Genomic DNA, 72,089 nt, shown 5'->3' with positions numbered 1-72,089 from the left:
AGTCTTTAATCTCCTTTGCACCTATGAACTTAGGAGCTAGCGCCACCCAAGTGATATTGGCATCCTTGGGTAACCTGGCCGTCTGGAAGAACCCCATCACTGCAGCTGTGAATTGTAACACCCTACCACACAGAGACTTATGCTTAAGTCATAATTCAGAGATGGCAAGGTATTACGACCTCTAAAACCAAAATTTAGTACGCATAGTAGTATGAATAATTGATTATAACTAGGAGCCTTTGTAGAAAAAGGGGGTAAACAAAAACCGTAACTCGAACGCGCAACACTCCGATCGATAACGTAACGAACATGGATAAACTAACGCGAGATCATATATATAAAGAGTGTCAAAAACAGGAATATCAAGACTCAAAATCCGGCTGCGAAGATAACCGGTCCGAGCATAGCAATATATACATATAATAAAATAAGGAAAACCCCAAGGAAAACCCAAAGGGACACAAATACAGAAACCTATTCTCCAAAACCTCCTATAAGAGGAGTCATCACAGTTTGTGTTATTTAATGGAGATAAAAGTATCTAAACAAGATATATAACCCAAAACAGAGTCCCGAGAACAAAGGATCTTCGCTAAATCCAGAAGTCTCCAGCATGTCTCAACGAGAAGCCTCGCGTCCTGCATCTGAAAACCACAAAATCCGCATGGGTGAGAACCAGAGGTCCCCAGCACGGTAACAGCTTCCACATATATAATACATAATAATAGAGGAAAGCCGAAGGCAATCCTAGAACTTCCTCCAGATATAATCAAAGCTTATAAACAAGCTAAACCGTAAGTGGCAACTGACTAAAGATTCTTCAGTCTAACTAATACTTCCCTTTCCAATTCCTTCAGACCTCCCAACCACCAGCAGGAGTATAATATAGCAAACACAGTTATATCAGACAAGAGATTTACAAATAGGAACAGATAAGGCATTTAGGCAATTAGCAAGTAATATGCAGTCAAATAGGCAATCTCAAACAATTCATGTAGTATGCTTATGATGCATGCCTGTCCCTAGTGGCTGATGATATCATCTGTCGGTTATAGAGCCAACCCGACAAGTCCTGGTAGCTAATCATTGGACTGTCCCTCTGTCGTGCATCCCCAACTCGAGTTATACTCATCATAAACTTGATCATAAACATGATCCATATCCATCACCCTCACTGGTGAATATTTATCCATCACCATCACTGGTGAATATTTATGAGGGCGAGCTCATCCGGGACTTTCACAGTGCCCGGCCACACTTACGACATAGGGTCAAAAGAGCTTCGAGTCTCAACCTGGAGCACGTGGTGGCTAGCCACTGCTTCCTCCCAGGGAAACCCTCATCTCCGGTAGTAGAAGTGCAAACATTCACAATTCATTCAACAGCATATATGCATTTATACTTAGCCATAATCATGGCTCCGCCGTAACACGGCAATAATCTAGCCATCCGGCTCACGGTTAAATCCATAACCAGCCAATTCATTAACAATTATGGCCCTTCGGCCCATGGCATAACAAGCACTTCCACCGCCATTCTCCGCATCTCACATAATCATCTTTGATCATCAATGATCATTCATTCTTCCCCTTACTTCACTCGCAAGTTACCACATTCACTAGCCCTTTTTCTCATGCTAGGCATATCATAATGATTTAAGACATAAGTGGTGAGATCGGAGGCTTAGAAGTATGAAATTTGGCTTTTAAAACTCAAAAATCAACTTTGGGATGAAAACAGGGCCACGCGTACGCGCACTCCACGCGCACGCGTGGATGATGCTTTCTCGAAGAACGGCGCATACGCGCCAAGTGCGCCTACGCGCGAGGGGTCATTCTGCTAAAAATTTTCTAAGTTAAAAGCTGCAGAATTCACAGATTCAACCCCCAATCTTCCGACGGTCATAACTCTCTCATTTTAAATCATTTTTCACCCGTTCTTCGAACGGCATGGACATCCCGAATCCAATTTCATTTCTAAATAGATTTGGCACAAATCAAAGATCCGTAGTCCAAGTTATGTCCCATCAAAGTATGCCCAAAAATAATATTTTCATTCAAAACCACAAAGTGCCATTTTCAAAACAAGCCACTTTCAACTCTTTTCAAGATCAATCAAAACATGCCAATTTCAACCCTTCTCTTTGAAATCATTCAAAATGTACCAAAATCAACAACAAGCCATCCTCAACTCACACATTAACATTTTACCAAAATTCCCAAAACTACCTCCAACCATTTTAACACTTCTCAATCAATGGCTAAAGGACAAACACAATCTCGTGTCATACATCCTTCTCATCCCAATTTCCAATAATATCAATTTCCAAATCAACCATCATTATACATGATCAATATCATACTCACCATCAACATGATACCACCCATCAATTCAACCTCAATCATCCATCAAGCATATATCACAACATGCATTTCTCATATATCACACAATCAAGGCATCAATATTCATAATCACATATATGAACACATCATATATCTCAACCATTCAACAACACCAACAATTCAATGCCTATCTTAGGGCCTCTAGCCTAAGTATTTCCTACCACATTACATATTAGATACGGGAAACCGAAACCATACCTTAGCCAATTTCCCAAGCTCAACCGGAGCACTTCCAAACCACTTGTCCACAAGCTCTCAAGGTATCAACACCTCCAAGAACAGATTTTATCACACAAAACCCTCTTCCAAGCTTTCCAAAATCACCAATCAAGCTCCAATATTCACATATACACAACCTAAGCCACAATCATCATACCCATACACAACATCTCAATGCCCAAACCTCATAGAACAACAAATTACACTAGGGTTGAGAATCTTACCACACCCAAGGTCCAAAGAGACAAGATTAACCTTCTCCTTCAAGAGAGTTGGGTCCTATAACATCAAAGAACCCAAAATCTCAACATTTTTACTCATGAAACTCGAAATCAAGGGCTGGAATTTCGAACAGTAAAACGTGGCTTACCTCAAGATTAATTGTATGGGTTTTGTAGAGCTCTCCGCGGTGAACGCGTGGCCGCAAACGGAGCGGCAATCGGAGCTCTAGATCAAAAGTTATGGTGGTTTGAAGATCAAGTGAGAGAAGGAAGTTGAGAGAGTGTTCTTCCCCCTTCCATCTCAATTTTCAGCGTGTTTTGGTGTTGTGTGAGGAGAGAGAGTGCTGAAAACTAGGGTTTTGGTTTAGTTATATTGGGCCAAGGGCCCACTTTGGATCCGGTTGGTCCGGTTTGGCCCGTTCGGTCAAATCTTGGTCCGATTTCTATAAAATTGGTACCGAAATTCTCGTCTCAATTTTCTCTATCACATTTAGCCATAAAAATAACATTTTTGGCTTTCTAGAATAAATTCTCATTTATGGGTTAATTAGCCGTTAATTAACCGAGTCTTACATGAATTCAGAGCCAATCTCATCCCAACATCGCTTGATGAAGTTCATGTTGTACCCGTCACACCCTGGCGCCTTGGAGGACTCGCAATCCCACACAGCCTCTTTGATCTCCTCTGCCGACGGCATCACTTCCAGAGCCATAGCATCCTCCTCACCTATTCGAACCACCAGCCCATCTCTGAATAGAATATTTTATTTATATTTGATAATATAATATTATTTCAATATAAAAAATTCATAAATACTAAAAATTTAGCTACCAAATAATTTTATAACATGATTTTGTTTTACATAATTTTATTTGAGTTTAATATTTGTTGTTCCAAATTTAGCACTAGAGTAGAATAAGTGAATTATGATGGAAATTACAATACATTTTTTTTGTTAGTTGGATTGGACCGTCTCTAATCCTAGACATTATTCATACACCACACACTCATAAGATGAATAAACAGTTGGATTGTTACACTGATCACATCTGCTTAACCTGTTAATTGCACAACTACTATTTCAAAGATGAATACACAGTTCATATCTGCTTAACTTCTTACACACAGCATCAGACAACCAATCAGCATTTCACAAACTCTGAACTGGCTTAGGACAAGCAGTTTTGTGTGCATGGGTGCAAATAAACCAAAACAACGAAACAACAACAAAGCCTTATCCCACCTAGTGGGGTTGGCGATATATACCAAACGATGCCATTGCGCTCTATCATGTACCATGTCTACGTAGATCTCCTGTAACCACCTCGTGTATGGTCTTCTTGTGCATATAAACCACAACTGAGACAAATAAATTCACAACACAGAGAGAAGACAGGGTCTGTTTGTTTTTAATTTCACTTTCAGTGTTTTCTATATCATAATTTTGTGAGCTAAAAGGGAATAAGACAGTAAAAGAAGTAAAATATTGTTACACTATTTCCTCCATAAGACTCAAACCCCAAAAGCAGAGAAAACTTAGAAACATGATATGAAATAAAAACCAACTAGTCCCCAAGAGCTTAGAGCTCCCATAACATGAATGCTTACAAATAATCATACTCGTGACAAATTTGCATATCATCCAAGTAATTGATTCAAATGGCACAAAATTACTCATGAAACAACATGAGAATCACCTCTTCCTCTTCCTCAAATTATTATTCCATTATCTGTTTCCACAACATCAACACAAAAAGCCCAGTCACACAGTTAAACCTTCTCCACACGCATATAAAACGCATACCAAATGATCAGATAACATAAATTCTTCTTCCTGCTGCATTCTTTGAGTCAACATGAATGGCAAATCTCCAAGGAATAATAACAAAGCAGGAAGAAACAGAGATAATATAGATCGCTTAAAGTAAATCTTTTATGGAAGGAGAAAATGTTTAGACAAAGGTTAAAAACATATACTTGCACTATGTTCAACTGTAACTTTTAAACTATCTCCTAATGTTAGTCTTCAACCATTTCTAAAATTTCCAATATCTTCTTTACCTTTTTATTATTTAGAAACTTTTCTATTTGATATTGAACTTAAACTCAAGAAGCACCTCCATAGTTGCACTAGAGGCTAAGTTTAATGTGATTTTGTTTGGAGTTCTATTACCATTTGCTCATCCCCTCCTATGTATTTCCATAACTTGTATCAGAAATCTTGAGTTTTGTTTACAGGTTGTAGCAAAATTATTATATTATTAGGGCTTGGATGAAAAGTAGTTGGGGAGATAAGCATAATCGGTGAGAGCAGACAATATTAGGAACCAGAACATTGCAAAGCATCAATATAGACATCACAGTAAATATTGTTTGATGTAATAACTAGTGTTTCAAGAGCCAGAAGAGAAGAAACTTACTTGCTTGATATTTCCATACCGGCAAAACATACCTTTGATTCTTAAGAGAGTTTGTGATAGAACACAATTTCAGAACAAAAATAATTCTTAACATCAAATGCTGCATACTCAAACGGTCACGAAATTTCTCAGACAAGAATAAAGACACAGTCTGGTCGCTCCGCTTTTTTCTTACCACACTCGAGACGCTCTCTAATTGAATTTAGAGAACATTCTCGAGTGGGGTTTGAAGGAAAAAAAGCGGTGGTGACCAGATTGTGTCGCTATTTTTGTATGATAAAATTATTAGTCTACGAGACAATATTCCAGGGAGGTCTGCATTGTCACTGAAAGAGCTATCTTGTGACTGAATGAACAAAACATTCAAGTGGATTCAACCAGACAGGAAAGAAAACCAAAACCAAAATTGATTCTTGGAGAGGATGAAACCACACTAACTTACAGAACAATATGTACAACCATGACTTGGCTTGCTCGCCCACTGATCCATGCGTTCTTCCTATATATCACCATCACCATCACGCACTTTTTAAGTTGAATATGGAAACAAAGGAAGTGTTGGACTCGCTTATGGGGAGGAGGGGTGCTTCACCTTGTTGTGGGATCAGAGGAAGCAGAACTCGGACCCTGCGAGTTGTGTCCCTCAAAATGTAAAAAAAAATTATTCAGAACAAAAAAAACGGAAGGTCCGAATTCCACGTTTCAGATTTCAAATTCCATCAGCTGCAAATAGGACCATGCGATTTGTGAAGCAAAATTTCATGACCAAAGAACTCGCATGGTCCGAGTTGTGTACTCTGAATTTTTTCAATTTTTTAACACAAATCGAAGGGTCCGATTTAAAAAACACCAAAAATTTTTCACTTTGTGTACTCCCACAATTTTAAAAAACACCAAAAATTACCATATTAAAGTATATCACTCATTTTATTTTCATATCAAAATTTTTCACCATCACCATCTGTGTATCTTAATAGTATCAAATATCAATAATGACATCTAAGAAAGAAAAAGGGAAAGAGATGTCTCCGAAAGAAAGATAGAAAGAAAAAGAGAGAGAATTGGTGGGGATATTGTAAAAGAAGAAATATTAGCATTTAAAGAGCGTGGAAGATGAAAAATAACAAATAATAGGGAATCATATATATTTTTAGGTTGCGTATACGCAAAACATTATTTCCTTAACGGTGAATAATTGGCCTAAGTTTATATACCTTGTTGGTTTGATCTCAGGTCTATGGCATTTAGAGTATCAATCTCAAGAACTCCTTTCTTCTGAGTTGTCCCATTGTTTACAGGATTTCTTTTAGAAGTGTACATGAATTGGTTATTTGCAACAATTTCAATGAATTCTTGAGCTTTTGCAGGCATTTTCTTCAGATGAATAGATCCACCTGCAGAATGGTCCAATGACATCTTGGATAACTCAGACAGACCATCATAGAAGATACCTATGATGCTCCATTCTGAAAGCATGTCAGAAGGACACCTTCTAATCAATTGCTTGTATCTTTCCCAAGCTTTATAGAGGGATTCACCTTCTTTCTGTTTGAAGGTTTGAACTTCCACTCTAAGCTTACTCATCATTTGAGGTGGAAAGAATTTAGCCAAGAAGGCATTGACCAGCTTTTCCCAAGAATTCAGGCTGTCTTTAGGTTGTGAGTTCAACCATATACTAGCTCTGTCTCTTACAACAAAAGGGAAAAGCATAAGTCTGTAGACCTCGAGATCAACTCCATTGGTCTTAACAGTGTCACAGATTTGCAAGAAGTCAGCCAAGAACTGATGAGGATCTTCCAATGGAAGTCCATGAAACTTGTAATTCTGTTGCATCAGAGAAACTAATTGAGGCTTAAGTTCAAAGTTGTTTGCTCCAATGGCAGGAATAGAGATACTTCTTCCATAGAAGTTGGAAGTTGGTGCAGTAAAGTCACCAAGTACCTTCCTTGCATTGTTGTTGTTGGGTTCGGCCATGGTTGTTTTGTCTGCTTCCTTTTCAAAAATTTCAGTTAAGTCCTCTTCAGAGTATTGTGCTTTAGCTGCTCTTAGCTTCCTCTTTAGAGTCCTTTCAGGTTCAGGATCAGCTTCAACCAGAATGCCTTTGTCCTTGTTCCTGCTCATATGAAAGAGAAGATAACAAAAAAAGTATGGAATCCTCTATGTCACAGTATAGAAATTTCTTGGGGTGTCAGAGGAAAAGAAGAGTAAAAAGATGAGGTAGAAGGAGATGAATTCGAACATATAAAGATGGGAGAGGGTTCAAATTATTAAGAGAGGAGAGGTGTTAGTGATTAAATAGAAAGAGATGGAAGAGGGAATTTTCGAAAATTTTAAATAAAATGAAATTTGAATTCAAAACAATTAGTTAATTAAAAAGAATTTTGAAAAAGATGTTAGTGATTTTCGAAAAAGATAAGAAATAGTAAACTTTTAAAATCAAACAAAAAATTTCAAGTGGTTAATTGAAAAAGATTTGAAAATCAATTTGTGAAAAGATAAGAAGTTAGAAAAAGATTTTAAAATCAAATTTTGAAAAGATATGATTGAAAAAATATTTGTTTGAAAAAGATATGATTGAAAAGATATGACTGAACTTTATTTTGAAAAAGATTTGAAAGATAAATTAAAAAGATTTGATTTTTAAAATTGATGACTTGACTAACAAGAAATTTAAAAGATATGATTCTAAAATTCAAATGTTGAACCTTTCTTAACAAGAAAGTAACAAACTTGAAATTTTTTGAATCAAAACATTAATTGCTAGCAAGGTTTTCGAAAATATTAAGAAGAAAAATGAAAAAGATTTGATTTTTGAAAAAGATATGATTGAAAAAGATTTGATTTTGAAAGATATGATCTCAAAATTAAAAATTAAAACATGAAAATTTGAAAAAGATTTGAATTGAAAACTAACTTACCTCCTTTGTATCATCTTGGCATTAAACGCCCAGAATGATACCCATTCTGGCGTTTAACGCCCAAATTACTACCTTTTTGGGCGTTTAACGCTCAGCCAGGTACCCTGGCTGGCGTTTAAACGCCAGATTTCCTTCCTCACTGGGCGTTTTGAACGCCCAGCTTTTTCTCTGTGATTCCTCTACTGTATATTCTGAATCTTCAATTCTCTGTATTATTGACTTGAAAAGATATATTTTTGAATTTTTGAATTTTTAATGATGAGAGAGAAAAACAACAAAATGGAATTAAACATGAAAAACTAAGATCAAAACAAATAATGCATGCAAGAACACTTTGAATGCCAAGATGAACACCAAGAACATTTTGAAGAACATGATGAACATCAAGAACATATTTTTGAAGATTTTCAAGAAAACAAAGACATGCAAGACACCAAACTTAGAAGTTTTCTATACTAGGGACACTAACAATTTGAGAATGCATATGAAAAACAACAAAAGACACAAAACAAGAGAATTTAAAGATCAGAACAAAGAAAATCATCAAGAACAACTTGAAGATCAATGAAGAACACCATGCATATATTTTCAAAAATTACAAGAAAGTAAAAACATGCAACTGACACCAAACTTAAAATTTGACACTAGACCCAAACAAGAAACACAATATTTTTGGTTTTATGGTTTTTTAAATTTTTTTGTATTTTTTTCGAGAATCATTTTGAAAAAGCAAATAAAGAGATTCAAAATTTTTAATAAGAATTCCAGGAATCATGTAATGTTAGTCTAAAGCTCCGGTTCAGGAATTAGACATGGCTTGTGATGAGCGGATAATTTATACACTTTTTGGCATTGTTTTTAGTATGTTTTTAGTAGGATCTAGTTACTTTTAGGGATGTTTTCATTAGTTTTTATGTTGAATTCACATTTCTGGACTTTACTATGAGTTTGCGTGTTTTTCTGTGATTTCAGATATTTTCTGGCTGAAATTGAGGGACTTGAGCAAAAATCAGATTCAGAGGTTGAAGAAGGACTGCTGATGCTGTTGGATTCTGACCTCCCTGCACTCAAAGTGAATTTTCTGGAGCTACAGAACTCAAAATGGCGCGCTTTCAATTGCGTTGGAAAGTAGACATTCAGGGCTTTCCAGCAATATATAATAGTCTATACTTTGTTTGAGTTTCGATGATGCAAAAGGGCGTTGAACGCCAGTTTTACGCTGCAGTCTGGAGTTAAACGCCAGAAACACGTCACGAACCAGAGTTGAACGCCAGAAACACGTTACAACCTGGCGTTCAACTCCAAAAGAAGCCTATGCACGTGGAAAGCTATAGCTCAGCCCAAGCATACACCAAGTGGGCCCCGAAAGTGGATTTATGCATCAATTACTTACTTCTGCAAACCCTAGTAGCTAGTCTAGTATAAATAGGACTCTTTACTATTGTATTAGACATCTTTGGATTATCTTTTGATCTATTGATCACTCTTGGGGGCTGGCCATTTGGCCATGCCTGAACCTTTCACTTATGTATTTTCAACGGTAGAGTTTCTACCCTCCATAGATTAAGGTGTGGAGCTCTGCTGTTCCTCATGAATTAATGCAAAGTACTACTATTTTTCTATTCAGTTCAACTTATTCCGCTTCTAAAATATTCATTCGCACTTCAATATGAATGTGATGAATGTGATAATCATAATCATTTCCCCACGAACGCGTGCCTGACAACCACTTCCGTTCCACCTTAGATTGGATGAGTATCTCTTGGATCTCCTAATCAGAATCCTCGTGGTATAAGCTAGATTGCTGGCGGCATTCATGAGAATCCGGAAAGTCTAAACCTTGTCTGTGGTATTCCGAGTAAGATTCAGGGATTGAATGACTGTGACGAGCTTCAAACTCGCGAGTGCTGGGCGTAGTGACAGACGTAAAAGGATAGTAAATCCTATTCCAGTATGATCGAGAACCTCCAGATGATTAGCCATGCTGTGACAGCGCATCGGACCATTTTCACAGAGAGGATGGGATGCAGCCATTGGCAACGGTGATGCCTCCAGATGATTAGCCATGCAGTGACAGCGCATCGGACCATTTTCACAGAGAGGATGAAAAGTAGCCATTGACAACGGTGATGCCCTTACATAAAGCCAGCCATAGAAAGGAGTAGGATTGATTGGATGAAGACAGCAGGAAAGCAGAGGTTCAGAGGAACGAACGCATCTCTATACGCTTATCTGAAATTCCCACCAATGAATTACATAAGTATTTCTACCTTTACTTTCTGTTTATTTATTTATTAATATTCGAAAACTCTATAACCATTTGATATCCGCCTGACTGAGATTTACAAGATGACCATAGCTTGCTTCATACCAACAATCTCCGTAGGATCGACCCTTACTCACGTAAGGTTTTATTACTTGGACGACCCAGTGCACTTGCTGGTCAGCTACACGGAGTTGTGACAAATTATGAATTAAGATTAATAACGTGCACCAAGTTATTGTTCACGTTGCCGGGGATTGTTTGAGATCACAATTTCGCGTACCAAGTTTTTGGCGCCGTTGCCGGGAATTGTTTTGAGTTTGGACAACTGACGGTTCATCTTGTTGCTCAGATTAGGTAATTTTCTTTTTGTTTTACTTTCAAAAGAATTTTTCAAAAATTTTTCAAAATTTTCTCCTTTGTTTTCGAAAAAAAAAAATAAATGTTTTCAAAAATATATTTTTCTTCAGAATTTTTGAGAATGAATTCTAGTGTTTCATGATGATTTGTTGAATCCTGGCTGGCTGTAAGCCATGTCTAATCTTTTGGATTGGGGTTTCAACTTATCATCACAAGAGCTTGTTGATCTTCACACACTTAGTTGCTCTATACATGGAAAATATCAATATCTGCTGAAGCTTGGCTGGCCATTGGCCATGTCTAGTGTTTTGGATTGGAGCTTTCATTGAAAGCTTGGCTGGCTAGTGAGCCATGTCTAATTCCTGGACTGAAGCTTTAGACTAACAATGCAAGATTCCTGGAATTCATATTAAAAATTTTGGAATCCTTATTTTTCTTTTTCAAATCAATTTTCGAAAAATCCAAAAAAAATTTGAAAATCATAAAAATAAAAAATATTTCATGTTTCTTGTTTGAGTCTTGAGTCAGATTTTAAGTTTGGTGTTAATTGCATATTCATCTTGCATTTTTCGAAAAATTCATACATTCATAGTGTTCTTCATGATCTTCAAGTTGTTCTTGGTAAGTCTTCTTGTTTGATCTTGATGTTTTCTTGTTTTGCATCTTTTGTTGTTTTTCATATGCATTCTTGCATCCATAGAGTCTAAAAATGAAAGATTTCTAAGTTTGGTGTCTTGCATGTTTTCTTTGCATTAAAAATTTTTCAAAAACATGTTCTTGATGTTCATCATGATCTTCAAAGTGTTCTTGGTGTTCATCTTGACATTCATAGCATTCTTGCATGCATTCATTGTTTTGATCTAAAAAAATTTTCATGCATTGCATCATTTTCATGTTTTTCTCTCTCATCATAAAAATTCAAAAATCAAAAAAATATCTTTCCCTTTTTTACTCATAAATTTCGAAAATTTGAGTTGACTTTTTCAAAAGTTTTTAAAATTCAATTGTTTCTTATGAGTCAAATCAAATTTTCAATTTAAAAATCTTATCTTTTTCAAAATCTTTTTCAAAAATCAAATCTTTTTCATTTTTCTTATTTATTTTCGAAAATTTTTAAAATGTTTTTCAAAAATGTTTTTCTTAATTTTATATCATAATTTTCGAAAATAACATCATCAATTAATGTTTTGATTCAAAAATTTCAAGTTTGTTACTTACTTGTTAAGAAAGATTCAAACTTTAAGTTCTAGAATCATATCTTGTGATTTCTTGTGAATCAAGTCATTAATTGTGATTTTAAAAATCAAATATTTTTCAAAACTAATTTCAATCATATCTTTTCAAAAATATCTTTTTATCTTATCTTTTTTCAAAATCATATCTTTTTAATCATATCTTTTTAAAATCATATCTTTTTCAAAAATTTGATTTCAAAAATATCTTTTCTAACTTCTTATCTTCTTACCTTTTCAAAATTGAAATTCAAAACTTTTTCAACTAACTAATTGACTTATTTACTATTTCTTATCTTTTTCAAAACTACCTAACTAACTCTCTCTCTCTAATTTTCGAAAATATCTCCCTCTTTTTCAAAATTCTTCTAATTAACTAATTATTTCAAACTTTAATTTTAATTTATTTTTCCTTTTAATTTTCGAAAATCACTAACCATTTTTCAAAAATAATTTTCGAAAATCCTCTCTCTCTCTCATCTCCTTCTATTTGTTTATTCATCTACTAACACTTCCTCTCACCCAAATTCGAACCCCTTCTTCCATCTGTGTTCGAATTTTCTCTTCTTCCCTCCTTTACATTACATTCTTTTCTTCTTCTACTCACACAAGAGAACCTCTATACTTGGGCAAAAAGGATCCCTATTATTATTTTCTGTTCCCTTCTTTTTCATATGAGCAGGAGCAAGGACAAGAACATTCTTGTTGAAGCAGATCTAGAACCTGAAAGGACTCTGAAGAGGAAACTAAGAGAAGCTAAATTACAACAATCCAGCAAGCACCTTACAGAAATTTTCGAACAAGAAGAGGAGATGGCAGCCGAAAATAATAATAATGCAAGGAAGATGCTTGGTGACTTCACTGCACCTAATTCCAATTTACATGGAAGAAGCATCTCCATTCCTGTCATTGGAGCAAATAATTTTGAGCTGAAACCTCAACTAGTTTCTCTGATGCAACAAAACTGCAAGTTTCATGGACTTCCATCTGAAGATCCTTTTCAGTTCTTAACTGAATTCTTGCAGATATATGATACTGTTAAGACTAATGGAGTAAATCCTGAAGTCTACAGGCTCATGCTTTTCCCATTTGCTGTAAGAGACAGAGCTAGAATCTGGTTGGACTCTCAACCTAAGGATAGCCTGAACTCTTGGGATAAGCTGGTCACGACTTTCTTAGCCAAGTTCTTTCCTCCTCAAAAGCTTAGCAAGCTTAGAGTGGATGTTCAAACCTTCAAACAAAAAGAAGGTGAATCCCTCTATGAAGCTTGGGAGAGATACAAGCAACTGACCAAAAAGTGTCCTTCCGACATGCTTTCAGAATGGACCATCCTGGATATATTCTATGATGGTCTGTCTGAGTTATCAAAGATGTCACTGGACCACTCTGCAGGTGGATCCATTCACCTAAAGAAAACGCCTGCAGAAGCTCAGGAACTCATTGACATGGTTGCTAATAACCAATTTATGTACACTTCTGAGAGGAATCCTGTGAGTAATGGGACGCCTCAGAAGAAGGGAGTTCTTGAAATTGATACTCTGAATGCCATATTGGCTCAGAATAAAATATTGACTCAGCAAGTCAATATGATTTCTCAGAGTCTGAATGGAATGCAAGCTGCATCCAACAGTACTCAAGAGGCACCTTCTGCAGAAGAGGCCTATGATCCTGAGAACCCTGCAATAGCAGAGGTAAATTACTTAGGTGAACCTTATGGAAACACCTATAACCCATCATGGAGAAATCATCCAAATTTCTCATGGAAGGATCAACAAAAGCCTCAACAAGGCTTTAATAATGGTGGAAGAAACAGGTTTAGCAATAGCAAGCCTTTTCCATCATCCACTCAGCAACAGATAGAGAACTCTGAACAAAATACCTCTAATTTAGCAAACTTAGTCTCTGATCTATCTAAGGCCACTGTGAGTTTCATGAATGAAACAAGGTCCTCCATTAGAAATTTGGAAGCACAAGTGGGCCAGCTGAGTAAAAGAATCACTGAAGCCCCTCCTAGTACTCTCCCAAGCAATATAGAAGAAAATCCAAAAGGAGAGTGCAAGGCCATTGAATTAATTACCATGGCCGAACCTATAAGAGAAGGGGAGGACGTGAATCCCAAGGAGGAAGACCTCCTGGGACGTCCAGTGATCAATAAGGAGTTTCCTTCTGAGGAACCAAAGGACTCTGAGGCTCATCTAGAGACCATAGAGATTCCAATGCACCTTCTTATGCCCTTCATGAGCTCTGATAAGTATTCTTCTTCTGAAGAGAATGATGATGTTACTGAAGAGCAAGTTACCAAGTTCCTTGGTGCAATCATGAAGCTGAATGCCAATTTATTTGGTAAAGAGACTTGGGGAGATGAACCTCCCCTGTTCACCAATGAACTAAATGCATTGGATCAACTGAGATTGCCTCAGAAGAAATAGGATCCTGGAAAGTTCCTAATACCTTGCACCATAGGCACCATGACCTTTGAGAAGGCTCTATGTGACCTTGGGTCAGGAATAAACCTCATGCCACTCTCTGTAATGGAGAAACTTGGAATCTTTGAGATGCAAGCTGCTAGAATCTCATTAGAGTTGGCAGACAACTCAAGAAAAGAGGCTTATGGACAAGTAGAGGACATGCTAGTAAAGGTTGAAGGCCTTTACATCCCTGCTGATTTCATAATCCTAGACACTGGGAAGGATGAGGATGAATCCATCATCCTTGGAAGACCCTTCCTAGCCACAGCAAGAGCTGTGATTGATGTTGACAGAGGTGAACTAGTCCTTCAATTGAATGAGGACAACCATGTGTTTAAAACTCAAGGATCTCCCTCTATAACCATGGAGAGGAAGCACAGTAAGCTTCTCTCAGTACAGAGTCAACTAGAACTCCCATATCCAAACTCTAAGTTTGGTGTTGGGAAGTCTCAACAATGCTTTGAACATTTGTAAGACTCCATGAGAGCTCACTGTCAAGCTATTGACATTAAAGAAGCGCTTGTTAGGAGGCAACCCAATTTTTATTTATCTAATTTTAATTTTATTCTTGTTGTTCTTTCATGTTTTATTAGGTTCATGATCATGTAGAGTCACAAAATAAATATAAAAATTGAAAACGGAATCAAAAACAGCAGAAGAAAAATCACACCCTGGAGGAGGATCTTACTGGCGTTTAAACACCAGTAAGGAGCATCTGTCTGGCGTTCAACGCCAGAACAGAGCATGTTTCTGGCATTGAACACCAGAAACAAGCAGCATTCTGGCGTTCAGACGCCAGAAATGCATACTGAGGAAGAGCTGGCGCTGAACGCCAGAAACAAGCACCTGGCTGGCGTTCAACGCCAGAAATATGCTGCATCTGGGCGCTGAACGCCCAGAACAAGCATCAATTCGGTGTTTAAACGCCAGAATTGTATGCAAAGGCATTTTACATGCCTAATTGGTGCAGGGATGCAAATCCTTGACACCTCAGGATCTGTGGACCCCACAGGATCCCCACCCAAACCCACCCATATTCTCACCTTACCTCCTAATAATCCTATAACACACTTTCCCAAAAATCCTTGACCAATCACCTCAATCTCTCTTCCCAATTACCCCCTTCACCACTCACATCCATCCAATCTTTCCCACCTACACCTACCCACTCAAATTCAAACCATCAACTCACCTCCATCTCTTCTTCTTCTTCTTCTTCATCTATTCTTTCTTCTCTTGCTCGAGGGCGAGCAACATTCTAAGTTTGGTGTGGTAAAAGCATAGCTTTTTTTGTTTTTCCATAACCATTAATGGCACCTAAGGCCAGAGAAACCTCAAGAAAGAGGAAAGGGAAGACAAAAGCTTCCACCTTTGAGCCATGAGAGATGGAAAGATTCATCTCACAAGCCCATCACTAAGAAAAGGATGGAGCAAACAAGAGAGCCCACTCATGGAGCTCAAGAAACACATGAGGAAGCTCACCATCAAGAAATCCCTGAGATACCTCAAGGGATGCACTTTCCTCCACATAATTTTTGGGAGCAAATCAACACCTCCCTAGGAGAATTAAGTTCCAACATGGGACAACTAAGGGTGGAACATCAAGAGCACTCCATCATCCTCCATGAAATTAGAGAAGATCAAAAAGCAATGAGGGAGGAGCAACAAAGACAAGGAAGAGACATAGAAGAGCTCAAGGACATCATTGGTTCCTCAAGAAGGAAACGCCACCATCACTAAGGTGGACTCATTCCTTGTTCTTAAATTTTCTGTTTTTCATTTTTTATGTTAAGTGCTTATCTATGTTTGTGTCTTATTACATGATCATTAGTATTTAGTAACTATGTCTTAAAGTTATGAATGTCCTATGAATCCATCACCTCTCTTAAATGAAAAATGTTTTAAGTCAAAAGAACAAGAAGTACATGAGTTTCGAATTTATCCTTGAACTTAATTTAATTATATTGATGTGGTGACAATACTTTTTGTTTTCTGAATGAATGCTTGAACAGTGCATATGTCTTTTGAAGTTGATGTTTATGAATGTTAAATATGTTGGCTCTTGAAAGAATGATGACAAGGAGACATGTTATTTGATAATCTGAAAAATCATAAAAATGATTCTTAAAGCAAGAAAAAGCAGCAAAGAACAAAGCTTGCAAAAAAAAAAATTAGCGAAAAAAAAATAGAAAAAAAAAAGAGAAAAAGCAAGCAGAAAAAGCCAAAGCTCTTAAAACCAAAAGGCAAGAGCAAAAAGCCAATAACCCTTAAAACCAAAAGGCAAGGGTAAATAAAAAGGATCCCAAGGCTTTGAGCATTAGTGGATAGGAGGGCCTAAAGGAATAAAATCCTGGCCTAAGCGGCTAAACCAAGTTGTCCCTAACCATGTGCTTGTGGCGTGAAGGTGTCAAGTGAAAACTTGAGACTGAGCGATTAAAGTCAAGGTCCAAAGCAAAAGAAGAGTGTGCTTAAGTACCCTGGACACCTGTAATTGGGGACTTTAGCAAAGCTGAGTCACAATCTGAAAAGGTTCACCCAATTATGTGTCTGTGGCATTTATATATCCGGTGGTAATACTGGAAAACAAAGTGCTTAGGGCCACGGCCAAGACTCATAAAGCAGATGTGTTCAAGAATCAACATACGGAACTAGGAGAATCAATAACACTATCTGAACTCTGAGTTCCTATAGATGCCAATCATTCTGAACTTCAATGGATAAAGTGAGATGCCAAAACTATTCAAGAGGCAAAAAGCTACAAGTCCCGCTCATCTGATTAGAGCTATGTTTCATTGATAGTTTGGAATTTATAGTATATTCTCTTCTTTTTATCCTATTTGATTTTCAGTTGCTTGGGGACAAGCAACAATTTAAGTTTGGTGTTGTGATGAGCGGATAATTTATACGCTTTTTGGCATTGTTTTTAGTATGTTTTTAGTAGGATCTAGTTACTTTTAGGGATGTTTTCATTAGTTTTTATGTTAAATTCACATTTCTGGACTTTACAATGAGTTTGCAGAATTTTCTGTGATTTCAGATATTTTCTGGCTGAAATTGAGGGACTTGAGCAAAAATCAGATTCAGAGGTTGAAGAAGGACTGCTGATGCTGTTGGATTCTGACCTCCCTGCACTCAAAGTGGATTTTCTGGAGCTACAGAACTCAAAATGGCGCGCTTCCAATTGCGTTGGAAAGTAGACATTCAGGGCTTTCCATAAATATATAATAGTCTATACTTTATTCGATTTTAGACGACGCAAAAGGGCGTTGAACGCCAGTTCTACGCTGCAGCTGGAGTTAAACGCCAGAAACACGTCACGAACCAGAGTTGAATGCCAGAAACACGTTACAACCTGGCGTTCAACTCCAAAAGAAGCCTCTGCACGTGGAAAGCTATAGCTCAGCCCAAGCACACACCAAGTGGGCCCCGAAAGTAGATTTATGCATCAATTACTTACTTCTGCAAACCCTAGTAGCTAGTCTAGTATAAATAGGACTTTTTACTATTGTATTAGACATCTTTGGATTATCTTTTGATCTATTGATCACTCTTGGGGGCTGGCCATTCGGCCATGCCTGAACCTTTTACTTATGTATTTTCAACGGTAGAGTTTCTACACTCCATAGATTAAGGTGTGGAGCTCTGCTGTTCCTCATGAATTAATGCAAAGTACTACTATTTTTCTATTCAATTCAACTTATTCCGCTTCTAAGATATTCATTTGCACTTCAATATGAATGTGATGAACGTGACAATCATCATCATTCCCCCACGAACGCGTGCCTGACAACCACTTCCGTTCCACCTTAGATTGGATGAGTATCTCTTGGATCTCCTAATCAGAATCCTCGTGGTATAAGCTAGATTGCTGGCGGCATTCATGAGAATCTGGAAAGTCTAAACCTTGTCTGTGGTATTCCGAGTAGGATTCAGGGATTGAATGACTGTGACGAGATTCAAAATCGCGAGTGCTGGGCGTAGTGACAGACGCAAAAGGATAGTAAATCCTATTCCATTATGATCGAGAACCTCCAGATGATTAGCCATGCTGTGACAGCGCATCGGACCATTTTCACAAAGAGGATGGGATGCAGCCATTGGCAACGGTGATGCCTCCAGATGATTAGCCATGCAGTGACAGCGCATCAGACCATTTTCACAGAGAGGATGAAAAGTAGCCATTGACAACGGTGATGCCCTTACATAAAGCCAGCCATAGAAAGGAGTAGGATTGATTGGATGAAGACAGCAGGAAAGCAGAGGTTCAGAGGAACGAACGCATCTCTATACGCTTATCTGAAATTCCCACCAATGAATTACATAAGTATTTCTACCTTTACTTTCTGTTTATTTATTTATTAATATTCGAAAACTCTATAACCATTTGATATCCGCTTGACTGAGATTTACAAGATGACCATAGCTTGCTTCATACCAACAATCTCCGTGGGATCGACCCTTACTCACGTAAGGTTTTATTACTTGGACGACCCAGTGCACTTGCTGGTCAGCTACACGGAGTTGTGACAAATTATGAATTAAGATTAATAACGTGCACCAAGTCATTGTTCACGTTGCCGGGGATTGTTTGAGATCACAATTTCGCGTACCAGCTTGCTAGCCAGCCAAGCTTTAAGTGAAAGCTTCGGTCCAAAACACTAGACATGGCCAATGGCCAGCCAAGCTTTAGCAGGTCATGAAATTCAACAGCAAGATTGATAGAAATCAACGAGCTCTTGTGATGATAAGTTGAAGCCTCGGTCCGAAAGATCAGACATGGCTTAATAGCCAGCCAGATTTCACGTATCATCTGAAACTCTAGAATTCATTCTTAAAAATTCTGAAGAACAGAATAAAATATTTTTTTTCAAAAATTAAAATAAAAGCTTAAACATAAAATAAAATTACCTAATCTAAGCAACAAGATGAACCGTCAGTTGTCCAAACTCGAACAATCCCCGGCAACGGCGCCAAAAACTTGGTACACGGAATCGTGATTGCACACTTTTCTTCACAAATTCGTGCAGCTGACCAGCAAGTGCACTGGGTCGTCCAAGTAATACCTTACGTGAGTAAGGGTCGATCCCACGGAGATTGTCGGCTTGAAGCAAGCTGTGGTCATCTTGTAAATCTCAGTAAGGCGGATTCAAATGGTTATGAAGTTTTTGATAAATAAAAGATAAATAAAACATAAAATAAGATAGAGATACTTATGTAATTCACTGGTGGGAATTTCAGATAAGCGTATGGAGATGCTTTGTTCCTTCTGAATCTCTGCTTTCTTATTGCCTTCATCCAATCATGCATACCCCTTTCCATGGCAAGCTGTATGTTGGGGGATCACCGTTGTCAATGGCTACCGTCCGTCCTCTCAGTGAAAATGGTCCGGCTACGGGTTACGTAGGGCTAATCATCTGTCGGTTCTCACTAGTGTCGGAATAAGATCCATTGATCCTTTTGTGCACTGTCACTGCGCCCAACAGTCGCGAGTTTAAAGCTCGTCACAGTCATCCCATCCCAGATCCTACTCGGAATACCACAGACAAGGTTTAGACTTTCCGGATCTCAAGAATGATGCCAATTGATTCTAGCTTATACCACGAAGACTATGATCTCACGGAATGGAAAGCTCTGTTATCAGGAGAGGCAACCATGCATTGTGCACCAGGAATCCAAGAGACATACACTTCAAGCTTTTGCATGTAGAACGGAAGTGGTTGTCAGGCACGCGTTCATAAGTGAGAATGGTGATGAGTGTCACTTGATCATGACATTCATCATGTTTGAGGTGCGAGTGAATATCTTAGAGTAAGAATAAGCATGAATTGAATAGAAAAAACGATAGTACTTTGCATTGATTCGTGAGGATCAGCAGAGCTCCACACCTTAATCTATGAGGTGTAAAAACTCCACCGTAGAAAATACATAAGTGGTGAAGGTCCAGGCATGGCTGAATGGCCAGCCCCCTAAACGTGATCGAGAGATCAAAAGTGATACAAAGATAGTCTCAAAATGATCTAAAGATGATCTCAAGATGAAAATACAATAGTAAAAGGTCCTATTTATAATAAACTAGTTACTATATGATTTTTTTATTGTACATATATATTTTTTGGAAATTTGACTCAATTTGACTACATGTATGCTTATATATATATATATATATATATATATATATATATATATATATATGGTAATTAGAATATTATGATGCATATAGGTAGCTCACATCTAGATAGACTGCATTGCCTTTCATACATCCTACCATTTTGCCTTCACTCTTTAATAGCTTCGCTTAAGCTTAGCATGAGGACATGCTCATGTTTAAGTGTGGGGTGATTTATAAACCACTATTTTATGATTTATTTTGTGCTGAATTGAGTGGAATTCATCAGATTATTCCTACACTTATTAATAAAATTCACATGTTTTATGTTTGCCTTCCTGATTTTATGCTATAACTAAAAACTCGCTTCCTGAGCTTTTAATTTGTCAAATTTTAACTCCTCTATATACCATTCGATGCCGTGATCTGTGTGTTAAAGTGTTTCAAGCTTTATAGGGCACGAATGGCTTGGAGAATGGAAAGGAAGCTTGCAAAAATGGAAGGAACACAAAGAAATAATGGAGATGACCAGCGAGCAGCGACGCGTATGCGTGACTGACGCGTGCACGTGATAAGGGATTTCACCAAAATGACGCGCACGCGTGACGCACGCGTACGCGTGATATGCGCCACGTGCAGAAATTGCAGAAATCGTTCCCAGCGATTTCTGGGCTCCTTTTGACCCAGTTCCAGGCCCAGAAAACACAGATTAGAGGCAGAATGAAAAGGGGATCGAACACATCAGACACTTCTCATTCACACAATTTTAGGTTTTAGATGTAGTTTTTAGAGAGAGAGGCTCTCTCCTCTCTCTAGGATTTAGGATTCCTAGTTTTATGCTTTTGAGTTGGATATTGATAGAGTTACTACCCCGTTGAAGTCTTGATCATTCTAGTTTGTTTTCTATTTCCTTAATCTTTTAATCCCTATTTACTTTGTTCATAGTTACATATGGATATCTTCAATTTTAGGAATTTATTAATATTATAGTATTGTTCTATCTAATGGAGTAGCTCTCAACTTGACTTGGGAGTTGATTAATAGGAGACCCTTGAGTTGGGAAACTCAAGAGCCTAGTGATAATTGAAAGTTGTAGGCCGGCCTTCTGAGCACTAATGCTAGACCTTCCCAAGGAAGAGGACTAGGACTTATGACAGACGTTGGTTTATGTACTTGACTTTCCCTTATTCGGTAAGGGTTAACTAAATAATAACAACAACCTTTTACTATTAATCTTGGGAAATCCAACAAGGATAGAACTTATGATTAATCCTCTCCTAGTCAAGGCTTTTTATTGTTATTAATTTATTTTCTTTGCAATTTTCTCTTCTTATTTCTCAATCCAAAACCCCGATTTACACAACTCATAACCAATAATAAGAACACCTCCCTGCAATTCCTTGAGAGACGACCCGAGGTTTAAATACTTCAGTTATCAATATTATTAGGGGTTTGTTACTCGTGACAACCAAAATTTTGCACGAAAAGGATTCCTTGCCGGTCTAGAAGCTATACTTGCAACGAGAACTTATCTGTGAAAATTCTTTACCGACAAAAATCCCGATCGTCACATGGTCCGACGGAGACTCTAGGACTTTATTTCGGAAAGTGTGAGGTTGGCGTTAAACTTGCCTTTGATGCAAGGAGACCCACATCCTTATACTAGAAGAGTCAACTTTGATCAAAGACTGGATCAAGTGCTCTCAAACATCTGTGTGGAAGGAGCACGGTGGAAAAGGGATTCCCAACGCAAGCCCATTCAACTAAGAAGGCTTGACCTCAAGCCCGTAGCTAGAGGATGGTTGGAATTCATCCAACGCTCTATCATCCCTACTAGCAATCGGTCAGAAGTGACCATTGACAGAGCCATCATGATTCAATGCATCATGATTGGGAGTGAGGTGGAAGTACATGAGGTGATACCTCAAGAATTGTACAAGATAGCTGAAAAGCCTTCCACCAAAGGAAGGTTAGCTTTTCCTCACCTTATTTGTCACCTATGCAATTTAGCTGGAATTGTTATAGAGGGAGACATGTTCATTGAGGAGGACGAGCCCATCACTAAGAAGAGGATGGAGCAAACTAGAGAGCATGCACATGAGCCTGTGCAACCGCCTCAGCAAGAAATCCCTGGGATACCTCAAGGGATGCAATTTCCTCCTCAAGGCTATTGGGACCAATTGCATAATTCTCTTGGAGAATTGAACATTAATATGGAGCAATTGAGGTTGGAGCATCAAGAGCATTCCACCATCCTCAATGAAATAAGAGAAGATCAAAGGGATATGAGGGAAGAACAACAGAGACAAGGGTGTGGCATTGAAGAGATCAAGCACTACATTGGATCCTCAAGGAGGAGTAGTAGCCGCCATCACTAAGGTGGATTCGTTCTCTTAATCCCCTTTTCTTATGTTATTTTTCTATTTTCTGTTATGTTTTATTGTCTGTTCTCTTGTTCTTGTTGCATGATCATCTATGTCTTAAAGTTATAAAATGTTCCATATATCTCTCACCTTACTTAAAAGAAAATTTTATTTGAAAAAGAATTGAGAGATACATGAATTTTGACTTTATCTTAAGAATAGTTCAATTATCTTGATGTGGTGTCATTGCTTTTGTTTTCTGAATGTATGAATGAACAGTGCATAATTGAAATTGGAATTAAGAATGTTGGCTCTTGAAAGAATGATGAAAAAGGAGAAGTATTATTGGTAATCTGAAAAATCCAAAAATTGATTCTTGAAGCAAGAAAAAGCAGCAAAAAAAAAAAAACAATAAAAGAAAAAAATTATATGCTTATGCAAAAAAAAAAAAGCAGAAAAAGAAATAAAAAGAGAGAAAAAGCCAATAGCTCTTTAAACCAAAAGGCAAGAGCAAAAAGCTAATATCCCTTTAAAGCAAAAGGCAAGGGTAAAAGGATCCAAGACTTTGAGCATCAATGGTTGGGAAGGCCAAAAAGAAACAAAATCTTGGCCTAAGCACTCCAAATGGACAGTGTCCCTAACTATATGCTTGTGGTGTGAAGGTCTCAAGTAAAAAGTTTGAGACTGAGCAGTTAAAATCGTGATCCAAAGCAAAAAGAGTGTGCTTAAGAACTCTAGACACCTCTATCTGGGGATTCTAGAAAAGCTGAACCACAATCCAAAAGGGTTCACCCAGTTAAGTGTCTGTGGCATTTATGTATCCGGTGGTAATACTGGAAAACAAAGTGCTTAGGGTCACGGCCAAGATTCTAAAAAGCTATGTTCAAGAATAAAAAAGAACTAAACTAGAAGAGTCAATAATATCATCTGGATTCTAAGTTCCTAAAGAGACCAACACTTCTGAGTTTCAATGGATAGTGAGATGCCAAAACTATTCAGAAGCAAAAAGCTATTAAGTGTCGCTCATCTAATTGAAACTGAGCTTCATTGACAACTCTGAGATTTATTGTATCTTACTCTTCTTTTTATCCTACTTTGTTTTTAGTTTCTTAGGGACAAGCCACAGTTTAAGTTTGGTGTTGTGATGAGCGGATATTTTATACGCTTTTTGGTATCATTTTCATATAGTTTTTAGTATGTTTTGTTTAAGTTTTATTAAGTTTTTATAGGTTTTAGTGTAATATTCACATTTTTGGATTCTACTTTGAGTTTTTTGTTTTTATGCACTTTCAAGTATTTTTTGGCTGAAAATGAGGAGCTGGAGCAAAAGTCTGATTCAGAGACAGAGAAAGTGCTGCAGATGCTGTCAAGATCTGACCTTCTTGCACTCAAAAGAGCTTTTCTGGAGCTACAGAAGTCCAAATGGAGCATTCTCAACGGCTATGGAAAGCTAACATCCAGGGATTTCCAGAAATATATAATAGTCTATATTTTGCTTCAGAATTAAAGGCCCAAAACTGGCATTCAATGCCAGCCATCTACCCTAGTCCAAGCGTCCAACGCCCAAAGAGGAGTGGCCAATGTCCAACGCCCATAAAGGTGTCCCCAACCAGCGTTCAATTCCCAAGGAGCATCCTAGCACGTGGAGATCACTTAAGCTCAGCCCAAACACTCACTAAGTGAGCCTCGGAAGTGGATTTTTGCACTAAAAGACTGTTTTACCCTTCTTATGTAATCCTTAGTCATCAGTCTAGTATTTATTTGAGAACTTTTACACTTTTGAGAGAGTCGAAGAGACCTTTTCGAACACTTTACATGTTTTCATTGTATTTTCTATCAGTATGAGTCTCTAAACCTCCTAGGTTGAGGGAAGGAGCTCTGCTGAGCTTTATGGATTAATGAAAGTATTATTGTTCTATCTTCAATCCGTGTCTGATTCTCTATTCTAAGATGTATCTTCGTTCTTCATCCTTATGAATGCGTTAAAGCGGCATAAGGTTATCTCATTCTACATAGGTTCAGAGTGAGTCTTTCATCAGACAATGATGAACAACTAGCTTGATTATACATCTCTTAGACGGCTAATCCACGACTTTGTTGGGGACTTCTCGAGACACCAGTTCAGCCGAGGTATGGGAATATTAGAGTCTTTGTGGTAGAGGCTAGAACCAAAGGCGAAGCATTCTCTGATCTGGAAGATTCAACCTTGTCTATGGCGTTTTGAATAGGCTCACTAAGGGGAATGGACTGCAGGATCTTCACCCTCAATCAGACTGGATCTACACTAACCCTGGGGTTCAGCTCTAGAGGAGAATCGGCTACCTCTCAAGAAAGGCGTTGATCACATACAGCGTGCCAAAGAAGAAATCATTCACAGTTGGAGGAGACAGTAAAACCGAATTGATCCAGAAGAATAAAGCATTTCCGAAGCCTTAACCATCTTCTTATCATTGCTTTCACCATCAATTGAGTAACGTTTTCTTTATTTTACTTTTATGTGTTTTAAACAAACAAACAACTTTTCTATATGCCTGACTAAGATCTAAAAGATAACCATAACTTGCTTCAAATCACAATCCTCGAGGGATCGACCCTGACTCACTCATGTATTATTTGGAGGACCCAGTGCACTTGTTTGTTCAGTTGTGCGAAGTTTAATTTCGTGCACCAGTTATCAGCCAGGGCAGTGGGCTTATTACCTTCGTTGGGATTAAAATTGGATGTGGTTCGGGGTTCATTGTTGTGAGACAGGGGGTAGTTAGCTTGTTTTGGGATCTTGCTTGCTAGGGGTTCATTGCCAGGCATTGTTACATCTTTCTCATTAGGCTTGGCAGGGTTATCTTTTTTTAGTGCTTCAAGGTTGGTTTTGTTTTCCATCTTGACCTTGGATTCACCAACCACTCTGAGCTCATCATGCTCATCATCAACATACAGAACAATCTCTTTCCCCTCTAGAAGTTCGGGTGATGACACTGCATGCTCAAAGTAAATATCAACTAGTCCATCATTCTCTTGAGCCATGAAACACGTCTCTCTTAATTCATCATCAGAATTCAGAGCTCTTAAACCACTATCTAAACTCCTCCTAGGAACATTGGTGCAGAATTTACAACCACAAACTAACCGACAAGTGCACCGGGTCGTACCAAGTAGTACCTCAAGTGAATGAGGGTCGATCCCACGAGGATTGATGGACTAAGCAACAATGGTTAAGTGATTTACTTAGTTAGACAAACAGAAAATGGTGTTTGAGAGTTCAAAGAGCATTAAACAGTAATTTCAGAAAATTAAAAGACAGACAAATAAATAAGTTGGGAATAAAATATGGAGAGAGCAGCTAAGGTTTTAGAGTTATCTATTTTCCGGATTGACTTTTCTTATTAACTATTTTAATCATGTAAGATTTAATTCATGGCAAACTATATGTGACTAGACCCTAATTCCTTAGACCTTTCTAGTCTCCTCTAAAATTCATCAACCGCCAATTCCTTGGTCAATTAATTCCAATTAAGGGGTGACGTTCAATTCTAGCTATATGCCACAGAAATCCTAATTACCTAAATATAAGAGGATTATATGTCACGTATCCCGTTAAATCCAGATAATTAGAAATTTAGGAGAATATATTTTCAAGCTGTTGTTCAAGTAAAGAGCTTTTCCAAGTTATACAAGAACTCAATTAGAAAGAGGTCATACTTCTGTTCCACCCAATTTCATAAGAAAAAGAAGGAAAACAATTCTTAAATTATAAATCAATACATGAATTAAAATAGAAAAACAATAGAATCAATCCATACAAATAGACAGAGCTCATAACATTAACAGTGGAGGTTTAGTTGCTCATGGTTCAGGGAGGAAAACTAGGATTCAGGTAAACTGTAATTTACAGAATGAAAATAGAATGGAATAATCCCTAGAAGAGAAGTTTCTTTTCTCTTTTATATCTAATCCTAATTAATTTTAAATTATAATTTTAAAAACTAAATAATATCTTTTCCTATTTTAAAATAAAAAATAAAGTTTAAATCAGAATTAATTAAAGCAATCCGCGCATCTTCAATTGATGAATGGGGGCCACTTGCTTCGTAGGAAGGCACGCCTAACTTGGCACAGAGCTGCGCCTTACTTGGAGTCACTAGTGTGTGTTGGTGTGCATTGCTTGAGCACTGCGCCTTACTTGAGTATATCCTGCACCTAACTTGAAAGGAGTAACTTCTCTTGCGTGTTGTTGTTGAGCATTGCGCCTAACTTGAGAGATCTCAAGTTAGGCGCAACCTAGGCAGAGCTTCTTGGGCGTTCTTCTTTCATCCTTGCGCCTAACTTGAGAAATCTCAAGTTAGGCGCAACCTTGGCTGCACAAGTGGAGAAGAAGTATAAACTATTATATATCGTTGGAAAGCTCTAGAAATTAGCTTTCCAACGCCTCTAGAATCACGTTTATTGGACCTCTTTAGCTCGAGATATTTAGGTTTGAGCGCAGAGAGGTCAGAGTTGACAACATCATTCGCCTTCTTCTCTTTTTCTGCGGAAACTCCATCAAATCTAGCCAAATGCTACCTAAAATAAACAGAATTTCACACAACTCAAAGTAACATCCATAGTGGCTAAAAGATAATTAATTCTTGATTAAACTCAACAAATTAAATGCAAATTCACTAGAAAAAGATAGGAAAGATGCTCATGCATCACAACACCAAACTTGAATTGTTGCTTGTCCTCAAGCAACCAAACTAATATAGGCTTAGGATGTGAATTCGCATGAGAATGAGAGTTCGATTAAGCTCATGTCTCTTCTTATAGTGGGGTTTACAACTGTAATCCTGAATAGTTTTGGCATCTCACTCTCCTTTGAATCAGAAGGTTGTCACTGTCATTCGGAATTAGAATCCGGATAATATTATGAATTCTAATCTTTTGTACTTCAATTTAATCCTTGAACACAGCAAATTTCCTTTGATGCTCTTTTCTTTGGTGCTTTGCACCTTGAGCCTAGCCGTGACTTTAAATGTTTTGTCTCAAGCTTCACTTGACACAAAAACACCACAAGCACTTAACTGGGGAACTCTCTTTAAGTTCTGATTTTTCTTTCAGTTACTCCTAGACAGTGGTGCTCAAAGCCTTTGGCATACTCTTGTCAAATGCATTTGATCTCGACTCTTGGTGTTCTGTCTCAAGGATTACTTGACACAATCACACCACAAGCATATGACCAGGGAAACAACTCTTTGAGCTTTTAATCATGTCTGACCTCCCTAGTCATTGATACTCAGAGCCTTGGACCTTGGTTTTATTTTTCTTTTGCTGTTTCTTCTGCTTCAAGGATTAAACTTTCACTTATTGCAGAGAATTCATAATAGTTCTCTAAATTCCTGTTCCTTGTACATCAACATTCTTTGATTCAAATTTAAATATGCACTGTTCATGTCATGCATTCAGAGTCACAAAAATACCACCACATTTGCATAAATGATACTACTCTTAAAATTAAACCCAATTTCTCATGCACTACATCTTTTCTTCTTTCTTTTTTATTTCAAGCTCAGTGGGCAGTACATGAGACACCTTTCAATATTAAAGCAAATAACAGAAAATTTCAAAATAGTAGAACTAAACTAGAACCTAGGAATTTATCTAATAAAGGATCATGCAATAATAAAATAAACAGAAAACAGGAATATGACATAATAAGAATGAGAGGAAATATAGAATGAAAAGAACTCAACCACCTCAGTTATCCTAGTGGCCATCTCATTCCTCCGGCTGTGCTCCTCCAATACCAAACTTAAAAGTTTGCTTATCCCCAAGCAAAGTAAAACTCCAGGGTATCAAAAATTCTTTTTAATTGCTCTTATTCCTATTCTAATCACTTTGCATAACCAAAACACAACACATGTAAAACAAGAAAAATTCAAAAAAAAATTGATAAAGTAATTTAAAATCAAAACTAAAATAACTATAATGCTAAAATAAAAAGAACTATGAAATTAAAACCAAAGTAACTGCAAAACCAAGGATACTAGTAGTTGGGTTGCCTTCCAACAAGCGCTTCTTTAATGTCACTAGCTTGATACTTAATTGTTGAATTTTCTTCCTCTTCTTCCAGTTGGTTAAAAGAAATATCTCCAAGAGGGGAGAGGTGAAAATTAGTGCCCCCTGATATAAATTACTCCTAACAAGCTTTCTTTTACTGTGTTTAACTTGATTCACCTTGCTTGTTGGTGTAGAGGTTGGATTGTTTTTTGTTGACCTTCTCTTTTTCATGGATATTTTCTTTTGTTTCTTGGTCACAATCCCCTTTTTAGTGCTTTTCTTGGTTGCCTTCACTTCTTTGATTTCAAAATTTGGGTGTTGTGTGATGGTTAGAGTGTACCCTTCATCAAGAACTTCTTGAATTAACTCACTCTCTATGCCACTCTCTGCTTCATTGGAGTGTAGATTCCCATAATTGTTTTCATCCCTTACAACCTCCTTTTTTTGTGCATCTTCCTTCTTTGTTGGTGTATCTTCCTCCTTTGTTTTTGCATCTTCCTCTTCTTCCATGTGTGAGGGTGGAAAGTTCTCTAATTCACTGGAGTATGAACTCCTTTGATTGATTTTCTCACTTTCTTCTATAGGATCTTACATTATATCTCTTGGGAAGGAATTTGCTTGTTTCTCTTCTTGGGGCTTGATAATCAACTGCACATATTTCTCTACATTTTTGACACTCGTCTTTATATCATGTATGATTTTTTTTAATGAGAAGCTCAAGATCTGATGGTGCTTGATATGAATAAGGAGATGGTGGCTCTTGATATGAATAAGAAGGAGATGATGATTCTTGATAAGAGTAAAAAGATGATGGTTCTTGGTATGAAAAGGGAGATAGTGGCTCTTGATATGGGTAGAAAGATGATGGTTCTTGATATGGATAGAAAGGTGGTGGTTCTTGGTACGAATGTGGAGATGGTGGTTCTTGATATAAATAGGGAGGTGGTGGTTCTTGGTATGAATAGGGAGATGATGGCTCTTGATAGTTGGAACATGGAGCACTGAAGTTTCTTTGATTTTGACTTTGCCAACCAAAATTCGGGTAGTTCCCCCATCCACAATAATGAGAATCACTCATTGAGTGTGAGTAGTAACCCATGTGATCTCTCTCCATTATTTTTCCTTAGCACAAAACACCAAAAAGAATTAAACGCACCATGTGATAAATAGGAAAGTAAAGAAGAAAAAACAGAATTTTTTTTGAAAAGAAATAAAATAAAGAATAATAAAAATAAAAGAAGAAACAGAAAACGAAACAGGGGAGGGGATGCTGAACGAAAAAGAAGAAAAAAATTAAGAAGAAAACAAAACGAAAAGAGAAAAAAATAAATGAAAAATAAGAATTAATAATACTAAAATAAAACTAATTAAAAGCAAAATTATCTAATCTAATCAATCAAACAACCAGCAGTTGTCAATCACAATCAATCCCCAGCAACGGCGCCAAAAATTTGGTGCGGAATTTACAACCACAACTAACTGGCAAGTGCACCGGGTCGTACCAAGTAGTACCTCAAGTGAATGAGGGTCGATCCCACGCGGATTGATGGACTAAGCAACAATGGTTAAGTGATTTACTTAGTTAGACAAACAGAAAATGGTGTTTGAGAGTTCAAAGAGCATTAAACAGTAATTTCAGAAAATTAAAAGACAGACAAATAAATAAGTTGGGAATAAAATATGGAGAGAGCAGCTAAGGTTTTAGAGTTATCTATTTTTCGGATTGACTTTTCTTATTAACTATTTTAATCATGTAAGATTTAATTCATGGCAAACTATATGGTAGCGTTTGGTGGAGAGACAGAGATGAAAAGACTGAGACTGAGAGACAGAGACTAAGAGACAGGGATTGAAATAAATCTCAGTATTCTGTTTGGTGCAAAATGGGAGACAGGAATTGAAACAAGAATGAAACTCTAATTTAATTTGCACAAAAAGTAAAATTGGAATTAATTAATTGAAATGAAAGTATTTTAGGTATAAAATGTTATTAAAGTTTCAGTCTCCATCTCTAAAAATTTCAGTCTCTTGTGTCCTTACTTTTTGGAGGTACTGAAATACTGAAATTTTAGAGACAGAGACAGAAATTTTAGTACCAATCTCTGAACTAACAAACACGATACTGAGTCTCGGTCTCTCAGTCTCTGTCTCAGTACCTCAAAACAAACACTACCTATGTGACTAGACCCTAATTCCTTAGACCTTTCTAGTCTCCTCTAAAATTCATCAACCGCCAATTCCTTGGTCAATTAATTCCAATTAAGGGGTGACGTTCAATTCTAGCTATATGCCACAGAAATCCTAATTACCTAAATATAAGAGGATTATATGTCACGTATCCCGTTAAATCCAGATAATTAGAAATTTAGGAGAATATATTTTCAAGCTGTTGTTCAAGTAAAGAGCTTTTTCAAGTTATACAAGAACTCAATTAGAAAGAGGTCATACTTCTGTTCCACCCAATTTCATAAGAAAAAGAACGAAAATAATTCTTAAATTATAAATCAGTACATGAATTAAAATAGAAAAACAATAGAATCAATCCATACAAATAGACAGAGCTCATAACATTAACAGTGGAGGTTTAGTTGCTCATGGTTCAGGGAGGAAAACTAGGATTCAGGTAAACTGTAATTTACAGAATGAAAATAGAATGGAATAATCCCTAGAAGAGAAGTTTCTTTTCTCTTTTATATCTAATCCTAATTAATTTTAAATTATAATTTTAAAAACTAAATAATATCTTTTCCTATTTTAAAATAAAAAATAAAATTTAAATAAGAATTAATTAAAACAATTCGCGCGTCTTCAATTGATGAATGGGGACCACTTGCTTCGTAGGAAGGCACGCCTAACTTGGCACGGAGCTGCGCCTTACTTGGAGTCACCAGTGTGTGTTGGTGTGCATTGCTTGAGCACTGCACCTTACTTGAGTATATCCTGCGCCTAACTTGAAAGGAGTAACTTCTCTTGCGTGTTGTTGTTGAGCATTGCGCCTAACTCGAGCGCAGCCTAGGCAGAGCTTCTTGGGCGTTCTTCTTTCATCCTTGCGCCTAACTTGAGAAATCTCAAGTTAGGTGCAACCTTGGTTGCGCTGGTGGAGAAGAAATATGGACTATTATACATCGTTGGAAAGCTCTAGAAGTTAGCTTTCTAACGCTTTTAGAATCACGTTCATTGGTCCTCTGTAGCTCGAGATATTTAGGTTTGAGTGCAGAGAGGTCAGGGTTGACAGCATCATTCGCCTTCTTCTCTTTTTCTGCGGAAACTCCATCAAATCCAGCCAAATGCTACCTAAAATAAACAAAATTTCACACGACTCAAAGTAACATCCATAGTGGCTAAAAGATAATTAATTCTTGATTAAACTCAACAAATTAAATGCAAATTCACTAGAAAAAGATAGGAAAGATGCTCACGCATCAAACATGCCACCAACATTCTTCTATCTTATCATATATCCTAATTTTTATAATAATTCCTCATCGAGAATACATCCAAAGTATCTTGATTAATGTCACCAACACATACCTTTTTATCAGGGGAATAAATAGTTATCTCATTCTCATCTTTCTAAAACTTTTTTCTATGGTAAAACATAATATCTAACTGCACATCCATTTGCATGGTTCAAAAGAATTTATTTTCAACAACAGTAACACACACTAATAACTTTAAGACAGTTTTCATCAATAACATTCATAAAAGCCATAGAAACTATCATAAAAAAACACAATCACTCATGTGAAGGTGCTGATTGTTCTACCATCGGAACAGAGCATAAAAAGAAACCCCTAAATACAGTCCTACAAAATATCAAAACAAAATCCTAGCACAAAATTAGCTTCAAAACTTATGGACTGACAATATACAAAATACTTAACCATGATCAACAAATATCACAGCATTCCATTAAATTTAAAAAAAAAATATGATCCTCACTAACCTTGGTGACGAGATAGAAGATCCTTGTAGTGGCAAACGAACTCTTCCGACAATTGCACAACAAACGTCATGTTCTAATGGTCTCCAGAAATTCTATTGCAACTATCACTTGTTATTTTGGGTCACTCATAGAAGAGAAAATTTTTTTCTCTGCGTCACTCATGGAGAAGTAGAAGACAAAGAGTGGAGACAAAATAGAGATGTTAACGTTTTATTTTCCATCACATACAAATGATGTTGTTCAAAGAGGTGTTTAACACCAAATTAAAAATGACGTCATTTTATTTTGTGCAGTGTGGCAAGAATTGGCTATATTACTGTCGACATCAGTATTCCAATGATAAGAATTAGGAGAAGGGCTAACCGTGATGTATTTTTCTTAAATCTAAAAAACTAATTTAGTGTAATTAAAATTTAGAAGACTAAAACAGTACAACTCACGAATTTCAATATCAAAGCGGGGGCTTAACACCATTTTGGGTGATAAGTGACAAGTAACATGTTGATTAGGCTTAATTAGAGTCACGAAAGCCCAAAAGAAAGAGTAGTGAAGCACGAAAACCCTAACAACGATACTGCGTGTTTGCGGAAATGACGAAACTGCTATCCACGCTCTTTCGTTCTTAAATCCAACTTTGAAAAGTCAGTGAAAGCAAAAAGAAATGGAAGAAGCAGAAGCAGAATCAAACCGAGACAACGTTGAAGTAGCTCCGGCAGTAATCGCGGTTCACCCGGAACAAACCTCCGTCGTCGTCGCCGTTGGACCCGACCTTCGTGTCTTCGACCTCCTGTAAGTTTCTCTCAACCCAAACCACTAACTAACGACAAACCTAACCGTTTTCAAAACTTTTTTCATACACACGCACAGTGCTGGTTCCGCTGCTTCTCTAGTCGACGAGTGCGGTGCACCCTTCCACAAGGACTCAATCAGAGCTATCAGATTCGGCTCCAGACGGAAGCTCTTCGTGTCCGCCGCGACGACAAAACTGTCAAGATTTGGTCCACGGAATCGTGGCGCTGCGTCTGCACGGTGTCGTCGGAGAAGAGGGTGAGTGCGGTTGCGATAAGCGAGGATGGTTGCCACGTGTGTTTCGCTGACAAGTTTGGTTGCCATACAGAGTGAGTTTTGATTCTATTTAATCATCATGCTTGCTGCTGTGTTTGATTTCTTGATTACTCACAATGCCCACTTTCTATGATCGTAAGGACTAGTTTGCCTTTCTGCCCATTAGGTTATAACTCGTGTCAAATGATTAAGATTGCAATTAAGCAGTTTTTACTTTTGGAATTTCACCTCCTAGCAAAATTGTGAAGCTAACATCTCTTTTTTATCCTAAGGAGGGAGGTCTATCCTGCCTTGCGTTTGTTCATGCTCGGAATGCCCTCAAGGCCTTCTTGTCTCTGGCAGTGGTGATTCAACGGTCAGTAACCAATTCTATCCTTAGGGACTCGGACATTGTTTTTATGTCTTATACTTAAATCATTCCGTGTTAGGCAAAAGTTAAGCAAAATCTCTGCAGGTTCCATTGTGGGATTTCTCCTCTGGCGTGCTCCTAGATACTTGTGAGGTTGCTGCTAAGGTATAGCCATTGTATATATCCCAATTGATCCTAGGGTTGTATAATTTTTATTTCTCAGTCAATTGTGAATGCATTTTGTTAATTATTGCTTGACTTGTCAAATACTCGTTAATAAATAAGGTTCCGCGCGCTTACTATTTCCCGGGGTGATGAGTCTGACTTTCTTGATCTTCGCCTTCTGTTTCCAAAGGCAGGACTTTTAGAGTCTAATGGTGAAGCAGAAGAGCATGGCCATGCTGTTACTTATTTGTGCACCACCATCAGTGGTTTGCTTATTGCTGTGGCCATCCAAAGGTAAGTCTTTCATTCTTCAGTCATGCCATATTAGTCCAGTATAATCTTCTGTTCATTACCTGACTTGTTTATATTTCATACAACTCTAGCTTGCAAGGAACAGTATGGTTCAGCTGCGATGTTTCTGCACCCACACTTTCTGTTTCCAAGGTAAGAAATATGATAACACATTTTTTAAATGACACTCATTTGCATGATTGCTGTCATATTTAGTGTGCCTTCTTTCATTGTGATCTATTCTTCATGTATAATGTTAGATTTCTAAAGTCAACTCATGCGTTATCTGTGTAAGAGTGTAGCAACCACAAAACCTTTTCTAGAGACAGGAATTTAAACTGATGGGAACCTTTGTTCCTAGTTGCCTGGATGGTAACTGGTGTTTCTAGTTTACCTGCTTGTAACTGCCCGCTGTTGGCTTGCGTGCAAGTAATCCCTGCTATTGATGCTGCACTAGAGCCAGTAGTTTTGGGAGACGATGAGATACCTGGTGGAGAGAAGCTGCTAGAAACGTGCAAGGAAGTGCTTCTGTTGATGAGACTGCTTTCTTGGCTGCAGCTGAAGCTGTCAAAACAGCAATGCGCAACCTATTGATTAAAAAGCAATACCCTGCAGATAATAGAGAATCTAGGAAGAAAACTAGAAATTAGGTGTGCTAATGACACGGCTTGGCCCGAAGACCCGGTCTGGACCTGGTCACTTTTGGGGTTTATTTGGCCCGGGTTTGTTGTGACTTGGTTATACCCGAGGTTTCAATAAAGGAACCCGCTAATTTATTAAATCGGGTTTGGACCAAGGCCTGGGTTACCCAGACCTGGCTGTTGGGCCCGCATGGTAAAAAAATTGTGCATTATATTTGTTGTGTAATTGACCTAATTATTATAAGACTTTAAATTATTATTATTGGACTAAGTTGTTATTATGTGAATGTTGCAATGTTATGAAATAATTATTTTTAAATTATTTTCAAAAATTTAGAAGTTCAAAAGATGTAAGATCCAAACTTTATTTTCAAAAATTTAGAAGTTTTAAAGATGTAAGATCCAAATTTTGGTAATGTTGTAATTCACTATAAAAAAAAAGTATGTCTTTTAAATTAATTCTAATATTACGTTATATTAATTATAAGTTTATTGTTTTATTTTTAATTAAATTTGTTGAATTGAAAAATAGATTAAAAAATTATGAAATTGGAATTTATGGACAAATTTAAATTTAAGTATAGATGTCAATTTTTCGGTATTAAGTAAATTTTTTTCTTTCTTGTGAATAAGTGCCATCTTAAATTTTTGGTATAAAGTTCATTAAGATTTGGACTTCATTCTGTCTAGATCCGATTTTAGCGTGATCCGAAAATAGTATGATTTTATCGGGTTAGGGCCAGATAAGAATTTTAAAAATAGACTCGGTTATTATTTAAGATCGGATTTAGGTTAAGGCTTCATCCCGACTCTATGTGTACCCTTACTAAAAATAATTGAAAATGTGACGGTATTTTTTTTTCATTAATTATTGTTTCTACTTTCTATTAATATAAATGTTAACTTCCTTGATTTGATTTGATCACTAGTTTTGGTATTGGCTCCTTGTGACCATTTATTTTCTCACTAGGGAGTCTGAAAAGTTCAAACCAAACTGCCATCAATTTTCTGTATGCTCTTTTACTAGTAATTGTCACAAGCATTTTAACTATATTAACTGTGATATGATTAGACCTGGTCCAGTTTAATTAGTGTGATAAGTTACACATCAGTGATGCATTTTGGACGGTTTTCATAGTGGCAAATTACTTAATTAATCCTACACACGATGTGATTTTTCTTGAGCATTGATTAGAGTAGACGGACTATTGCGTCAAGGCAGAACTTCTTGTAATTTAATTTAAACATAAGTTTACTTGAATATTAATTCGATGAGAAAGTTAAATATATTTTGTCGAACTTCTTGTAATTTAATTTAAAATTAAGTTTATTTGAATCATAATTCCATGAGAAAGTTGAATATATTTTGTCAGATTAACCATGAAATGTAGGTGTACCATATGTAATTGTTCATTTATTAAAATTAATACAGCAAATAATAATTAAAATTAGTACATAACTTAGTATGTCTTTTATTTATTTAATTAATTTATATTAAAATAAAATACATATAATATTAAATTTTAAAAATTATAAATTTCATGCATAATAGTTAATTAGTGATAAATAGATAGATGGAATAGATAGATGGGTATTAATTAGAGGGGTGCACTATTGCATCAGTAGTAGTAGTACTCTGGGGAACTGAGGGGCTTTCCCATTCGAAGAGCAAATCATTAAAACCCGCTTTCTCCAACAACTCATCATAAGATGCATAATCAGGGGCGGTGCTGGTACGTATATGAGGATAACCAGGGATCACAAACCATCCTCTCATTGGTCGGTCTATGTTTAAATTGTCTATTAAAATGATTGTGTCTTTCACATACTGAACATCCAGTATAGCTGGAGTGATCACAAAAGATATGTGGCTCCCAATTGGAGTGATCACTCCTAGCTCGGGTCCTGGACGGGGAGGAGGGGGTCCAGTCCTAAGATTGAAATACAGTGCATATTCACCGTCCAATGCAGTCTCATGTAGTTCCTTACTATCCCGTGCCCGTTCACGGTCATTCAAATCCAAAGTCTCTTTATCCACGAGCCATCCTCTTAAATCTTGTTCTTCATAACCGCGTATCTTAGCTACTATAAATTTTATTTCCATTACATTAGTAGTCTCCGTGACCTCATACTCGAAGGGGTACTCATCAGGAGTGATCACTAGTAGCCTGGCCATTATTCTGCATCATAAATCAAAAACACCACGAGTTAGAAAGAAAAATAAAAAATGCAGAATAGTAAACAAAAGAAAAAAAAAATACACACATGAGGTACCCGAGTAACCTGCAAAGAGAGAGAAGATGTTCAGAGACTAAGAGTGAAATTGCAATTTAGTCTCCAAGTTACATAGAGAGAGAGAATGCATGCATTATTTCTTGCAAATCATTAGGTAAAATTTCATCATAAGAAAGAGACCTCAATTTCATCATGCAAAACTTGATAATGAGTAGGTAAAAAAAATACATTTACTCATTTTTAATTATTTTTATTAATTATGAAGAAAAGAAAATACATTAGGTCATTTGCTTTGCTATGAAATTCCCAAAACCCCTTACTTGAAGTCTTAAAGGGTTGAGTTCAATGGTGCCGGAAATAAAAGAGGACCAGAAAAAGAAGATTGTTGGAGAATCTCACAATGAAAAAAAAAAATATTAACCTATAACAGCTAAACTAACTAATGAGTTAGGTTCAATTATGTAGAAATATATTTAACATTAAAAGAAAATTTACCTACTTAATAAATTTTTATTAACTTTGTATTTGTTTTACTTGTTTTAGAATATTTTAAATTGAATAATTCTTATCAATATAGAAATCACATTTTGTTAAAACAAACTTATTCTATTTAAAGTATATTCTAATAATATTTATAAAATCATTTTATTGAACTGAACATTTTTGAAAAGTTAAAATATCATTTTTTTAAAAATAATTTTATTTGATTATGTATTCGAGATCGTTTTAATGTATTTATTGTATATTTTTAAAATTATTAGTTAAATCCATTAGATACATTTTAGTACTGAGATAATGCGAACATGGATACTCTTTTACTAATTATTATACTGTTGTAACTTAATTATTGGAAAATAAACCTGATTGGATCGGTCTTATAAAAAACCGAGTTCCAACAAAAAAATATATATATTTACTCATTTTTAATTATTTTTATTAAGAGAAAATTTCACTTTTTTCTCCTGCGAGATACTAAAATGACACTCTTCTCCCCTCTATTTTATAAATGTACATTCCCCTCTCTTCTAACTTTTAAAAAACTCCTCTTTAATCTATTTTAAATTTTTTGTGTTAACTAATGTTAACTTTATCTATTTTTTAAGAAAAAATAAATTATTTTTTGAAAAAATACCCATTAACAAAAAATTTATTTTTTATCATTAAATTTTGCTTACCAAAATACCTTTTAATAAATTATTCTTTTATTGATTAAATTGTATTTTTATCAAAATATTTTTTAAAAAATTAATAATTAAATTATTTTTTCTAAAATACCTACTCTTCAATAATTTTTTAATTATTAAATTGTGATTTTACTAAAATTTTTGTTAATAATTATTTTTATATTTACTATTAAATTTTTTATATCAATATATATTATTTTAACATTAAATAAAAAAATCTTATCACGATTAATATGTATAACAATTAATATATATTGATATTGAAAAATAATCTTATTAAAATTTTTATTTAATGTTAAAATAATATATATATATATATATATCGAAAAATTAATAGTAAAATATAAAAAAATTGTTAACAAAAATTTTAGTAAAGTTATAATTTAATAATTAAAAATTATTGAAAGGTATTTTAGAAAAAAATAATATAATTATTAAATTTTTATAAAAATACAATTTAATCAATAAAAGAATAAGTTATTAAAAGATATTTTGGTAATAAGTAAAATTTAATGATAAAAAATAAAATTTTTGTTAATGGGTATTTTTAAAAAAATATTTTTTTTCTTAAAAAATGGATAAAATTAACATTAGTTAATACAAGAAATTTAAAATGGATTAGAGAGGAGATTTTTTAAAAGTTAGAAGGAAGGAGAATGTACATTTATAAAATAAAAGGAAAAAAAAGTATCATTTTAGCATCTCACAAGGAAGGGGAATGAAATTTTCTCTTTTATTAATTATGAAGAAAAGAAAATACATTAGGTCATTTACTTTGCTATGAAATTCCCAAAACCCGTCTTAAAGGGTTGAGTTCAATGGTGCCTGAAGTAAAGGAGGACCAGAAAAAGAAGGTTGTTGGAGAATCTCACAATGAAAATGAAAAAATATTAACCTATAACAGCTAAATTAACTAATGAGTTAGGTTCAATTATGTAGAAATATATTTAACATTAAAAGAAAATTTACCTACTTAATAAATTTTTATTAACTTTGTATTTGTTTTACTTGTTTTAGAATATTTTAAATTGAATAATTATTATCAATATAGGAATCAAATTTTATTAAAATAAACTTATTCTATTTAAAGTATATTTTAATAATGTTTATAAAATTATTTTATTGACCTGAACATTTTTGGAAAGTTAAAATATCATTTTTTTTAAATAATTTTATTTAGTTATGTATTCGAGATAGTTTAATCAAAGTTTTTTTTTTACACCAAAAAAAAAAAAAACTGTGATGGATCATCAAGCATGTGCTTTAAATTTTTAATGTATTTATTGTATATTTATTAAAATAAAAAAATTAAAAATTAGATTATGTACCTATAAAAGTTCATAAGATTGTATTTTATTCTAAAAATAGGATAAGACAAAATATTGAAAATAAGACACAAAAAACAAAAATATAAAAATTAATATTTTTATATATTATTTGATGATAAATTAAAATAAATTATAAAAATTTAATTTATTTTTATTTTTTTTTTATAAAAAATATAATAATAAAAAATATAATTATAAAAATTTATGCTTTGATGACGTTATATTCTACAAAATACAAGTTTAATTTAAAAATAACATCATCAAAGTAATAAGTTCTATATTTAATTTTATAATTTAATAGATATAATATTTTAATTTATAATATTTATTATTCGTGAGTCTATTATCTTAATCTAAAAATAATTAATAAAATATTTTTTTAAAGTAATAATATAATTTTAAGGGAGTAGGATGCATGATCAAAATTACTCTCGCTCTCTCTCTCTCTAGTAAAAGCCATAGAGGCTGCTTCTGGTAAGGTTTTTCATTTTTATTATTATTATTCTTTCTTGTATTATTTAATAAAAATATATTAGGTAGTAAATAGCCAACAAATAGCAAAACTTCTTGCTGCTTCGAATTTTGAATTATTAACAAAAAGTAAACTATTACATTTCAGAAAACTAAACTCAAATATACGTCTAAATAATTTGTTTATAGTTTTATACATCTAAAATTATAAGAATATATACTAATTATTTTATTAATATATTTAAAATTTATATTTAAATTATTTGTTTACACATCTAAATTTTTAAGATTGTACATTTAAAATTATAAGAATATATGTTAATTATTTTATCAACACACTCATAACTCATATCAAAATGATTTGTTTACACATTTAAAATTATAAAAATGCACGCTAATTATTTTATCAACACATCCATAATTCGTATCCAAATAATTTGTTTACACATTCAAATTTATAAAATTACACATCCAAAATTATAAGAAAATACGCTAATTATTTTATCAAAACACCAAAAACTCATCAAAATTACACATCCAAATTTTCGCGTTCTCTCTCGTATAGCAGAGGCATCACACAATTTTTTCTCCTCGAGTGAGACTTCCTACTATTAACACATCCAAAACTCAAACGCATCCAAAATTAACATGAACAGCATAAACACATCCAAAATTAGATATTCGCACATCCAAATTACATTAATATTATAAATCCCACATAAATATAGTAGTGTAAAAAAATTCTCAACACAAATTAATTAAAAAAAATTACCATAGACATATCTAATATTATGCATGAATTAAAAAAATAAAATTTTTTATTATAAAAATAAAAGAAGGAAAGAACTCTACTAATGAAGCTCACTGTTGAAGGTACCCCCAACCAGAATTGGATCATGTGCAAGCCACCTGTAACACCCTACCTATCAAAATGTCACGCTTCCAGCTGTACCACTCTGATTGATCGGGTATTACAACGACTCTTTAAATTATTTAATATTAAAATATGAGTCTGTTTAAAAATTAAATCGAATTTTCAAAACATACATCCATTATTAAAATACCATTTCAATACTCATAGAGAATATACATACATACATATTATTAACTATACAAGCATTATATAATACAATTCCTATTCCTCTTACAAAATGTATAAAGATAAAGGCGAGGAAAAACATATCTAAAAATAATACAGTATATCATATAAATAGAAAACAGAATGAACTCTTCGTGACTTCCTGGTCTATATCCTGAAAAGGAAACATCTGTAGGGGAGTGAGAACATCGTCCTCGAAAGGGTTCTTACTATAAGGTTACAGAATTACTATAATAGGATACGTGAAAATAATACCGTTTTGAAGAACAGTGATTAATAACCGCCTTATGTATCTTTACAAAACCGAAGATTTATATTCAAACAAAATGCATAATCCTTTTTTAAAATAGAAAACTGTTAATTCTAAAAAATAAAATCCAAATTCCTTTTTAAAGTTTTTCTTAGACAGCATGAATAACTAAACTGTTCCAAGCATATGTTCATTAAGTTTATGCTGAACCAGTTTAGTTTTTCATACTTTTCTAAATAAAAAACACAACCCAAGCACGGCCTTTGGCCCATTTCATAACCAATCACGGCCCTAGGCCCAAACAATTCAAACAACAATCAATCCACCACAATCCAACCAATTTTCAGTCACAAACACGAGTAGGAATGTTTAAGCACAATCAAGCAGTTACATCAAGTAGAGCAATTAGCAATTAAACATAATTATTCACATAGGCAAACCAAGTAAAATGTGCACATCCAAACAATGTCACATAGATGCATATGATAAATGTCTGCCCTATGGCTGATGAGTCTCATCTGTCGGTTATCAAGCTAACCCGACAAGTCCGGTTTGCTAAACCCTTGGACTGTTCCCCGACGCACATCCCATGAGTCTATGCATAACTTTTTCTCATATATATATCAAATCACTCAATGGGGGTGCCATTCCCGAGAATTTATACGTGCCCGTTCACCCTTACGTCGTAGGATCAACAGAGTGGCAAGTCTCAACCTGGAACACGTGGTGGCAAGCCACTGTACTTTACCCAAGGAAGCTCGTATCTCAGATATAAGAAGTGCAACAGCCACATATTCATTTAGTCATCATCATTTCCGCACTTTATTAACAATTCATATCAAACCAATCATCATTCAAGCCATAAGTCACCTGAATACTTCAAAACATAGGTTCTTTCATATTTAAATCAATATTAAAACATGAACTTTCCGTAAATAGATTAAACTTGAAACATCTATTTCTTTATAAATCAAGAACTAAATAATAGAACCTTTCAAATCCAAATCCTTTTCTAAATCACATTTTAAAACAGAATCTTAATTTCATAAAAATTTGGCAGCATCTCCCCTAAAACTTGGACTTTGCCATCATTTTCGGGTCCCAACCAAACCATTCCGTAACCCCTTCTACGGCTCAAAACCAAATCAGTTTAAAATCAGGTTGTTTCCAAAAGTGCATCATTTTCAAATTTCAAGAACACTAATTCAAACTCAAATCAATTTTCAACAGGTTAAACTCGATTTCAAAGCTTTTACAAAATAACTTTAAAGAAGCATTTCAAGAACAATCCGTTTCACAAAATCGAACAATAATCCAGCCAAACAAACATTCATATTCACCAAAGACAAACAACAATATATAAGACTTATACAATCACTCAAAAATACCTTTCTCACATCAATATCCATATATAATAATTTCAATTTATAAAATATGGTTTTTCTAAAAAGGCCCCTATCTTAGTTAGCCGAGTCCGCATAACTTATCGTGATAATTCCCTTTCCTTTTAATTCATGGCAACAACGACAGCATTAACCCCCACGGGAATAGCAACAGCCCCAACACCTCTTATAACAACCGTGTCAATATAAATTATAATCACAGTGACTGAAACACTTTCAAGAAACCTAAGACAAGGACGTATACAAAAATCGAATTAGAACAAGCATATAACACAACAATAATGATAAGGGTTCTAGATCGAAAACTCACTGCAGCTACAGAAAAACAGAACGATGGAGCCGCAAGAAGCAGAAATCAGACCAGGGAATCCGTTCTGGCGGTGGTAGCATCAATCCGAGTGATTAAGGCGTGATTAAGGCAGGGGATACACCAACAATAGTCAAAATAATAGAACAAAATAGAAGCGAAACAGATTTAAGAAAGGAAAAAACAGTTACCGGTAAATTTGGTCCGGTTTTGGCAACGGCGTACAACCAAGTAAGTCGCGGCAATTGAAACCCAAGAAGACAGAGGCTTTAGCTGCGGCCTTCGACGACGCAGCAGCAACCTGGGTGCAACCACGGGGAGCCCAACAGCTTCAGTGACAACTCCCGGCAACCACAGCAACTCTAATCGCATATATAATAACCGAAAGTTAATCATATAACAAATACCACCATAAATTCCTCAGTAACTTATAACAAAACGACGATTATGAGTGTTCGGAACGAGGAATAACTTACTGTAATTAGGGGACCCAGGAAAACGGAGCAGCGGAGGCAACTCCAGCACTCAGAAGAACCGAAACCAGCCTAAACAAATTGGGCCAGAACCAAAACTAGAACCAGATGGTTTTTGGAACTGTAAGAGCGTCCTCCGGCAACTGCAACAGCGTTTTTCAGCGTCCTTCAATGAGCAAAGATAGAATAGTAACGGCAACTCTCACCACCGTCACCTCCTCTCTTGGTGCTAAGTCTCACAAATATTCTCAATTAGTTACAGTTAATTTTTCCAAATAAAAGAAATCATAGAGAATTAGGGTTGTGGATTTTTTTTATTAAGTGATGAGTGTAAAGTTGAAGATGATGATAACAAAAGTGCTTGAAAACATATATTTTAAGAGTGTTTAAAAAAAAATTTTTGAGTTTGTAAATTGATAAGATCATATAGTTTTGGTGTATTTATTTATATTTTATTTATTATTTTATTATAAAATAGTTTTTTTAGTTCAACTACGGTCAAACTGGTTAAACTTGTAAACTAGTGAACCAATAGCTAGAGCAGTTCCATAACCGATTTAGTTTTTAAAACCTTGCTGAAGACACTTTATTAGGAAGGAACTAAATAAAAAAAAATATAATACAAAAAGACACCATATCATGTCAACTTAAAATTTTAACACATTAAATTAATACAATTTTTGTTTTATAGATTATTTATTTACTTTAATTTTTTAATGTGAAGCTAATTCTTTATACTACTTATATTCATGTTACTTAACACTAATTAGAAAAGGTATTGTCAACTTTTTTTTTTTTTCATATATATATATGTGTAGAAAAAGTATAGAGAGTTATCTATAATATATGTGAATTTAAGTTAATTTTTTGTATTTTTATTTTTGAAATTCAAAAGTTAAGATATAGTGAAAAGTTTTTTTTATAACAGACTTTCTATTTTTCAATTAGTTGACTCTAGTTGGTTATGCTCCTATTTGATTTCTTAGCAAAAATGGTAAAGATTTTAGTGAAAGATAATCTTTTAATAAAACTACGTATTCATGCCAATCTCAAAAAAAGAAAAAAAATTGTTGCACATGTTGATTAAATATATAATAATATGTATGTACCTAATTGTATATTATGTCTAAGATTATATGTCTATTTACCTAGTGAAACTGCTAATTCTGGTGGAAGCAGCTCCAACCCGGTTGAGTTCAGTGAATTGGAGCCATAATCCGGCGATCTGACTCGGCTACTATCCTCTCCCACGACTAGCTCCTTAAGCTTGTTTTGTGGGAGGCTTTTTGTTTCTGAATCCAATAATAATTGAGCTTCTTCTGTAATGGGATTGGAGGCAAAGTTTTCAGATAGGGCATGCTTTGGTTGGGGACGGTGGTGATCTCCTATGAAAAAGTTCTTTACATATTTGATTAAGTTGATGTCTTCTTTTACCTAATAATAAGGAACCATACCCATTTAATTGGCTATTTATATAAAGATATATTTAATTAAAAATAATAACTAAATATAAATACGTATTATTAAATTATTTAATAATTTTTAATTACTATAATTATGTATATAAGAAAAAAATCTTAAAAATTAACATTGCATAATTAATATTACAGTCAATATTTAATATTATAAAAAAAATAATAATAATATCACTTTTAATTTTTATAATATCACTTTTGAGATGATTCTTTTGCATTCTATTTTATATCAATTTATAGAATATAAATGAGTGGCATTATAAAAATATGACATCATCATTTTTTTATATAACATATTAACATATGAAATTTAAAAAAAAAACATTCAAAATTTAGCTAAAAGACTTTTGAAATTTAAACTTAACAAAAATTCATTTTTAGTGAATTTTTTACTACACTTATTTGACAACTTATTATAATATAATTTAATTTTAATGTATTGTTAGTAAAAAATAATTTTACATCATAAAAAATAATTACTATTTTCAATGATAGCGTAATTGATCATTTTAAAAGATAGATATAATTATACGATTGTGTAAAATATTTTATATTATAAATATATTAAAATTAAAATTATTATAATATTTGCTGAAATTAGATTTTGTAACATTACTCCTTATTTACCTTATCAGTTGTGCCGAGTTCAACAACGCCATCCAACATTGGAATGCACATACACCACTGTCTGCAGTAGTACAGTTGGCATGGTACAAAACGCAATCACATGTTAATTGATTAAGAACTCGTCAACACAGGACAATAACAACAGTTTGTTGCTGAAGGACTTTTTAGTTTTTACCTTCGCATGAGCACTCTGGCGGTGGGAAAATTTGCATATATAATCAATTAATCATTCACACAAGAGAAGCTATAGTAAGTAACTGATGAAATATTAACATATTAATAAACATGCATCATTAAAATAATTAACTAAGAAAGTACCTGGCAAGAATTGCTCTTGAAAATGTCTTGGTGTCCGCTTCGTTTGCACCTTGGAGTCAAACATGCTGCCTCCTCGCATATGCCTTTCCTGGCAACCTTTAATTTACAAGAATATTATCATTACTTAAAAATCTATCTATCAAGTATAACATAACATGTAAATCAGTTCTGCTTAGTAACTATTATTAGTACATCCTAAAACTTTTTTAAAATGTGTTAAAAATATAATTATTAATAAACTTTTTTTTTATCGATTTAAATTTTTGAAACTATAATTTTATGAAATTATATTAGAATTTATACAATTGAAAATTTTGAAGTGTTGCACTACAATATATATATATATATATTAAAATTGGGTTTTTCCCAAACTTATGATGGTGAGGTGTCACTTCCTCGTGAATCTATTTTTCCTCCAAAATGATTGTACTATTCTCTCTTTTAAATTTATTTTAGAAAAATATCTTTAATTAATATAATTATATTATAATTAGTATTTAATGAATGATACATAATTATACTAATTTAAGAAATTATCTTTATTATAATCATACAATATTTGATGTATTATTAAATTACTTATCAATTATCAATTAAAAATATTTTTAATCATTTTATTTATAATAATAATAATAATAATAATAATAATAATAATAATAATAATAATAATTGTTCCGGGACTTACCTAGAACCGGACGGTGGTTGGGCTTGTTTGTGAGGCCCAAGCGCTGAAGGAGTGTGGTCTCCGACTTGGTTTACGTCTGGGAGCCGCCTCCGAGTTGTGTATGTGAAAGAATGGGGGGTGGTACCTGCAAAGACACTCCGATGCCTAAGTCAGCATGGGGTTAAGCAAGTTTAGAATGTATTGGAACTTAGAGATACCTGAGGGGTGTCAGGGTATTTATAGTGGTGATCCAATAACCACCGTTGAAGTAGTGCCACCTTTTTAGGTGGATAACCGTCCCTTTATTTAGGGATTGTTAGGATATGGCTTCTAGAAGTGGGTTGAGAGATTTTAGTGGCAGTTACTTATTTGAATAAGTGTTATCTGCCAGCTATCTCTTGAACTCGACTTCTTTGGAAAAAAGTCTGTGTTGAGTCCGACCTCTTCTAAAGAGGTCGGTGAATAACGAAGGCCAATCTTTGGATTGGGCCTTTTGGTGTATTTGGACCTGAGCCTTAGTGTTGGGCCAGTGTATGAACAATAATAATAATAATGATGATGATAATATGTCTAATGTATTAAAAATATAGATTACTAAAATCGATTAATATTGTAAACCGCACTAAAATCGGTAAATAATTAGCTAATAAATTGAATTTTAATTAGGAAGCTAAAAATGCAAAACTAATATCATTTTGGGACCCAAACCGGACCCGTGGGTCCAACCGGACCCAAACATTTAAACAAAACAACAGCTCCTTCTTCCCCATTGCATGCAGCGAACACATACAGAATTGGGGAAGGGAGGAGGAGCTCTCAACCCTCACAACCTTTAATCCACCATAACTCCTTCATTCGGGCTCCGATCGCCGCACCATTTGCGGCCACGCGTCCAGCGCGTCGAGCTCTAACTTTCTATCCGAACAGTTTCATTTGGTAAGCCTCACATTTGGTTCAGAATCTTTATCCCTCTTTTTTTTGGTGAAATTGAAAATCTATAGTGAAATCTTGTCCAATTTTTGTGTTCTAGGTTCAAGTTAGCTTCCGGGACTTATGGGCTCAAGCTATTGAGCATATGGGTATGGTAAGGATACCCTAACCCTAGCTCAATCTTGTAATTATTATGAGAAAAACTGAAATTGGAACATGTATGTGTATTAGGTATAAATTAAATGGGTATATATGCAATGGAATTGTTTTGGGAGTGCTTGGAGGCTTATTGGTGAACAAGACTTGGTTTATGGCTGTTTTAATTGAGCTTGAGGGAATGTGTTTTGCTTTGTGAGGCTGTCTTGGGTGAATCTAAGTGATCGGTCAAAGTATGGTTTAAGTTTCGCACGTTTAATATTGACGGTGTTGTGAAAACTTAGGTTAGAGGAACCATAGGATAAGTTGAATTGTTAATTGCATTTAATGAGTAGTTTTGTAATGTTATTGGAATAAATTATGGATGAACATATATTGGAATTATGAGGTATTGAGGTTATTAATTTTACGCTCTTGGACTTGCTTATAATGGGTTGTGTTGATGTTGATATGTTCATGGATTTATGGTTGGTGTTTGTTAATAAAGAGTTGTTATGTGAAGTTGATGGATTAATGTGTATGAAGGGTTGATTTATGTTAATGGCATTTAATTGGTATATATTGATGGAAGGTTGATAAATATATGATGAAAGTTGGTATAGGTGAAGAGTTGATATAAACAAATGAAGGGTCATTGATGTATGAAGTAAATGTGAATAATTATTGATGATCAAGGTTTGTTGGGTTGATATGGTATAATGCAAGTTTTAATGGTAGGAACTTAAGTTGATGAAAATGAGGTTTGGTTGGGAATTGGTTAAAAAATAGTTTTGATGAACTTTGGAAGTCCCTAAATTACTCCTCAAATCTTGGATTGAGTTGTGGTTTGTTGTAAATGAAAGACAGTTTTGTAAATTTTTAAACGATATCAATTTTGTGAAAAACATAATTTTGAGGAGAAAGTTATGGACAATGGAAATTTGATACATGAAATTGTGAAGTAGGGGTTAAAATCTGGTTGCTGCAAGCTTGCAAGGCATTCTACCAAAATTTTTTGAAAAAACGCTCATCCACGCGTACGCGTGGCGTGGAATTTTGTCGACGCATGCGCGAGAGGCATGCGTACGCGTGTGTGCATATTCACGCGTACGCATGACTCACGTGTATGCATGACTTGATGTACGCTTGATAAACCACTATTTTATGGTTTATCTTGTGCTTAATTGAGTGGTTTTTATCAACTCTTTACCCACTTATTCATACTATTTGCATAGTTTTACAATTCCTTCCCAGAATTTGTGCTATGATTGAAAATATGCTTCTTTGACCTTATATTTGCTAATATTAATACTCTCTTATTACCATTAGATGTCATGATATGTGTGTTAAGTGATTTCAGAGATTACAGGACAGGAATGGCTTAGAGGATGGAAAGGAAGCATGCAAAAGTGGAAGGAATACAAGAAGTTGAAGAAGTTGCTAAGCTGTCCAGCCTGACCTCTTTGCACTCAAATGGTCATAACTTGAGCTACAGAGGTCCAAATGATGCGGTTCTAGTTGCATTGGAAAGCTAACGTCCGGGGCTTCGCAACGATATATAATTTGCCATAGCTGTCCTGGAGCCAGGCGACGCGAACGCGTGGATCACGCGGACGCGTGACCTGGCAAAAACGCAATCCGCGCGAACGCGTGGACGACGCTTCCGCGTCACTTTGCCGCGACCTGAACGTACCAGAAAATGCTGGGGGCGATTTCTGGGCTGTTTTTGATCCAGTTTTCAACCTAGAAAACACAGATTAGAGGCTATGAAGTGGGAGAATTCATTCAACAATCATCATACTTTCATACTCATAATTTTAGGATTAGATGTAGTTCTTAGAGAGAGAGGTTCTCTCCTCTCTCTTAGGATTAGGATTAGGATTTCTCTCAATTTTAGGACTGTTTATCTTCATTACAGGTTCAATGTTCCTTTTATCAATTTAGTTTATGAACTCTTTATGTTTAGATTGATTTTCTATTATTAATGCAATTGAGGTATTTCAGATTTATGATTCTTATTTAGCTTTTTATATTCTTGGCTTTAATTGATTAATTGGAGACTATTGAGTTATCAAACTCATCGTGATTGATAATTGTTATTTTTGCTAATTGAATTGAATTCCAATAACTCTAGTCCTTTCTTAGGAATTGGCTGGGACCTGAAGATTAAACTAATTAGTCCACTTGACTTTCCTTTGCTTTAGTAAAGGTTAACTAGGTGGGATTAATACTCAATTCTCATCACCATCGATAAGGATAACTAGGATAGGACTTCCAAATTCTCATACTTTGCCTAGAGTTTTATTATTTATTAATTTATTAATTCCTGCAATTTATTTCTCTTGTTCAAACCTTTTTAAAACCCAAAAATATATCTTTTTACATAACCAATAATAAATCATACTTTCCTGCAATTTCTTGAGAAGACGACCCGAGGTTTGAATACTTCGGTTATAAATTTTATTGGGTTTTGTTACTTGTGACAACCAAACTTTTGTAAGAAAGGAATTCTTGTCGGTCTAGAAGCTATACTTACAACGCGAATTTATTGTGAAAATTCTAGATCGCGCGAGAGTTTCGTTCTTTCAAAATGGCACCGTTGCCGGGGAATTGCAAACGTGTCCCTTATTATTGGTTATTGTAAATATTTGCTTTTTAATTAATTTTTTTCGAAAATTAAAAAAAAATTCAGATTTTTATTTTAAAAATTTTTTTATCTTATCTTATCTTAGTTTCAAATTTCAAAATTCAAATCTTTTTAAAAAAAAAATCATATTTTTTTAAAAAAAATCTTATCTTATCTTATTTCAAAAATCAAATTTCAATTTTCAATATTTAAATTCCAAATTTCAAAATTCAAAATTTCAAATTTCAAAATTCAAATTTCAAAATTTAATTTAAATTTCTAGTTTTAGGAGTTTACTTTCATTAATTTTTCTTTATTTTTATTTTTAATTTTTATTAGCTACTATAAATCCTCACTCCTTTGGCTATGAGTTTGGTTACAATCATGTTATAGGAAGATGAGATTACAATGAAAGCTTGGGTCATGGATGGGACAATCAAAGATGGGAGGAGCCACAAGGATTTGATCAACCCTCTTGGCGACAACCATCTCCAAGGCACTATCAACAACCATTCTATGACGCGCACCAAGACAATGGTTATGGTGGACCTCTTCGTGACAATCAACACCCACCATAAAAAACCTATGAACCTCCTCCTCCACGTAATTTTGAACCACCAAACTCACAAGCCCCTTTCCACCATTCACCTCCATATGACCCTAATCCTTATCCACCACACCAACCATCATATGAACCACACCCAGAACCACCACCTCAATATTCACCATCTCCATATCCTTATCAGGGAGAACCACCCTCTTATCATGAACCCTTCCTCCCAAGTAATGAACCCTCATATCCACCCCAATCTCCAATGGATTACATCCTTCGTGGTCTTCTTCAAGGGCAAGCGAAGATGAGAAGGGATGTACTGGAATTAGCGACTGCCTTAACCGAGGTAGTAAATAAATTAGCCTCCCAACATCTGGGCACTCAAAGTACTCCCATGGCCACATGTGGAGAATCACAAGAAGAGCGTAGCATGAAGGAGACACTAGAAACTTCGGTGGACAATGAGGAACATGGCTTTGTATTGGAACAAATGGAGGAAGCCATAATAGTTGCAGAGGAAGAAGTGGTTGAAGATTTAGGAGATGCAGAACCTCCATGGGAAACTCAAGTCATAGAGCCTCCTTCTAAGACGTTTGCAATTAATGTTGAAGAGGGTGTACAACCTCCAAAGCATATCATGGTTGAAGACTTTGAAGGGGATGATCAAGAGATGGATTCAATCATTGATGAATTCTTATCTACAATTGAATCCTCTCACATTGGACTCGACATGGAGATTAAAGAAGAAGAAGCACAACTTCCCATGCCCTTGGTGAACAATGAAGAAGAGCTTAAATTGGAAGAAAGCTACCAGGAGGAAGAGGTTGATATTGAAGAAGTTTGCAAAGAGGTGGAAGTTGTCAAAGAGCACAAGGGAGTGGAGCTTGAAATCACCTTGCCAAAGTTATTGGAGACCTCTCCGCCTAAGTCACCATCATCCTTCACAACATTCAAGTGAGTAAAATTCATATCCCTTAACTTTCTCATCCCACTTGAATATGGTTTACTTGAGACAGATGGTCAACTTAGAGCTCTTTGTGGCTATAAGAGTAAGAGGGAGATGGTTAGTGGTAAGAGTTATCCTGCAAGGTTCAATATGGTTGCACGCTCAAAGTTTAATTGCAAGGGTTGGTGTAAAGCTCAACTGAATGGGTCTAGGAAGTTGGTTGGCCGCTTTAGTGAGAATTCAGATTGCTTGCTACCCGGATGGAATAACAATGATCAACAAGAAGACGGGTGCAAAAGCAAAGTTTGGGACCCCGGAATTCAGTCTAGAAATCAACACTCTTAGGGCCTTGTCACTTGCTTTAACTTGCTTGAAGGCTTTCTGCGCCTAGTTTGGGATCCCGGAGGACACTGGAATTACAAACATTGGTGGGGATTCAAGGATCAGTTCAAGCACAAGCCACCATGACAAGGAGCTCATCAAATGTCCAACTTAAGGACTTTAACTAAAAGTGCTAGGTGGGAGACAACCCACCATGGTATGATCGTTCCTTTTTCAATTTTGATTTTATTTCGTTTTGTTTGTTTTTGAGTTTTATTTTATTCTATTTTCATTGAACCTGGAATTATTCATAGCATCCACACTATCATTGCATTTTGAATCCTGCATAAAAAAAAAAACACGCACGCGATGCGGCGGCATCGCTGACGTGTCCGCGTCACCAGTGTGTTGGGAAGAAAAGAGAATTGAATAGAGAGTCACGCAAAAGCGTGGCTGGAGGCGTGCCTTAGGCACAAATATGCCCACGCGACCGCGTGGCTGACGCGGCCGCGTCATTTTGAAAATATGCCTCCCACGCGTCTGCGTCACCCACGCGAACGCGTGCCCTGCAAAATCGACGTAAAAATGTGTTTGGCAGTAAGTTATGATGGAGCTGGGCTGGACTCGTGCTAGAAGCACAAGCCCTACCACGCGAACGCGTGCCCCATGCATCCGCATCATTTTTCAAAGTATAGCCATTCACATGATCGCGTCAACCACGTGACCGCGTCGCCCTAAAATTTGGCAAAAAGAGTTTCGAACAGAGAGTTGCGCGAACGCGAGGCTGCTCTCGCGCCAATCGCACCAATCAACGCACGCGACCGCATGACTTACGCATCCGTGTCATTTAGCAATCACGCCAACCGCGCAAACGCATGACCCACGCGTCCGCGTCACATGCGGCGCACAGAATATCCAGATCAGACAAAATATCTTATCTTTTCTTCTCCAAATCCTTATTTTCTTATCCTTTCTTATTTCTTTCTTCTTCCTTTCTTATTTTCTTTCACTTCCATTCTATTTTATTTAATTTATTTGCCTACTTTCATCCATTGCATTTTAATTTTGTGCATATTTTATTTTCTTATAAATTTATTATTTTACCATTGGTGTTAAATGTTCTTATTCAACTGTTGTATCTTTTCTGGTATTATTTTGATGCTTAGTGACTTGTTCACACTGTTTGATGATATTATCTTTTTGTCAATATCAACCTTTTATGATACCTGTATTCCTTTTGCATTGACATGAATTTATATTGTCTTTCATTATCTACTGTCTCTTCCCCTTTGTTGCAATTTTTGCACTCTTGATTTGCCATGTGCTTCTATTATTTTTTTTACTTGCATGTTGTAGCTACCATGTAATTGAGACCCTTATTATTTGGCATTAAATACCCATATATTATTTGTTTCCATCTTTGTTTCTGGGTTACTTTTCTTCTTTTCTCCTTCTTTCAGGATGGCCACCAGAAAAGGAAAGGAAAAGAACTTCTATATGGGGAAACAAACAAGTCCATCTGCACAATCTATAGAGAAAGGTATCAGTTGGAGCAGCCCATCCACTTGTACATCTTAGCATGCATCGAGGACGATGCAACCTTTAAGTGTGGGGAGGTCGATACCGATCTCCATGGGTTAGTTATTCTCTTCTCAACACCAATGTCTTATTTTCTTCATTAGTTCATTGTTGCATTGCATAATAGATTGCATGTGTAGTTGATTGTTTACATTTAAATACTACTTGGTTGAAAAATAATAAGTTTCTTTCTAGGACCCTATGTTTGAAAAAAAAATTTCACTAATTTAAATAAAAAAATTAAAATTTTCTGTGTTAAATTTGTTTGAAGTTGTATTTGGAACATGGTTTTTGAGCCAAAGAACACACAACCTATGAGATTTTGAGATTAATTACATGGTTACATTAGTTAACCATAAATATTTTATTCTTATGTGTTTTCTTCTCTATAATTGCAATCTTTACTTTGTTCCACTTTATATGTCCATTATTTAGTGTATTAACATGCTTGCATATGATTGAGGCCATTACTTGTTTTCACTCACTTATCCCAAATAAGCCTACCCTTTTATGTCACCCTTGTTAGCCACTTTGAGCTTTTTAACCCCCCTCTATTCTATAACCACATTACTAACCTTAAGCAGAAAAACAAAATAAAAATCCCAAGTTGAATCCTTGGTTAGCTTAAGATAGATATTGTGTATAATTTAAGTATGGAGAATTTTATGGGAACATGGGATGATAGAAAAAAAGAAGGAATTAAATTGAATAAGTTATTTGAAAATTTGGGAAGCATGCTCATGTGAAATCAAAATAATTAAATTACCATGTGCATTAAAAAAAATTTATTACCCCAAATGCAAAATAAAAAGAATCAATGCACATGGGACAAAATTCAAAAATAAGTTTGATACATGAGCATGTAATACAAAAGTGAAAAAAATTTGGGTAGCTAGGTAAAGCATTTTAAATTATATAAAGTATGTATATGTTAGGTGAGATCTTAGACTAATCAAAGATTCACTTTGTTAGCTCACTTAGCCTTATATATATATATATATATATATATATATATATATATATATATATATATATATATATATATATATATATATATATATATCCTTACTTTTACCTCAGCCCCATTACAACCCTAAAAAGACCTCATGATGTTTGCATTGGTATACTAAATTTTTGTTTATTGGTTAGATGAAGAACAAAGTTTAGAAAGCATGACTAGAGAAGAGTAGAGTGAATTACCCTATACACTTGAGAGATTAGAGTGCATATACACTACCAGTAAGGGTTCAATGCTTAATCCTATGTTCCCTGCTTTCATGAGCTATCTTCTTACAAGTTTACTTGTCTTTTATTGTGTAATTTGAATTAGTGGAATTTGATTCATATTTGTCTTGGAGGACTTATTTACTTTTAACCAAGTAGGTAGAAACATTTTGCATGTAGTTGCATTCACATAGATAGGCTGCATTGCATACTCTCTATCATTCCTCTTCACCCCTTTATAGCTTCTCTTGAGTTTAGCATGAGGACATGCTAATGTTTGTGGGGAGGTTGATAAACCACTATTTTATGGTTTATCTTGTACTTAATTGAGTGGTTTTTATCAACTCTTTACCCACTTATTCATACTATTTGCATGGTTTTACAATTCCTTCCCAGAATTTGTGCTATGATTGAAAACATGCTTCTTTGGCCTTATATTTTCTAATATTAATCCTCTCTTATTACCATTATATGCCGTGTTATGTGTGTTAAGTGATTTTAGGGATTACAGGACAAGAATGGCTTAGAGGATGGAAAGGAAGCATGCAAAAGTGGAAGGAATACAAGAAGTTGAAGAAGTTGCTAAGCTGTCCAACCTGACCTCTTCGCACTCAAATGGTCATAACTTGAGCTACAGAAGTCCAAATGAGGCGGTTCAAGTTGCGTTGGAAAGCTAACATCCGGGGCTTTGCAACGATATATAATTTACCATAGTTTCTTCGGAGCTAGGTGACGCGAACGCGTGGATCACGCGGATGCGTGACCTGGCAAAAACGCAATCCACGCGAACGCGTGGACGACGCTTCCGCGTCACTTTGCCGCGACCTGAACGTACCAGAAAACACTGGAGGCAATTTCTGGGCTGTTTTTGACCCAATTTTCGGCCCAGAAAACACAGATTAGAGGCTCTAAAGTGGGGGAATTCATTCAACAATCATCATACTTTCATACTCATAATTTTAGGATTAGATGTAGTTCTTAGAGAGAGAGGTTCTCTCCCCTCTCTTAGGATTAGGATTATGATTTCTCTCAATTTTAGGACTGCTTTTCTTCATTACAGGTTCAATGTTCCTTTTATCAATTTAGTTTATGAACTCTTTATGTTTAGATTGATTTTCTATTATTAATGCAATTGAGGTATTTCAAATTTATGATTCTTATTTAGCTTTTTATATTCTTGGCTTTAATTGATTAATTGGAGACTCTTGAGTTATCAAACTCATCGTGATTGATAATTGTTATTTTTGCTAATTGAATTGAATTCCAATAACTCTAGTCCTTTCTTAGGAATTGGCTGGGACCTGAAGATCAAACTAATTAGTCCACTTGACTTTCCTTTGCTTTAGTAAAGGTTAACTAGGTGGGATTAAAACTCAATTCTCATCACCATCGATAAGGATAACTAGGATAGGAATTCCAAATTCTCATACCTTGCCTAGAGTTTTATTATTTATTAATTTATTAATTCCTGCAATTTATTTCTCTTGTTCAAACCTTTTTAAAACCCAAAAATATATCTTTTTACATAACCAATAATAAATCATACTTCCCTGCAATTTCTTGAGAAGACGACCCGAGGTTTGAATACTTCAGTTATAAATTTTATTGGGTTTTGTTACTTGTGACAACCAAACTTTTGTAAGAAAGGAATTCTTGTCGGTCTAGAAGCTATACTTACAACGCGAATTTATTGTGAAAATTCTAGATCGCGCGAGAGTTTCGTTCTTTCAATGCTCCACGCGTGCGCGTGGCCTTCGCGTACGCGTGGATGCTGCCTGCTGCAAAAATCAATTTTGACTGTTTTTAAATCAATTTCCTACTTCTAAATCTCCATTTTATTCTCTTTAAGGCTTAAAGTATGGCTTTAGGTCCTGTGGATAAAAGAAGCTAGGAAAATAAGATATCTTGAGTGTGAAAAAAGTTGTAAGTGGTGGCTTTTATAAAGGAAATAAGAATGTTAACGAAGTTTAATGCTAAGGCTTGATAATTGATGATGTATTGATAATGGAACTGCCATGGCTTATGAATAATGATATCTGAGGCACGAGTTTCCCTGGGTTAAAACCGTGGCTCGCCACCACGTGTTCCAGGTTGATTCTCGATACTTTGTTGACCCTACGTCGTAAGGCTGACCGGGTACGTATAAATTTCCGGGTATGGATAACCCCATTGAGTGATTATATGATAAATATATATGAACTCTATGCATAGACTCTTGGGGATGCGTGACGAGAGGACTTTTGCGTAGTCTAGAATTTAATAAATAAACTCTCGTTGCAAGTATAGTTTTTAGACCAACAAATGTCCCTTCGTACAAAGTTTGGTTGTCACAAGTAACAAACCCCTAATAAAATTGATAACCGAAGTATTTAAACCTCGGGTCGTCTCTCAAGGAATTGCAGGGAGGTGTTCTTGTTATTGGTTATGAGTTATATATTTTGGAGTTTTTGAATAAGGGAACAAGAAAATTAAATGACAAAAGAAATAAACTAATGACTAGAAAAGCTCTTGGCAAGGTATGAGAACTAGAAGTCCTATCCTAGTTATCCTTATCAATTGTGATGAGAATTGTTCATTGCTTCCCACTTAGTTAACCCTCTAATTATGAAGGAAATTCAAGTGGATGAATCAATTTGATTCCTCAAGTCCTAGTCAACTCCTAAGGAAAGACTAGATTTAGTGGAATCTAAATCAATTATCAACTTTCAATTGTCAATCAACAAAGGAGTATGATAACTCAAGTGTCACTAATTACTCAACCAAGACCAAGAAGGAAAAATCTAGCTTAGAACTCTCCCAAGCATTTTATCAAACGCTTGGAAGGCACAACACAAAAGCATAGAAAAGCAATAAAAGATAATAAAATTCACACAACTAATTGAAGGCATCAATAACATAGATTGAAGAAAGCAATTATAAATATGAAATATCTCAATTTGCATTAAATAGAAAAGTAAATCTAACATGAGAATCTATAAACTAAATTAGAAAAAATAGAGAAATCAACAAGAGGAATAGATAAACCAAAATACTAAAATAAATAAGAATATAAGAGAACTAAATCAAAGAAACATTGAACCTGGGATTAAGAAGAAATTGAAAGAAGAAATCCTAAATTCTAAATCCTAAATTCAAAGCAATTTTTAATCGTACTCCTATTTTTTATGTCAAATTCAACTGTACACCTATTTCACATGTTTTGTTTGTTTTGTACTTATACCTCATATTTATTTTTAAATATCCTTTTCACATTATTTTTTTCAAACACCATGATCATATCTTTTTTAACAAAATAAAAAAATTTGTTATGAAAATAATTTGTTTAATCAACAATCAATCAATAAAGTACCAATAAATAAAAATTAAAATAGATTAACCAAACATATTTTCATTATTTTCAATGACTGAAAATAAATTCTCTTCTTACAAATCAATCACATTTTCTAAGATTTGAAAAGCTGAAAATGAAAATCATTTTTAAAAAATAAAAATAAAAAACAAAAACAGAAAATATTTTCACAAACTAATTAACAAATGATTATCTCACATAAACAGCTCAATAGGCAATGTTCAGTCGTTTTTCTATTATTTTTAAAAGATTAAATTTTATATTTTTATTTTTAAAATTATAAAATTAATAAAATAATTTTTATAAAAAAATATTTAAAAATAAATATAAAAATTTTATAAGTTATTTAAATTTTCGAATGTATAAAAATTATAAATTTAAATTAAATATTAAAAAAATTATTATATTATTATTATGTATAACAAAATCAACATAAATATTTACAAATTAGTTATTTATACCCATTATATAAGTTTATTTATTTATTTTTTTAACGGTATTTAATTTGAAACAAAGATAAAATTATATTCAAATTATTCTTTATCTTTTTGCATTTTAATGGATAATTTTTTTATTTTATATTCAATTTATTAAATTATCTTTAATTTTATTATTTTTTAAAATTATTAATTTATACCTTCATTGTATCACACACTATTATTTTTTCTTACCATTGTTCTCTATGCACATACCTGTTATTATCTCACTACCATAGTTATGTTGCCTTGTTCTCCTTTCTCATTTTCTTCTTCTCCTCCATCCTTTTCTTCATCCGTAATTAATTATCATCAAGTACTATCATCGCAATTTTCAATAACTTTTATGAGTTGTTGAAATATTATCAAAAGAATTTATTTTTGTGTCTTTTGAATATCTAGATGTTTAAAATAATAGTTCTTTCGTGATGTACGTGTTAAATCGTCATATTATTCTATTAAGAAAAAATTTAAGATATAAAGCATTCAAAATTTTTGCTCAAATTATCAAAATTTGATGTCAGTAATCTTGAAAATAATATCAAAATATATTATTTTTAACTAATATAATAAAAAATAGCATATTATTGTAAGTTTTTAACTAATAATTATAAAGTTAAGTTACAATTTAATATAGTACCTTGAAACAAAAGGTTGTCATTGCTTTCTATATTTAATTGCTATTATATAAATTTCACGTTTACTTTATTGTGCACATTAATTAACTATACTTTATTATTTCATTTTATATATTTTAAAATAATGCGATGGTACTATACAGACAATATAAAAAAAAGTGATAATAAATGTTGAATAGCAAAAAATTACAACATTAACTAAAAGAAAAAATTAAGAAGACTTATTCCATATAAAAAAAAACTATTATTTTTCTTATTTGGCAAGAAGAACTGATAAAATTTTTCTTCTTTCATGGCTTGCTATTTTTGTTAATAGCCACCATGCATACTCATATTTATGAAACTCAAGATATTTGGCAAAATTAAACAAAAACATATTTACTGAAAATATATAAAAATAAAAGTTCTTATAGAAATTTCAGTTTTTAGCTTTTAAAACAAAAACTTCAATTTTTAGTTTGTTGCTTTTGTATTTATTAAACCAATCTTTCTTCTTAATTTATGACAATAAAGAAATTTCACGATTCACAAATTCAACCCAACCGAATACATAAATTCACTTACAATTTTAGTATTTACTATTTTATCTTATCTTATCTTGATCTTATCTTTTATCTTTCATAGGCAAATACTCTGTATATATTTAGAACTCAAGAACCTAGTGATAATTGAAAGTTGTAGGCCGGCCTTCTGAGCACTAACGGTAGACCTTCCCAAGGGAGAGGACTAGGACTCGTGACGGACGTTGGTTTATGTACTTGACTTTCCCTTATTCGGTAAGGGTTAACTAAGTAATAACAACAACCTTTTACTATTAATCTTGGGAAATCCAACAAGGATAGAACTTCTGATTAATCCTCTCCTAGTCAAGGTTTTTTATTGTTATTAATTTATTTTCTTTGCAATTTTCTCTTCTTATTTCTCAATCCAAAACCCTGATTTACACAACTCATAACCAATAATAAGAACACCTCCCTGAAATTCCTTGAGAGACGACCCGAGGTTTGAATACTTCGGGTATCAATATTATTAGGGGTTTGTTACTCATGACAACCAAACTTTTGCACAAAAGGGATTCCTTGCCGGTCTAGAAGCTATACTTGCAACGAGAACTTATCTGTGAAAATTCTTTACCGACAAAATTCCGATTGTCAAAATGGCGCCGTTGCCGGGAAATTGCAAATGTGTGCCTTATTATTGGTTATTGTAAATATTTGCTTTTTGCTTATTTGTTAGTTTTGGACTTTGTTGCTTATTTTTATTAGTTTTTATTTTTTTTCTACTATGACTTCTCACCCCTCTGGCTATGAGCGTGGTTGCAACTATGTTATAGGAAGAGGAAATTATAATGCCAACATGCACCGTGGTTGGAACAATCAAAGATGGAAGGAGCCACAAGGATTTGATCAACCCTCTTGGCAACAACCCCTTCCAATGTAGAGGTAGACTTCTCTCAACCTCCAACATATGACCTAAGCGACGGGGAAGAATCTGAAGAATTTGATGAGGGTACGGCTGAAATTGAAGAGGTTTGCAAAGAGGTAGAAGAACTCAAAGATGAGCATCATGGAGCAGAACTTGTACAATCATTAGAAACACGTCTTCCCAAGCCATTACCATCTAATATGACATTCAAGTGGGTAAAATCTTTATCCTCGACCTTTGCTTTCCCACTTGAATATGGTTTGCTTGAGACGGATGAAAAACTCAGAGCTCTTTGTGGCTTTAAGTGTAAAAGGGAGATGGTTGATGATTGGCAATTCAGGACTGGATTCAGTACGTTTACAAGTTCTAAGTTGGGATACAAAGGTTGGTGCAGAGCTCGAATGCATGGGTTTAGAAGGCTGTTTGGACATTCTACTGAGGACTCAATTCTCTTGCCACCCGGTTGGAATAATGAGGATCAATGCAAAGATGGGTGCAAAAGCAAGGTTTGGGACCCCGGAATTCGATCTGGCAATCAACACTCTTGGGGCCTGGCCACTTGCTGCAACTTGCTTGAGGACCTTATGCGTCTGATTTGGGACCCCGGAGGTTGCTGGAAGTACAAAAGTTGGTGGAGATTCTTGGACGAGTTCAAGCACAAGCCACCCTGACAAGGAGCTCATCCAATGTCCAACTTAAGGACAATAACTAAAAGTGCTAGGTGGGAGACAACCCACCATGGTATGATCGTCCCTTTTCACCCTTAGTTTTAGTTTGTTTCAAGCTTATTCGTAGAAATTTAGAAATCACGACTCATACATCATCACCTGCATTGCATATTGCATTTTGCATTTAAAAAAAAAGAGCCAACCACGCGTGGGTGTCAAAACCAAATCGACGCTTCCATCCAACGAACAGAAAGTTGTGATGGAATCGTGCGGCTGGTGTGCTAGAAGCACAATTCGAGCCACGCGTACGCGTCCCTTCCATCATTAGCATGCCACGCGTGTGCGTCCCTGATGCGTACACGTCATTTCCATTTTTAGCACACCATGCGTGGGCGTGATCGACGCGCACGCGTGGAACACAAAATTTTGTCCCCTTCAAGGCAGACAGAGAGTTATGCGAAAATGACGCTGGAACTATGCGTTTAGCACAATTTCAGTCGAGGCGTACGCATGCTTCACGCGTACGCGTCACCTTCGTTTCACCCCCTCACGCATTCGCGTCTATAACGCGTACGCGTTGACCTACTTTTGCCCCATTCACGCGTACGGGTGAGCCATGCGTACACGTGGACTGGATTTCATTAACCTCGCGAGAACCCCCCTCCTCGCGTCACTCACCCACTCTCTTCTCCCTCAACGCCTTTCTCTCTTCCCTCCACCCCCCAATTCAAACTTCTGCCACCATCAACCACCACCATCCGCCGCCGCCCCCCCAACTGCCGGAACCGCCGCCACCGAACCACCCCTTCCCCTCCTTCTTCCTTCTTTTCCCTCTCCCCCTTTCTCCCTTCCGATTTCCTCCCGTCGGCCATAACCACCGCCGACCACCACTGCCCTCCCCCCATTCCCTTCTTCTCCCTCTTCTTCCCACCTCTTCCCGCCAACCCGGAGTGCCACCACCGCCTCTGCACCGCACTGCCACCGCCGCCTCTGTGCCGCCGTGCCGCCACCGTTGTTGGTAGCATCTCTTCCCCCTTTTCGCTTCCAATTCTATCTCTGCTTTCACCAGGTTTCTGGTGGACGAAATTGTGTTCCATGTTCTTTGTACTTGTGTGAGATTAACAATATATAATTGTATTGAATCCTCATTGTGGCTCTATGTGTGGACACAACTCCGTTCAACTAACCAGCAAGTGTACTGAGTCGTCCAAGTAATAAACCTTACGTGAGTAAGGGTCGAATCCACAGAGATTGTTGGTATGAAGCAAGCTATGGTCACCTTGTAAATCTCAGTCAGGCGGATTTAAACATGATACTTGATTAGATTAAAATAAACAATAAAAGGGATAGAGATACTTATGTAAATCATAGGTAGGAATTTCAGATAAGCGAATGGAGATGCTTTTCTTTCCTCTGAACCTCTGCTTTCCTGCTATCTTCATCCAATCAGTCTTACTCCTTTCTATGGCTGGCTTTATGTGATACATCACCACTGTCAATGGCTACTTTCAGTCATCTCACGGGAAAATGATCCAATGCCCTGTCACGGCACGGCTAATCGTCTGGAGGCATCACCCTTGTCAATGGCTTCATCTTATCCTCTCAGTGAATCATATGCTCACGCACCCTGTCACGGCACGGCTATTCATCTGTCGGTTCTCGATCATGCTGGAATAGGATTTACTATCCTTTTGCGTCTGTCACTAACGCCCTGCAATCGCGAGTCAGGAGCTCGTCACAGTCATTCAATCATTGAATCCTACTCGGAATACCACAGACAAGGTTTAGACTTTCCGGATTCTCTTGAATGCCGCCATCATTCTAGCTTACGCCACGAAGATTCTGGTTAGGAGATCTAAGAGATACTCATTCTAGCTTAATTCATGTAGAACGGAAGTGTTTGTCAGGCACGCGTTCATAAGGGAGAAGGATGATGAGCGTCACACATAATCATCACCTTCATCATGTTCTTGGGTGCGAATAGATATCTTAGAAGAGAAATAAGAAGAATTGAATAGAAAACAGAAGTACTTTGCATTAATCTTTGAGGAACAGCAGAGCTCCACACCTTAATCTATGGAGTGTAGAAACTCTACCGTATGAAAATACATAAGTGAAGGTCCAGGCATGGCCGTGTGGCCAGCCCCTATGGTCTAAGAACAATGCGTTCAAAGATGCCTAATACAATAGTAAGAGGTCCTATTTATAATAAACTAGTCACTAGGGTTTACATGAGTAAGTAATTGATGCATAAATCCACTTCCTGGGCCCACTTGGTGTGTGTTTGGGCTGAGCCTGAGTGTAGCACGTGCAGAGGCCATTTGTGGAGTTGAACGCCAGTTTCTGTGCCAGTTTGGGCGTTCAACTCTGGTTCTGGATCCTTTTCTGGCGCTGGACTCCAGATTTGGGCAGAAGGCTGGCGTTGAACGCCAGTTTACGTCGTCAATTCTTGGCCAAAGTATGGATTATTATATATTGCTGGAAAGCCCTGGATGTCTACTTTCCAACGCAATTGGAAGCGCGCCATTTCGAGTTCTGTAGCTCCAGAGAATCCACTTTGAGTGCAGGGAGGTTAGAATCCAACAGCATCAGCAGTCCTTTTTCAACCTCTAAATCTGATTTCTGCTCAAGTCCCTCAATTTCAGCCAGAAAATACCTGAAATCAAAGAAAAACACACAAACTCATAGTAAAGTCCAGAAATGTGAATTTAACACAAAATCTATTAAAAACATCCCTAAAAGTAACTAGATCCTACTAAAAACATACTAAAGACAATGTCAAAAAGCGTATAAATTATCCGCTCATCACAACACCAAACTTAAATTGTTGCTTGTCCCCAAGCAACTGAAAATCAAAATAGGATAAAAAGAATAGAATATACTATAAATTCCAAACTATCAATGAAACATAGCTCCAATCAGATGAGCGGGACTTGTAGCTTTTTGCCTCTTGAATAGTTTTGGCATCTCACTTTATCCATTGAGGTTCAGAATGATTGGCATCTATAGGAACTCAGAGTTCGAATAGTGTCATTGACTCTCCTAGTTCAGTATGATGATTCTTGAACACAGCTTCTTTATGAGTCTTGGCCGTGGCCCTAAGCACTTTGTTTTCCAGTATTACCACCGGATACATAAATGTCACAGACACATAATTGGGTGAACCTTTTCAGATTGTGACTCAGCTTTGCTAAAGTCCCCAATTAGAGGTGTCCAGGGTTCTTAAGCACACTCTTCTTTTGCTTTGGACCTTGACTTTAACCGCTCAGTCTCAAGTTTTCACTTGACACCTACACGCCACAAGCACATGGTTAGGGACAGCTTGGTTTAGCCGCTTAGACCAGGATTTTATTCCTTTAGACCCTCCTATCCACTGATGCTCAAAGCCTTGGGATCCTTTTTATTTGCCCTTGCCTTTTGGTTTTAAGGGTTATTGGCTTTTTGCTCTTGCCTCTTGGTTTTAAGAGCTTTTGGCTTTTTCTGCTTGCTTTTTCTTTTTCTTTCTATTTTTTTTTTCGCCTATATATTTTTTTTTTCTGCAAGCTTTGTTCTTTGCTGCTTTTTCTTGCTTCAAGAATCATTTTTATGATTTTTCAGATTATCAAATAACATGTCTCCTAGTCATCATTCTTTCAAGAGCCAACATATTTAACATTCTTAAACAACAACTTCAAAAGACATATGCACTGTTCAAGCATACATTCAGAAAACAAGAAGCATTGTCACCACATCAATATAATTAAACTAAGTTCAAGGATAAATTCGAAACTCATGTACTTCTTGTTCTTTTGAATTAAAACATTTTTTATTTAAGAGAAGTGATGGATTCATAGGACATTCATAACTTTAAGACAAAGTTACTAACTACTAATGATCATGTAATGAAGACACAAACACAGATAAGCACATAGAAAACGAAAAAACAGAGAAAGTAAGAACAAGGAATGAGTCCACCTTGGTGATGTCCTTGAGCTCTTCTATGTCTGTTCCTTGTCTTTGCTGCTCCTCCATCATTGCTTTTAGATCTTCTCTGATTTCATGAAGGATGATGGAGTGCTCTTGATGTTCCACCCTTAGTTGCTTCCAATAATTGTGTGGAAGAAAATGTATCCCCTGAGGTATCTCAGGGATCTCTTGAATTGCAGTTAAATGTTCTACCACTGAGCTATAGACCCTTGATGGAAGCTTTTGTCTTCCCTTTCCTTCTTTCTAGAGGCTTCTCTGGCCTTAGGTGCCATCAATGGTTATGGAAAAAACAAAAAAGCTATGCTTTTACCACACCAAACTTAGAATGTTGCTCGCCCTCGAGCAAAAGAAGAAAGAATAGAAGAATAAGAAGAAGATATGGAGGAGATGGAGGGAGATGTGTATTCGGCCATATGGGTGGGATTGGGTGGGAAAGAGATGTTGAATTTTGAAGGAAAGTGGGTGTTTGGAAGTGAGTGGTAAAGGGTTAATAGGGAAGAGTGTTTATTGGGAATAGAGGATGATTGAGAAGAGAAAAGAGAGTGAGTGGAGGTAGGTGGGGATTCTGTGGGGTCCACAGATCCTGAGGTGATCCTGTGAGGTCCACAGATCTGGAGGTGTCAAGGCATTTACATCCCTGCACCAAGTTGGGCATGCAAAATGCCCTTGCACACAACTCTGGGCGTTCAGCGCCAGGTTGGTGCCCATTTTGGGCGTTCAACGCCCATTTGCTGCCATTTCTGGCGTTGAACGCCAGAACCATGCTTGTTCTGGGTGTTCAGCGCCAGGATGCTCCCATTCTGGGCGTTCAGCGCCAGAACCATGCTCTGTTCTGGCGTTTGAACGCCAGGCAGATGCTCCTCCAGGGTGTGATTTTTCTTCTGCTGTTTTTTTTTATTCCGTTTTCAATTTTTATATTCATTTTGTGACTCCACATGATCATGAACCTACAAAGGCATATAACTAAGAAAAATATAGTTAGATAAATAAAAATTGGGTTGCCTCCCAACAAGCGCTTCTTTAATGTCAATAGCTTGACAGTGGGCTCTCATGGAGCCTCACAGATGTGCAGAGCTTTGTTGAGACTCTCCAACACCAAACTTAGAGTTTGGATATGGGAGTTCAACACCAAACTTAGAGTTTGGTTGTGGCCTCCCAACACCAAACTTAGAGTTTGACGGTAGGGGCTCTGGTTGACTCTGCTTGGAGAGAAGCTTTTTCTGCTTCCTCTCCATGGTTGCAGAGGGAGATCCTTGAGTTTTAAACACAAGGGAGTTCTCATTCCATTGAAGGAATATTTCACCTCTGTCAACATCAATCACAGCTCTTGCTGTGGCCAGGAAAGGTCTTCCTAGGATGATGGATTCATCCTCTTCCTTTCCAGTATCCAGGACTATGAAATCAGCAGGGATGTAGAGGCCTTCAACCTTTACTAACACGTCCTTTACTTGTCCATAAGCCTGTTTTCTTGAGCTGTCTGCCATCTCTAGTGAGATTTTAGCAGCTTGCACCCCATAGATTCCCAGTTTCTCTATTACAGAGAGGGGCATGAGGTTTATACCTGAACCAAGGTCACACAGAGCTTTAAAGAGCATGGTGCCTATGGTACAGGGTATTATGAACTTTCCAGGATCCTGTCTCTTCTGAGGCAATGTCAGTTGATCCAGATCACTTAGTTCATTGATGAACAAGGGAGGTTCAACTTCCCAAGTATCAATGCCAAATAATTTGGCATTCAGCTTCATGATTGCACCAAGAAACTTGGCAGTTTGCTCTTCCGTAACATCCTCATTCTCTTCAGAAGAGGAATATTCATCAGAGCTCATGAAGGGCATAAGGGGGTTCAATGGAATCTCTATGGTCTCTAGATGAGCCTCAGAGTCCTTTGGTTCCTCAGAGGGAAGCTCCTTATTGGTCACTGGACGTCCCAGGAGGTCTTCCTCCTTGGGATTCACGTCCTCTCCTCTCCTCATAGGTTCGGCCATGGCGCTTATGTCAATGGCCTTGCACTCTCCTTTTAGGTTCTCTTCTGTATTGCTTGGGAGAGTACTAGGAGGGATTTCAGTGATCCTTTTACTCAGCTGGCCCACTTGTGCTTCCAGATTTCTAATGGAAGATCTTGTTTCATTCATGAAACTTACAGTGGCCTTGGATAGATCAGAGACTAGATTTGCTAAATTAGAAGCATTTTGTTCAGAGTTCTCTGTCTGTTGCTGAGTTGATGATGGAAAAGGTTTGCTATTGCTAAACCTGTTTCTTCCACCATTATTAAAGCCTTGTTGAGGCTTTTGATCCTTCCATGAGAAATTTGGATGATTTCTCCATGTTGAGTTATAGGTGTTTCCATAAGGTTCACCTAAATAATTTACCTCTGCTATTGCAGTGTTCTCAGGATCATAGGCTTCCTCTTCAGAAGATGCCTCTTGAGTACTGTTGGATGCAGCTTGCATTCCATGCAGACTCTGAGAGATCATATTGACTTGCTGAGTCAATATTTTGTTCTGAGCCAATATGGCATTCAGAGTATCAACCTCAAGAACTCCCTTCTTCATAGGCGTCCCATTGATTACAGGATTCCTTTCAGAAGTGTACATGAACTGGTTATTAGCAACCATGTCAATGAGTTCTTGAGCTTCTGCAGGCGTTTTCTTTAGGTGAATGGATCCACCTGCAGAAGTGTCCAGTGACATCTTTGATAGCTCAGATAAACCATCATAGAATATATCCAGGATGGTCCATTCTGAAAGCATGTCAGAAGGACACTTTTTAGTCAACTGTTTGTATCTTTCCCAAGCTTCATAGAGAGATTCACCTTCTTTCTGTCTGAAGGTTTGAACATCAGCTCTAAGCTTGCTCAGCTTTTGAGGAGGAAAGTACTTGGCTAAGAAAGCCATGACCAGCTTATCCCAAGAGTTCAGGCTGTCTTTAGGTTGAGAATCCAACCATAATCTAGCTCTGTCTCTTACAGCAAAAGGGAAAAGCATGAGCCTGTAGACTTCAGGATCTATTCCATTAGTCTTAACAGTATCACATATCTGCAAGAATTCAGTTAAGAACTGAAAAGGATCTTCAGATGGAAGTCCATGAAACTTGCAGTTCTGCTGCATCAGAGAAACTAATTGAGGTTTCAGCTCAAAGTTGTTTGCTCCAATGGCAGGAATGGAGATGCTTCTTCCATGTAAATTGGAATTAGGTGCAGTAAAGTCACCAAGCATCCTCCTTGCATTATTATTATTTTCGCCTGCCATCTCCTCTGCCTGTTCGAAAATTTCTGAAAGGTTATCTCTGGATTGTTGTATTTTAGCTTCTCTTAATTTTCTCTTCAGAGTTCTTTTAGGTTCTGGATCTGCTTCCACAAGAATGTTCTTATCCTTGCTCCTGCTCATATGACAAGGAAGAATGGCCAGAAAAATGATAATAATAATAGAGATCCTTTATACCACAGTATAGGGATCCCTTTGTAAGTAGAAGAAGAGGGGGTGATGTAAAGGAAGAAACACAACTGTGAGGATTGGAATGTGAGATGAGATGTTAGGATATGAATGAATAAATAGAATGAGATGGGGGAGGAATAATTTTCGAAAATTATTTTGAAAAAGAGTTAGTGATTTTTGATAATTGGTTTTTTGAAAATTAGTTAGTATTTTTCAAAAATTTTTGAATTCAAAAATAAAAAATAAAAATAATTAGTTAATTAAAAAGAAATTTTTGAAAAAGAGGGAAGATATTTTCGAAAATTGAGAGAGAGAGAGTTAGTTAGGTGGTTTTGAAAAAGTTAAGAAACAAACAAAAAGTTAGTTAGTTAGTTGAAACAAATTTTGAAAAGGTAAGAAGTTAGGAGGTTAGAAAAGATATTTTGAAAAGATATTTTTGAAAAAGATAAGATAAGAAGATATTTTTGAAAAGATATGATAGAAATTAGTTTTGAAAAAGATTTGATTTTTAAAATCTCAATTAATGACTTGATTCATAAGAAATCACAAGATATGATTCTAGAACTTAAAGTTTGAATCTTTCTTAACAAGCAAGTAACAAACTTCAAATTTTTGAATCAAAACATTAATTGATTAGTTATTTTCGAAAATTTTATATAAAAATAAGAAAAAGATTTTTGGAATTTTCGAAAATAACTAAGAAAATTGAAAAAGATTTGATTTTTGAAAAAGATTTTGAAAAAGATAAGATTTTCAAATTGAAAATTTGATTTGACTCATTGGCAACAACTTGATTTTTAAAAAATTTTTGAAAAAGTCAACTCAAATTTTCGAATTTGATGAGAGAAAAAAGGGAAAGATATTTTTTTTTTGATTTTTGAATTTTTATGATGCAAGAGAAAAACATGAAAATTATGCAATGCATGAAATTTTTAGATCAAAACAATGAATGCATGCAAGAATGATATGAATGTCAAGATGAACACCAAGAACACCATGAATGTCAAGATGAACATCATAGACACAATTTTTTTAAAAATTTTTAATGCAAAGAAAACATGCAAGACACCAAACTCAGAATTCTTTAATGCTTACGCACTAAGAATTCAAGAATGCATATGATAAACATGAAAAGACACAAAACAAAAAATCATCAAGATCAAACAAGAAGACTTACCAAGAACAACTTGAAGATCATGAAGAACACTATGAATGCATGATATTTTCGAAAAAAAAATGCAAGATGCATATGCAAGTGACACCAAACTTATGATATGACTCAAGACTCAAACAAGAAACACAAAATATTTTTGATTGATTTTTTTTGAATTTTTATTTTATATTTTTTCGAAAATTATATGAAAAAAAAGAGAAATAAGGATTCAAAATTTTTAATATGAATTCCAGGAATCTTATGCTCTAAAGCTCCAATCAAAGGGTCAGGCATGGCTTAATAGCCAGCCAAGCTTTAGTATGTAAATCAGAAACAGTAGCAGGTGGATTAACCCCAACTAGCTTGCTCTTGATAACAAATTGCTGCCTCAGTCCAATTAAATTTAGACATGGCTTTACAGCCAGCCAGGATGCAACATATAATTACATGGGCTGAAGTGATTAGTTGAATACCAATCCCAAAGTAGTTTGGGTATGGCTTTACAGCCAGATATGATTCAACATATTTCATGAAACACTAGAATTCATTCTTTAAAAATTTTGAGCCATAGAATAATTTATTTTTGAAAACATTTTTATTTTATTATTTTTTTTTAATTTTTTCGAAAACAAAGGAGAAAATTTTGAAAGATTTTTGAAAAAATTTTTGAAAAGAAAACAAAAAGAAAATTACCTAATCTGAGCAACAAGATGAACCGTCAGTTGTCCAAACTTGAACAATCCCCGGCAACGGCGCCAAAAACTTGGTGGACGAAATTGTGTTCCATGTTCTTTGTACTTGTGTGAGATTAACAATATATAATTGTATTGAATCCTCATTGTGGCTCTATGTGTGGACACAACTCCGTTCAACTAACCAGCAAGTGTACTGAGTCGTCCAAGTAATAAACCTTACGTGAGTAAGGGTCGAATCCACAGAGATTGTTGGTATGAAGCAAGCTATGGTCACCTTGTAAATCTCAGTCAGGCGGATTTAAACAGGATACTTGATTAGATTAAAATAAACAATAAAAGGGATAGAGATACTTATGTAAATCATAGGTAGGAATTTCAGATAAGCGAATGGAGATGCTTTTCGTTCCTCTGAACCTCTGCTTTCCTGCTATCTTCATCCAATCAGTCTTACTCCTTTCCATGGCTGGCTTTATGTGATACATCACCACTGTCAATGGCTACTTTCGGTCATCTCACGGGAAAATGATCCAATGCCCTGTCACGGCACGGCTAATCGTCTGGAGGCATCACCCTTGTCAATGGCTTCATCTTATCCTCTCAGTGAATCATATGCTCACGCACCCTGTCACGGCACGGCTATTCATCTGTCGGTTCTCGATCATGCTGGAATAGGATTTA

General features: G+C 35.5%; 1 protein-coding gene and 2 non-coding genes across 6 annotated transcripts; 2 read left to right on the top strand and 1 right to left on the bottom strand.

Annotated features, from left to right (window-relative positions):
• Positions 1 to 13,244: 13,244 nt before the first annotated feature.
• Positions 13,245 to 13,352, bottom strand: LOC148554424 (small nucleolar RNA R71). Its single transcript, XR_015887549.1, has one exon. It is a non-coding gene; the product is annotated as a small nucleolar RNA R71 (small nucleolar RNA).
• A 20,100-nt stretch (positions 13,353 to 33,452) lies between these two features.
• Positions 33,453 to 35,741, top strand: LOC107645354 (uncharacterized). Of its 4 annotated transcripts, none has more exons than XM_016349364.3 (7): positions 33,467 to 33,738; positions 33,817 to 34,067; positions 34,287 to 34,369; positions 34,469 to 34,528; positions 34,719 to 34,822; positions 34,912 to 34,972; positions 35,181 to 35,741. In XM_016349364.3, the coding sequence occupies exons 2-7, from the start codon at positions 34,022 to 34,024 to the stop codon at positions 35,193 to 35,195; spliced, it is 369 nt and encodes a 122-aa protein (XP_016204850.1). In that variant the 5' UTR covers positions 33,467 to 33,738; positions 33,817 to 34,021; the 3' UTR covers positions 35,196 to 35,741. The 4 variants fall into 4 exon arrangements, with proteins under 4 accessions (XP_016204848.1, XP_016204850.1, XP_016204849.1 ...); XM_016349363.3 differs by having other exon boundaries at positions 35,080 to 35,741; XM_016349362.3 differs by having other exon boundaries at positions 33,453 to 33,738; positions 34,912 to 35,741.
• Positions 35,742 to 68,873: 33,132 nt separating this feature from the next.
• On the top strand, positions 68,874 to 68,981 carry LOC148554423 (small nucleolar RNA R71). The gene has a single exon (XR_015888334.1). It is a non-coding gene; the product is annotated as a small nucleolar RNA R71 (small nucleolar RNA).
• The last annotated feature ends 3,108 nt before the right edge of the window (positions 68,982 to 72,089 follow it).

The sequence above is a fragment of the Arachis ipaensis genome, chromosome B6, assembly GCF_059453495.1.
Source record: "Arachis ipaensis isolate K30076 ecotype BB chromosome B6, ASM5945349v1, whole genome shotgun sequence".
In the NCBI taxonomy this organism is placed as follows: domain Eukaryota; kingdom Viridiplantae; phylum Streptophyta; class Magnoliopsida; order Fabales; family Fabaceae; genus Arachis; species Arachis ipaensis.
This window is presented reverse-complemented; position numbering and strand designations above follow the sequence as displayed.

Coding starts and splice junctions, on each gene's coding strand:
- LOC107645354 (XM_016349362.3), top strand. CDS start 34,022: ATGGTTGCCACGTGTGTTTCGCTGACAAGTTTGGTTGCCATACAGA. Junction 34,068..34,286: donor AAGTTTGGTTGCCATACAGA/GTGAGTTTTGAT, acceptor TTTTATCCTAAG/GAGGGAGGTCTATCCTGCCT. Junction 34,370..34,468: donor CTGGCAGTGGTGATTCAACG/GTCAGTAACCAA, acceptor AAATCTCTGCAG/GTTCCATTGTGGGATTTCTC.